Raw genomic sequence first — 72,089 nt, 5'->3', positions numbered from 1 at the left:
TGTCCTCCCATTATTTGTGGCTTTGTCCAGATTTCTTGTTTTATGAAGATGAAAGTTATGGGGTGGATGACTAAAATGTAGAAGGGCAGATTTTGCAGTGTGTATGTGTGTCTGCATTTGTGCATGTCTGTAGGGGCAAGAATGAAGATGGGTGAGTGTGTGTTAGTTTATTATGTATGTATGTATGTGGAAGTGTGTGTGCATGTCTGCAGGGGCAAGAATGAAGGTGGGTGATTTCTGTGTGTGTGTATATGTGTGTGTGTGTGTGTGTGTGTGTGTGTGTGTGTGTGTGTGTGTGTGTGTGTGTGTGTGTGTGTGTGTCATACCTCTCAACTAAACAGATTTTGGTAGAATGTCCAGATGTTTGCATTATATTGTTGGTTGGTTCCTCATAAAACATGTGGTTTCCTGGCTAGCCACTGTGGATAGAAATAAGTTTCAGGCTCCATATCCTTCAGAAAATACATGCTAACACAAATCCTGTTGTTCTAGCAATTTCTAAATTTATAAGATCAACATTTAAAATTTATCCCTACCATACCTCTCAACCTGGAAACATCAACAATCTAGACAAGGCCCAGGAAAAATAGGTACAAATCTGTATGCTGATTAACATATAATTTGCATAAATAGTTATATTACCCCACCCACTTCAATGGAATTGTGGGATACCAGCTTTCAAATGCAACTTGAAGAACAGACAACCAAAATATGGCCATAAAGTCCCCCTGCAACCACTCCAATGTCCCATTACTTGGCTATTTTGTCCCATTTACCATAAACACTGTAGTGTGCATACTGCTTTACTTCTACAAGGATTATTTAAATTTTAATTTGCATTTCATAGCACAAACACTAATAGGCATCTGCTAAACAAAGCAATACAGTCTCACAATGAAAATAGACTTAGCATTAAAACTTCTCTGCCCTTGAAACTCACATTCATTGAAACAGCATTGAAACCCACATCCAAAGAAAATGCATCTGGCCAGTGATGGATAAAAAATACCTTTGGGTTCTTTTCAAATTATAGGCCCCTTGCACATGAAACATACATGTATTCTTTGATGCATCTTCCTGACTGTATTAAATTATATTCCTTGTATAATACAGCACACTTGTTAGAGCGCGTTTTAAATGTATTGTTTTGAACATTCGTCCAGTAAGCAATGCAACAAAATGCATGAACCAATAATAACAAAACTGATCAATTCAGAACATTCCCATCATAAATTTCTACTCAAACTTCTATAATCCACCAGTATCAGCAAATATGCACAATCTCTGCAGAAGAAAAAGTCATCTAATTAAAATAATTCCACATTAAAGAGATCTGTAACTAATGAAGTTGCTGCTAGCAAACAACATTTTATTTCATTGTTTCATATACAAGTAAAGTGCCTGTTGCCCTTGAATAATAAATTGCCTATGTTACATTAAAAAAATGATAAGCTAGTAATATTTCAATAGGGAATTAATGGCAAACTGATAGGTTCATAGTTACTAGGCATCTCCGCCAAAGGAGGACATTCTCAGGACTGCAGCATCCACCCCCTTTAAAAGTACTACACAGTACAGTATCAGCAATCCATTTACATTCTATAAGAGTAGAACCCACATCCTTCTGTAGCAAAAGCAGCTATACTACCTGTTGTGCTACTAACAATGCAAGTAGAGTTTGCATAAGCAGCACTGAACTTCTCTTTCCCTGAAGAAGTGTGCAGCACAAGAAATCAGGAAAAAGCCAAAATGTATTGGGGGGTGGAGAGACAAAGGCCCAAAACCAGGGACACGTTTTAAACATTGCTTGTATAATTGCTTGTATAATCTTAGAAAGTTGCTAGAATAAAATGTTGTGTTACCATGTAGTTCCAGAAAGATAGGAAGACAAACTTAAATGGCTATCATTATTTAGTGAACTCAGTTCTCACTGATTTGCCAGAAAACCATGCATTTTATTTTACATTTTTTACTGGGAAAGTCCGACTTAGAACAAAGCCAGAGAAATGCTCCAGATGCATGTGTTTGTATCATAGGAGGAAACCCACACAAACACAGGGAGGACATAGACAGACTCTGCACAGAAGGCACTTCAGCCGAGAATCGAACCAGAGAACCTTTTGCTGTGAGGAAACAACACTACCACTGCACTGTCCAAATTATAATAGGAACACACACACACACACACACACACACACACACACACACACACACACACACACACACACACACACACACACACACACACACACACACACACACACACACACACACACACCATTTACAGCCCCTTATATGACTCACTACCATCAGAAGTTTAAATAATGACTGAGAAGTGTATTCCAGCTTTCTACTTTGAGAATGATTTAGTGCAACCTATTGTACCCTGCATGCCCTTCCAGTCTCTTAGCTCAAAAATCAATGACAAACAAGCAAAATCAGGAACTGATTTTAAATATTGTTTTATATAATTAGAAAGTTGTTAGCATAATAGATTTTGCATTACTAAGAATTTTCTGAAGGGTATGAAATCTGAAACTAGTTTGTCTTTATTTAGTGACTACAGTCCAAAACACTTTACCAGAAAGTCACGTTTTATGAGGAAAATACCATAAATTTGAAGGAAATATCAGGGACAGTTAAGAATTATACCCTCTGCGTGCACCCACAAACACACACACACACACACACACACACACACACACACACACACACACACACACACACACACACACACACACACACAGTCTGCACACAAAACTTAATGCAGCAATGGTATTTCTTGGCCAGCAGTGAAGAACGAGCCACACTACACTGAATGCTGTGCGGTTGAATTAGAGGGGCAGAATACACACCCCTAAAATGTAAATGCCAGTTACAGTACAGTTCTGCATCTGCATACAGTATTTGTTGGCCAGCAGTGAAGAAAGAAGTTACACACTAGTGACTAGACTGAATGTGTGCGGTTGAATAAAGCGGCTGAAGAATGAACTTACAGTATACACACTAAACTGAATGCAAAATGCAGCAAAGGACAGTTGAATACACATTACACAGTCACAGCTCTGAGTGTAAATGCCAGTTAAACAGCATCTCTTGGCCAGCAGACAGCAGTGGAGAACAAATTTACACTAGCTTGAATTAGAGCGGCCAGTTGAATTAGAGCAGTTGAACTTAATCAAGATAATAACGAACTTACACAGTACACACTAAACTGAAGGCAAAATGCAGTGACGGTTGAATGCACACCCCTAAATGTAAACAGCAGTTAAGTACTGCAATTCTGCGTACAGTAGCTCTTGGCCAGCAGTGGAGAACGAATTTACACACTAGGACTGGGTTGAGTTAGAGTGGCCAGCTGGTGTGGAGTTATAATGCAAACTGAAATGCCACCATAAATATACAGATAAACACAACAAACTTGCTGACCAGCAGATAAATAAAATAATGCAATACCTGGAGGAGTTGGGACTCTGCAAAATGTAAATTATTATGCCCACCCGCCATTACTGTTATATTCCCTATTCCCTTCAAGTCCTACAGGCAGTAGGTGATGTCATCGCTCATGCTCCTATAGGCTGGTGATGCGTGGTGACATCAGCCAAAATTTTAAAGTGGTAAGGTAACTGGTAATAAAAAAAAAAAAAAAAAAGAATGGGAAATTTGGAAATTAAGGGGGCCACTCAGGAATTCTTGGCACTCCAATATTTTGGCCCCCAAACTGGTAAAAAACGAGGAATTTGGTACAGTTGAGAGGTAGGATCCCTGCTTTTGCGTCTTTGTCCCCCATTATTTTAGGCTTTGTCCAGATTTCTTGCACTAAGAGGTTGAAAAGTGTGTGTATATATGGGTGTGTGTGTGTGTGTGTGTGTGTGTGTGTGTGTGTGTGTGTGTGTGTGTGTGTGTGTTTGTGTGTGTGTGCATGAGAGGCAAAGAGACAGAGAGAGAGAGAGAGAGAGATATTGGGCTAAAAAGTAGAGACAGATTTTTAAATTTTGGTATTATAAACATAAAGTTGTTGGAATAACTGGATCTATGTTAGCATGCATGTTGTGTGCCTGTGGGACAGAGAGATTACAGAGGCCCAAAAGTAGGGACAGATTTTAAATATTAATCGGAAACTTGGACAGTTGCTGAAATAATTAGATCTGTTGGCATGCATTTTGTGAAGGATATGAAATCTGGATTCTGGACTAAGCACAACATGATGGTGGGACAAAGGCTGAAAAACTAAGGGCAGATTTTAAATATTGCTTTTATAAACTTAGAAAGTTGCTGAAATAACCGGAGCTGTGTTAGCATGCATTCTTGTGTCAATGAAGACCCCCAAACTGGGGGCAGATTTTAAATACTGCAGTTTTAAAACTGAGAAAATAGTTGGAGTAACGGAATCTGTATTAATGTGCATTTTCTGTCTGTGAGAATAAAGCCACAATAGTAGGGACAGATTTTTAAATATTGCTCTTATAAACTTAAAAAGTTCCTGGAATAACCGGATCTGTGTTAGCACACATTTGTGTGTGAACAAAGACCCCCAAATAGGGTTTAATTTAAATACTGCTGTCATAATCTGAAAAAGTAGCTGGGATAGCTGGATCTGAGTTTACATGCATTTTCTGTGTAGTAGGTAGAATAACTGGATCTGTGTTAATCTCCATTTCTATGCGGTTGCTAGAATAACCAGATTTGTGTTAGCATCCATTTTTGTGTGTGAGCAGACCCAAACATAGGGCCTCTATTTAAATACTGCTGCTATAAACTGGAAAGGTTGCTAGAAGAAGTGGATCTGTGTTAGTATACATTTTCTGAGATATATGAAGTCTGCACAAAACCAAACATGATGGGTTGGGGGGGGGGGGGCAAAGGCCCCAAAATAGCAACAGGTAAAGTATCACTCTTAATAAACTTAGAAGGTTGACAGTTTGTTGATATTAGTTGCAGAGTTTCATTGTTTTGCACTGTTTCATGCGGTACTTAGTTCACTGTAGTTTTAATAGCCATGCCTATTCTAAATTTCTGGTATTATATGTTGAGATTCACTTCTGTTTGTGTTTATTGTTTAGGACATAAGTAGTATATTAATATTCATGCTTTGTAATAACATACCAAAGGGAAAGCCATTCAAAGACCGACCCATTTCTAGTTCATGTCTTGACTCTCATAGCCTTAGTTTAAGGTTGTCTGTTGTTTTCTCTGTGTTGTCAGACACTGTTGGCTGAATAATCTTGATAAAAATACATCAGTTGGGGAGAATTATCTGAACTTGTGTAACATAAAGCAGCTAGAGCGAAGGATGAAAATTCAGGTGTGTAGCATCATTAGGTTGGATAGAATTGCAGCTTAAGTGTTATAACTCACTATCCTGTTGTTATTGCCTTAACAGATGCATAATACTGAGGAACAAGAGAAAAACCTGCCTATATGTTTGTTTTTTTGCATTATACCGTGGCTGTCATAGTGTCTTGCATTATACTGTAGCCTTTGTGGCATCTTGCATTATACTTGCATGTAAACTTTAACCCTCTCTCCTTTATCTCATCCCTTCAAAAATGTGATTGGACACCACTAAAGTACCTCAATCTGGATGAAGCCATCCACTTCTTCAATAGCATCTTCCTAAACATCCTAAACACACATGCCACCATAAGAAATGCCAGAATCAAAACATAGTACTCCCCTTGGCTACAAAAAAGCACAGGGCACTAATGAAAATCAGAGATAAGGCCTGGGAGCACTGGTGCTTAACAAAAAAACCCTCCTCTAGACAGTCATCTAGAGTTGTGCAACAAGGTCAAAAAGCAAATAAAAGAAGATGAAACCCAGTATTATCAGTCTGCCCTAAACTCCTCCCATCACAACCCTAAGCAGTTTGGGTCCACAAGGATCTCCATTCTCCACCCAGGTAAAGTAGGCACCCCCCCACCTACCACACCCCCTTCCTCCAGCAGTATTGCAGACCCATTCAATAAACACTTTACTGAAACCATTTTGTCTTTGACTAAACAACACAACCCTCTACCCACCCACACTACATCAAAACCAAATACTCTGCCCACAGTCTTTACTTTTTCATCAGTACCTACCTCCTATATAAAAAAAACTTCTATTGAAACTTGAACCTACAAAACTTGCAGCTGACAATCTCCCCTCTGAATACCTAAAAACAGCAGCAGAAGCCCTAGCATATCCAGTCTCTATCTTAATTAATTGGTCCTTATCAGAAAGTTATGTCCCCAGACTGTGAAAAATATCCCACATCATTCCCCTCCATAAAGGTGGTTCCTCCACTAAACTTTCCAATTACCACTCCATAGCCATCCTTTCTCCACTTTCCAAGATACTTGAGAAATGCATCCATTCTCAAGTCTTAGACTACCTCTTAGCTAATAACTTCCTCTCCAGCACCCAGCATGGCTTCAGGCCATACCATAGCACTACTACTACTACCACCTTGCTCTCTTTCACTAATGCTATCCTTCATCATAAAAATAATGGCCTGTTCTTCTCTGCTAAATTTTTGGATCTATCCATGGTTTTTGACATGGTCTCACACAAACTACTAATCTCTGTTCTCACTAACATATCCTTTTCCCAATCAGCTACTGATTGGTTTTACAGCTATCTAACTGGCTGTCAACAATCAGTTGTCTGGCATAATGATCTATCTCCTCGACAACCTGTAACACTCGATGTTCCCCAAGGCTCCATCCTTGGTCCCCTACTATTCTCACTCTTCACCAATGATCTATTCCCAGCCACCAAGTATGCTTCTCTTATACAGTATGCAGATGACTCCACCCTCATCTGCTCAGCACCAACTATACCTGAACTTCACAAGATCACATAAGAAGCCTTTTCATCTGTAGAAAGCTGGCTGTCTAATGCCCAGTTATTACTCAACCCGAGCAAGACTAAAATCCTTATCTTCCAACCCACTAAATTATCCCCCACTTTAATATTCTAGCCAAAGACAATACAGTCATCTTCCCAACAGAACACACCATACTACTTGGTGTTGAGATTGATAACAATCTCAGATTTAACACTCACATTTATCTTTATTTATTTATATTTATTTATTTGCAGTTGGTTAACCAGGATAGTCCATTGGGCTTAGAAGAACCCGTTTTCAATGGAGTCCTGGGGAGAAAAGCTCAAAAAACAAAGCAATAATTACAAACAAAATTACAAACAAAGTTACAATAGAAGTTTTCTTTTAGTAACTACAAAAGTACTAGTAAAAATTGCATTTTTACCATAAAAAAGGTTCACAAAAAACTAGGTGCATTGCACAGAAACAAACAATTCCTCACCAAGACAGCCAGAATTTCTGCTGCCAATTCCTACCTAAACTCCACTTTACTCTGTGCCTCTCCTATACTTACCTACCTTAGACAAGCAGACCTAAAGAAGTTTGAGGCTTGCTACAATAAAATTGCTAAGTTTGCCACTGGTGAATCTTATCGCAGCCACCACTGTATCTCATTTAGAGAACTTGACTGGCTTGAACTCCCTCAACTTCTTCACCAGAATCTCTCACTCACAAGTTAGTAAACCATCCTCTTAAAGTTCCATCCCTTCAAAACCTTCTCCATCCCTACTGCTCCACTAGACCACTACGCTCCAGCAGCAAAAATCTACTTCTAGTGACCAAACCCAAGAACTCAGCAGGAGAAGCACTATTCTCCTGCATCATATCCAGATTATGGAAACATCTCCCCCCTTCTATAGCCACACTACCTTCTTCCAATCACTTCAAAACTGCACTAAAAACTCACTTAAAAAGTCTTTGGTTATGCCCATGCATCAATCCCGACTTATAACCCTTCTTTTTACCTCCTCTTCCTCTCCCCTAGACACCCTGTCTCACCACATCTGATCATTGCATTCCTTCCTCTGCAGGCTCTGGCTCACCCTTTACCCTCCCCTTCCCTCCTCACTCAATCTCTCAGGCCAGTTATAACATGCTTAACTACCTCACTTCATCTCAACTCCAAATGACTTACACCCAGCTTCCTCTCACTACCATGTACACTACTCACTCAGTTTCCTCTCTTACTCATCTATCTTCCCCTTCCATCCCATTAGCCCTTCTAGCTTGTTCCACCTTCATGTGGAGCATCTGCTTTATATCGGTTTGAGTTAAGTGCAATATTTGTATATAAGATTTAGGTATATGAGTTTAGAACAGTATCCGTTTGAGCTTAGTATTATCTGTATATACATCCTACCTTTATTCCTAGCCTCTAGCTAGATATTGGTATATCTGTTCATTACTATGTTTCATATTGTATGTATAGCTAATGTTTGCAGCAGTATATATTATTTGCTATTGTATGTATATTCAGTTGTTCTTCATGTACTCTGCTGCTCATTTATTGTTCTGTGGAGCTTTTCTCCCCGGACCGCCACTGAAAAAGGACCTGTGTCCAGTTGGAATTTCATGGTAAACAAATGTAAATAAATAAATGAATACTGTGGCCATCGTGGCATCTTGCATCACACTATATTTAGATTGAGTGGTGTGGTGAATTTCTGTGTAAACTGTAAGCTAACTGCAGATTCTCCATTGCTCATCAGACATAATGCTGGAAAAAGTTGCTGTCACTGTTTTAAAGCTTCTCTGGATAACCACTCCATGACTGAAATGTTGGCAGGTAGCCTGGTTTAGGCTTCAACATGCCTGGAACATTAGAGGTACTGGTAGCTACTAATCCTGTCCATTTTCCATGGCCCAATACAGAAAAATACAGTTGCTGAACTTGTACTTATTGGGCATTCCGGTGACGTTTTTATCCATTCCTGCTGCTTATTTTCATTGTAATGCCAGCGTCCAGTCTGAGACTGAATCTGAGCTGGGCTTCACTAGCCATCACCATGCTGCACGGCTTTGAAGTACCCGTGACAGTGGTACATATTTTTTCTGTACTGAGAAAGTTGTGGACAAAAATGAGCCCCTGGGCAGTCAGTTTTTCATTGAAATGTTGGCTGTAGAAATGTAAGTTTGCATTGCATTGCCCTGTCTTTAGTAGGCAGACGAAAAGTGCATTTCTGATTGTGAGTTTGTGTTGTAGGAATGGACTCTACACTGAAACGAAAACAAATAGGTGCACAGTAAAGGAAGACAAAGCTTGCTCATCAGGAAGAGGCAGCACAGCTGTCGGCAGGTTTAGCTACCTTCCCGACTCGGTAAATTAAAACCCATTGTGCATAACTGACCATAAAGTGTAAACCACTACAATGTACAGGGCTCCAAATTCAGCTTATAATTGTGACCTGCCTTTTGATAGCCAACACATGACACACTTGGTATGTAGTAGACCATTTTCTCACTTTTTATTAATCACTGAAACTATCACAATTACCATCCATGGCACTGTATAACTGAACATGACAATGAATAGATGTATGCAGGATCCATTAAATGGGAGTTCAGTGCATATGCAACAACATTTTTTAAAGTATGTTATTGACAGTCTTGCTGTGATTGTAATGCATAATTTGTCATTGCCTCTGTATTATGTAGCCAGCACTTTATGAGGCTAGAACTGTAGAGTTGTTTATATTCTGTGTAATGAGTAAGGCAGCATCAAGCTGGCAACATCTCTGCTTTTATTTTATTGAGTAAACCTGTGATTGCTTCAGTCATGTATTGCACAGCAGCATATGCTAAGTGGGTTCCTTTCAGCAGGCAAGCCAAAATGCCATTGAATCCTGTGGTGCAGTGGTTTCAGTTGGTCAGTACAATACTGGGTAAGTTTTTTTTTAGATTGTGGAAAGCTGCAGTAGTCCTTTCAGCATTCAGAATTAATAATATTACTTGCTTTAGGCATGTCATGAAACCTTCAGTGCCTCTGGCAATAGCAAAGCTGGGTGAAGGACAACTTGTTATAGGGTAAGGGATTCTACAGAGCAGTGCACATTATGTGTCAGCATACACTGCTTTATTAGAAGCTCTTTTAGGTTCATAGGTGTTTACTAGCCTAACAACTACAAGGGCCTTTTTAAGCCTAGCCATGCATCCCAAATCTCTGACAAATTCTGATACCCTTGATAAATGTAAGCACAGGCTTGGGAGATGAAACATTTACAAGCAGGGCCTGGGAGATGAACCATTTATAGGTTGCCTGTGTCCATTAGAGACATAGGTGCCAAACCAGGGATACATTTCCTGTTGTATAATCCAATTGTCCAAGTTGCAATTGAATTGGGTTAGGGAGGAGCTCTACTTCACGTGGATGGGAAGCCTGTTCTAAAGACAAGGTGGTCTCTTGGATACATACCTGTCTTTTCAGCAGGTCCTATTTATATTACAGACAAGGTTGAAGTCTTTAGAATAAGTAATTCTGGTGCTGTTTATTTTGTGGATATGCAGTATGTACATCTGAGTTGCATCTGACAATAGCCTGCATGCCAGGCATAGATTTTGCCTTAAAAGCCTGTAGGAGACAGAATACAGGGATAGGGCCTTGAGGCAGTCTGCAGAGGACATTTTACTTATGCCCTGCATTCTTTTAGTGAGGAACCTCTGTGGATGTTCCACTTGTTGGATATGCCTGGTTAGGTACATACCAAAGGGGGCATTGTACTCAATGATAGGTCTAATGAATGCCAAATACAGTGGAACAACGAGTTCCTTAGACTTAGATGCCATACCTTTGTTTATAAGTTGCGCAACATAGAATGATTTTCTCACCAATTTAGACACATGATTGTCAAAGGCTAGATTACTATCTATGTGTGTCCCTAAGTCCCTGACTACTGGGTCAAATCTAAGGCGTGTGTTGTCAATATGATAGTTGCCAGAGGTGGAATAATTGGTGGATGAATTACCAAAGGATATTATTATGCATTTATTAGCATTTAGTTTTAGTCCATGGCTCTGACACCAGTTGTTTGTCTGTGTCAGCCCCTTCTGGAGAACATCTGTGTCAGTGTGAGATTCAGTGACAGCTCATAATTTGCAATCATCTGCAAATTTAGTCATCCAGAGACCAGTGATATTGACCTTGACATCTGAGAAGTAAATGCCAAAAAGGAGCAGTCCAAGAACTGATCCCTGAGTGATTCCACTTGTTACTGGCATCTTCGTAGAGGTGGACTCCTCAATTCTAACTTCCTGGGTCCTGTCTGTGAGCCAGCTGGCTATCTACCAGGTGACATACAAGTTTTTACCTAACCTCTTGAGTTTGTCAACAATGCCTGAGTGAGGTATTGTGTCAAATGCCTTGGCCAGGTCAAGGTAGTCAGTGGGAACCATTTTTCCCTCATCCATTGCTTTGGTGACCCTCTCAAAGAAGTCCACCAGGTTAAATAGGCATGACTTGCCTTTGCTGAAACCTAACTGTGTTGGGTCCAGTGTCTGGAGATTTACTATATCAGTACTGATCTTTTCCATGATAATTCTTTCCATGGCTTTACATGTAAGACTTGTGAGACAAGAGAAAAACAGCAAAGGCAAGTACAGTAGTTCCAAATATCCAAATAGTAAAGTAAAACAGAACCACTGTAAACCATGCCCAAGTTTAATCCAAATCCAAATGTATTGTTGCAAGTTAAAACTTTAACCACAAAATGGCTTCCTCAGGCAAATCTAGAATCACAATTCAAACCTTCAGTTTAAATACTAGAACATTGGTCACATGAGCAAAATACTGATCAGGTGATGGATGTAAAACCACATGACATTTTCAAAGACCGTTAACATTTAAAGATGCCAGTTGACATTTAAAAAGCACTTAACATTCAAATATATGAAAAAAAAAAAATATATATATATATATATATATATATATATATATATATATGTATGTGTATGTGTGTGTGTGTGTGTGTGTGTGTGTGTGTGTGTGTAAAATGTATAAAACAGTATATAAAATATTTAAAAAGAGAGCTTTCTTAAATTATAATGAGAACTTACTAAACATTAGAAAGTATTAGAGAAACAATGTTTAAACTTTCAGATGAAGTTCTTTCAGTAACTGTTTCAAAGAGACAAAGCAATTTAATCCAGGTGGAATATGTGCTGTTATGCATAAAATCCAGTACAATTCATCTAGTTCAATTTTGTGTGTGATGTCCTCACAACGTATAGATTCATGTAAGACATTTAATATACAGAATTTAGACATATTACTGTGGCCTTTGTCCATCTGATGCTTGTGAGACTTATGGGTTTGTAGTTTCCGGGGTCTGTAGATGGCCCACCTTTGTGCAGAGGGATGACTTTTGCTGTTCTCCATTCATGAGGCACAGAGCCTGTTTGGAAGCTACAGTTAAATAACAATTCCAGAGGGCCTGATAGATCATGTTTCATGCTTTTTAGAAGGCATCCTGGGATATCATCTGAGCCCATTGATGCAGTGTTCTTGGCCTTAGAGACAGCATTAAGGACCTGTTCCCTAGTGATAGCAGGGGGACTTATATTTGATGGCATTTCCTGAGGGAAGGTTGAGGGGGAGAGAGGGGTAAAGTTGCAGCTGACTTTACTGGCCAGTAGGTTTGCTATATCTTCTGGCTCATTATAGGTGGCTCCATTTACAACGAGTTCTGCACACAATTGTGTATTGCCTTTGAGGTTGTGGAAATAGCTGAAGAATGCCTTGTGGCTGTCCTTGGCCTGGGAGGCAAATTTACTTAAAATTTGGCTTTGGTAGACTTTGTTTGCCCTCTGAGTTTTGTTTAGTTTGATGAGAATGCTTTTATCCTGCTGGGTACTACATTTCCTAATTCTTGCCATGATTTTCTTCTTCTGTTATACAGCCTATTGATTTTGTGATTCCACCAGGGTGGCTTGTTTTTTGGGTTATTTCTGTGCTTCTTCCTGGTAGGTACAGCTGCCTCTATCCAGCTGTTAACATGCTTGCACAGGTTTTCTGTGAACAGTTCTGCATAGGCAGCAGCATTCTCAGGGTGTATGGGGGCTTTAATTATTTCCAGGTTATTACTTAATAGCTGGAAGTTAGCCTTAGAGTAGTTCCTGAATATCCCAGGATTAGCTAGGGGTCCAGGTTTTATTTTTACTTCAAAGACCATTTTGTGGTCTGACCTTACCAGGGAAGACATTACAGTAGGGAGTGTGCAGCACTCTCCCATATTAGTGAGGACCAGATCCTGTATGGTTGCACTCCTGGTTGGTGTATTGACTATCTGGCCCATGGAGTTTGTGTTTACAAAATCCAGGAATCTATGTGCCTGTACATTTGGTGCCGTACAGGATTCCCAGTTAATAGTGGGATAATTAAAGTCCCTCAAGAATATGGTATTGGGTTGGATGGTGAGTGTTTGCAATTAAGCTTAAATACGTGGGTCATAGCGGGGGACCTATAGCTTGCATGGAAGTGGCATTGCATTTTGCCTATGGTGATTTGAACAAGGAGCAGCTCAAGTGCATTGTCCTGTTTGACCAGCCTTGAGGTATATTTATTTTGATGTGAATTGCGACACCTCCTCCTTTAGCCCCTGTCTGTATAGTAGCTGGTCTAAGTGTGTGGAGCATTATAACCTTGCATTGTTGGTGTGCTCTCCGTGGCTTTAAACCATGTCTCAGTGACTGCACAGACATCAGCATTCTCTAGGGTGTAGACAGCTTCTAGGGAGTGGAGTTTTTTGTTGAGACTCCTAGCATTGAGCAGAAATACCTTTAATTTTTTTTGTTTTGATTTGCTATGTCAGAAGTACTTTCAGTTTGGCATTACCTAAAAAAGGCATTATGGGGAAGAAAATTTATTAGCTAAAATTCAAAAGCCTAGAAGGGAGAGATACAGACCATCCATGGCAAAGCAGCGTGTTCTGTTGACCATCCTCTTCCATGCTGACAAATATTGCACCTCTTAGAATGACACCAGAAACTTAGCCAATTATTAAAGTTAGTCATATTTTGTTTGTAGTGTGGTATCATCCTTGAAGAAGGTAAAATGCTGCTCAGTGTTAGGCTCATACCAGCCTGAGACACATATGACGAGAGCACCATGATGTCTCTCTTCATAAAGTCTAGTGAGGTACATCTCAGATCATTTATTCCCACATAGACTATGAATGAGTCATACTGGTACTTGTGGTCCAATGACCTTAGTGCAGTGCGTGTGTAATGTGAAGGATCCTAGCCCCTGATAAGCAACTAACTGTGACTTTCTCCTTACGCAACCTGGTGAGAAGGACATCAATGTGTCTCATGATGAAGTTTCCAATTACCAGAATGTTGGATTGTGTGGTAGCTTGAAAGGTAACACTACGGTGTAGTAGAAAACTTTAATCAAAAACTGAAAATAAAAAACAAAATAAAAGCAGTTTACCAAGTAAGTGCTTTCACGTTCACATTTTTTAGCCACACTAATCAATTAGGATTTCTTATTGGCTAATTAATGTAGTAAAATGATTAGTAACCACTGAATTAGCAGAAGGTTTTTTATATTTAAATGAAAGCCACACCAGTCTTTGATATGTCTGATGAAGCGTTCAATGTGAACGTGAAAGCACTTACTTGGTATACTGCTTTTATTGTGTTTTTTATTTTCATTTTTTGATTAAAGTTTTCTTCTACATTGTGGTGTTGCCTCAAGAGTTTTTATCTGTGGATCCTGGGTTTTCATTGAGGCACTTTATTCTCTAACTGTTTTTAAACTCACTATGTGTGGTAGCTTACCTTATGGGCTTAGAAGTAGAGGCTCCATGAGATGTGGCTCTATGTGTTGATGTGGGTATTGTTTTGAAAGAGTGCATTTGGGGCTGCTGATGGTATTTTTTATGTGTACTTCATCTAGGAGGTCTTTGGGGTTTGGCAGCACTTCTCTTAATACATTGCAGCAATTGTTCTGACTAGCCTTCCCCTTTCATTTTAGTCATTCTGATACAGTGAAGTACTGATGAGAGGAGTTGAACAACTGGATATTCACGGAGAATCAGCTACAGGTCCTCAAAGTCCAAAGAGTTTTCTTCCAGCTAATTCTGTGAGTCAAGAATCAGTAGCTGTGACTCCATATGGAAGTCCTGAATGTGAGGAGGCCTGTGTCATATCTAGTAGCACCTGACTGCACTGACTTGATCAAGTTGGAGGTCAAGAAGGAATTTGATAAAAGGAAGTGAGATATCATTGAGCAAGATCTTCAATCAAGTGACATGACAGTGGACTACACAAGTACTACAGCAGAACATGTGCAACTGTCTAAACATTCTAACACCCACACTGCAGTTTGTAACAGCATGAATGATGTTGTTAAAAGATTATTACATTGGCTTGTACAAACGTATGCATCTTACAGATATCGACAAAAAAAATCTTGACCATGTGGTCGGTACCCCTTGAAGGTTTTGAGTTCCCTAAGTATTTCATGGGGTATACTGGAATTCAGCAAAACAGGAGATTCAGTCCACAACTTCTGCATTAATTCCAGTTTGCACAGTATTTAGAGTTTGGATGAGGTCTTCTGTGGTCCATGCTTTGTCTTCAATACAACTAGAGAGTGTATGTTGGTCTCCATGCTAATGACCAATTGGTCTAATGCAAGGAAGATACTTGAATGATATAGCAAGTCAAAGGACCATGGAAATGCACTTGCACAAAGTCAGAAGCATTTTTAGAAGTATGCTCTGGCCATCTGCAAACAGCTTATTAGTGCATTGCATAGAAAAATAAGAATTTAAAGGAGTGTGCAGTTCATGTCTTGAAACATATAGTGTAGATAATTCTTCTCTGTGGAAGACAGAATTTTGCCACCCTGTAGAAAACTGACTTGCACAGGAAACTTTAAAGCATTGCTTGAATGCATGTTGGCAGAAGTGGACTCTGTACTTGACGATCATTTAAGGGATATTCCGTGGAATGCACTGTACACTTTGGCACAAATTCAAAATGAAGTTATTAATCTTATTGGGCTACAGATCCAGAGAAAAAATTTTAGCAGAGTTAAAGAGGTGAAGTTCTTCAGTTTAATTGATGATGGAACAACTGACATTGCCCCTAAGCAGCAAGTGACTTTGGCTCTACTTTATGTTCATAGAAGTGATAGGAATGTAGAAATCTGTTACGACTTCATTGAATTTGTGGAAGCACATGACACTACCAGAAAAACCTTAGCTGGTATCTTTCTACAGAGACTCACACAGCATGGGATGTGGACAAGGAGCTATTGCGAGGACAAGGCTATAACAGATGAAGCAATATGTCTGGCCTTTTTAATTGTGTGCAGGCAAGAATTTGAGCCCAGTTTTCAGAACCTGTCTACACTGCCTGTAAAGAGCACAAGCTCAGCACTGCCATAGTTCATTCATGTCCAATGCATTACATGGCAAACAATCTTGACACCTGTAGGAAAATAATTGCAATGCTAAATTCATCTGCTAACTGTCACAATGAGAATTTTGCCCACCTTAAGGAATTCACGCAGTTCCTATGTGAGCACGAAGTTGAAAACAGAAGCACCTCACTTCAGGCCACTGGTAACATCCAGTGAATGAGTCAGGGTGATTGCCTGCACAACTTCAAGTATAAATATGTCATCCTTGCCACCACTTTAGAGAGTATTGCTGAGTGTGACAGAGATGCTGACAGGTATCTGTACTCTATCACAAGATTTGATTTAATTGTAACTCTGGTTACAATGGAGTCTGTGCTTGATATGATTAAGCCACTTCACCTGTACCTGCAGCAAGAACAGATTGACTTGATTCAGGCTGAAGAAGAAAAGGTTGCCACCAACAGTCTTCAAGCAATGAGATCGAATGCTGACAATTCTTTTTCAAAATTGTATGAAGAAGTCAACAGCTGACAGCCAGAATCATGGCAGAAGAAAGTGTTCTAAGGATCTGTGGAAGACAGACTCAAGAAGCAACACTGATGTTGCTGACGCAGTGGAGTACTGTTGAAGGAAGGTTTTCATTCCATTCCTGAATCATGTCATAGGTGAAATAAAAGACCAACTTATAGAATGCCGCCCACATTTCATTGCACATTATCTGGTGCCATCTATTCTGCATGCTTTGGAAAACAATTTGAAAGTGGTGGAATTGTACAATGCATACTAGACTGACATATCCAGTCTATTCAGTTTCAAAAATGCACTTAATCAGTAGGTGTCCAGATGGAGAGCAGTTGCACGAGACAAGCTGCCAACTACCATCATTTCAACCCTACAGCAGTTGACCCCAGCATTTTATCAAAATATAAACAATAACCTTACTAATGCCTTAACAATTTTGACCACCAAGCCAGTGAATATTTCTTCTGCAGAGTGTTCATTCACTGATCTGTGGCAGACTTGGCTACAAAACACTATGTCTAATGTACGTTTGCATGGGTTGACTTTCATGCACATACATGATGACATCGATGTTGATTGGTCTTGACGCACATACATGAGGACATCGATGTTGATTGACCTTGATGCACATACATGATGACATCGATGTTGATTGGCCTTGATGTACATACATGATGACATCGATGTTGATATCACACAGGTACTAAAAGACTTTGATCTATGTAATGATCACTGGTTTAAAGTCTTTCCAAGGTGATACAGCAGACCACCAGGATGATGGCAGATGGGTACTCATGGCTGGTTGTACATTATCATGTGCTGACGGTATGCTATGGATAGGTGGCCTGCCCTTTTAACTGGAATGTGACCTACTTGGAGTGAATGGATTAGGCTGCTGTTGCCGAAATGATATGAGAACCAGTGCATTCAACAACTCAGTGTAGCCAACTTCCTTTTGGACTGGATTGTGGGCTGCTTACTGTGAATAGTTTAGGCTGCTGTTTAATGCACCAAAACCAGAACAGCCAATAGCCCAGCAGAGATGGCTTCTCTTTGGTCTAGATTGTGGGCTGCTTTCTTATGAGTGGTTTTGATTGCTTTTTAAAGTATCAAAACAAGAGCAGCTAGCAGCCGTGGGGTGGTGAATAGACCTTTTTGTGGTTGGTGTATGGTGGTGTAAATGATCCTCCGTGTGACTGGCTACCTTTATGTGGTAGAGGGGCTTGTTACAGTGAATGGTTCAGGCTGTTTCCCCCTGTTGACTGGGTTGTAGACTGCTGCCTGTGAAGGGTTTAGGCTGCTATTAAATGCGGCTGAATGAGAACAGCCAACAACCCAGCCTGGGTGGCTTCCCTTTAGGCTGCTTACTGCGAATTGTTTAGGCTGCTTTTTTAAGGTATTAAAACCAGAGCAGTCATCAGCTCCCAGTGGCGGTTTCTGTGCACTGTGGTTGTGTGAGATGTGACTGGACCTCTGTGGGACTGGCTGCTGGCTTCCCCTTTTATGGTTGGTGTGTGGCAGTGTGAAAGGACCTCTGTGTGACTGGCTACCTTGATGTGATAGAGAGGTTTGTTGCAGTGAATGGCTCAGGCTGTCTCCCTCTGTTGACTACGTTGTGGGCTGCTGACTGTGAATGGTTTAGGCTGCTATTAAATAAACCTGAACCAGAGCAGGCAACAGCCTGTATTTTGACTGTAATCTGTTTTAGTTCTAATATGAACTATGTGTTAGATATTTGAAAGTATTTAAAGTCGCAGGATGTTAACTCAATGCATTTACTCCAGGAATACTATAATATGCATAATGCTGTAGCTGTAACATGTAATTTGTACACTGTTGTTCCTTTTCCCTGTATCTACTTTAAGTCTCAAAGTCTGCTTTAGGCCTACTAAAATAAACTGTTGTGCTTAATGTAACTCAGTATGATAGTTATCGAATGCTATCTTTATAACCTGCTTCTTCCTGTTTCTTTTTCTCACGTAGCTCTGCAACCCCCATCTCTACATTACAAGGTACCCCCTGGATGATTTTAAACACTTGAGACTCAAACAACAAAATTCACCTGCAAGCTTTCTGCAAACCTGCCAAAACACTTTATACGTAAGAAAGTGTGTACTGTATAAATGTTTTTTTTCCCTTTAATCAGCTTTTCGATATGCAGTGTTGTTTGGCTGGAATAGTTGTGTTTAATATAACGTGTTTGTTATACTTGCAGTCTGTGTAGTGTGCACACCCCTCATCCCCCTTCCAGCTTAATTTTCTTAGGAATTGTACTTGCAGGAGTTTCTGATTCCATTGTGCTTAGTTAAGGAGGAGTACCAAACGCCCTTACACTGATTTTCTTTATACACTGTAAATGTACCCTTATATACCTTACTGCTTTTCACCCAATACTTAACTGACCTTATAACCATCATCTTAAATAGATTTGTTGCAGCCTCACTGATATTTTTTTTTCTGAGTACTTACCTGCTGGTTCTAGTTTTCTGCAGTGTCATCCCACTTTGTTCACCTTCTAGGTTCACTTTGCTCCCCTACCCTGCCCTCTAATCCCTCCCACCCCCTCTACCTCTGCATTTAAAGTTATCCACACCACACCCATTCCTCTACCAGCTCCACCCCATCATGCCCTTCCTCTGTTAGCTGCACCCTCCTTATCCATACACTCCATCTCTCAACATATTCCTATTAATATCACACTAGCACCCTATCTACATACAACCCCCTTCCTTCATTTCTACAAACTTTATTACTGTCCTCAAATCATCCATTGAAGTAGTTTGTTTGATAAGGGATTATTAGAGAACTAATCTAAAATGATTCTCCTTCCTCTCCTATCACTAATGCTCTTCTGCTTCTCTTCACTATCATCATATCTGGTCCCCGTCCCACCTGTTCTAAGCTCTCCTACAGACACTACCTCTTACACCAATAACACAAATCACCGCTCCCTACCCATCACTGCTCATCTCTTTCACACAGACAATATATTGTTCTTTAAATCTAAACTGTTTCAGACACAACTATACCTGTTTAACATTACACTTACTGACAATTTAACCAAAATGAAATCTTGTCTTTATTACACAATCTCAAAATTCTTCTTGCTCTGTGGTGACATCCCTAACCCTGGTCCCAACATCTCATAATCCACATCTTCAACCCATATTCTGGGTACACAAAATATGCTTAAATTTATCTCAGCAAATGCACATAGCATGTGCAACAAAATTTCTGAGTTGCATGCTTGGATGACTGTTCATTCTCCTGATATACTAGTAATCACTGAAACCTGGCTTAAACCACGCATAAAATATACCGAAGTACTTCCTCCAGGATTTAGCATATTCAGAGCTGACAGACTTAAAAGAAAAGGAGTTGGTGTTGCAGTAATATATCATGATTCTATTCCCCTAACCCCTCACAACCAATCTGTACCCTCCTTTGACAAGGCTGAACTATTGATCACCTACCTTAAATTAAACAATAATAAAAGTATCTGCATTATAGCTTTATACATACCCCCCTAGCAATAACTTATCATTTCTGGAAAGTATCCTATCTTGGGTATCACAAAATATCTCTCTAGAAACAGTAATATTAGGTGATATCAACATTGACTGGAAGAAACATAACTACAATTTTCCACAGTTAGCATAAACCTATTTAGATTTTCTCAACTAATTACTCACCCAACCTTTACCAGTTCCACAAACCAAAATGGCTCAATAATTGATTGGATTTTGGTCTCCCATCCTAACAATTTCTGTCAGTCCAAAACACTTCCAGCCTCTGTTTGTAATTACCACCCCATTTATACAGCTAGACTTATTTCACATTCATATAGACAACACACCTACAAGACAGTACAAAACCTATCCAACTTTGACCAGCAGGCCTTTACAAATTTACTAAACTCCATCAGTTGGTCCTTGCTTAAATACTTAACATTAGATGATGCAGTTGAACAATTTAATTCTACATTCCTAAACACTTAAGACAGTTTAGCTCCCATCAGAAGGAAAAGAGTCAAAACCAGCTATACTGTCTATACTAGATCACTCATGCAAAAAAGAGATAAGACGTGGACCGCTTACCTAAAACATAAGACTCACAATAATTTACAGCATTTCAAAGCACTGTGTAACCTTGTAAAGAAACAGGTTAATTTAGACAAAAAACAGTACTATGCAAAGCCAAAGGATCAGCACAAATCCAGTCCAAAAACCTTCTAGTACAGTATCAAAAAAATGCTAAACACAGGAAGTCAGTCCACACCCCAACCATCCTGTATTAGTACCTCCCCTGATATAGCAACTCAATTTAACTCTTACTTCATTGATAGCATAGCTTCCATCACTAACAAATTCCCTCCATCTCCCTCTACCCTCTCTCAGCCTCCTATTACCTGTCACTCCACATTTTCCCTTCATCCAGTTTCTACTTCCTTTATCAAATTCCTCCTGTGCAAGCTCAGGCCATGCCCCCCCCCCCCTGCAAACAATCTTCCTAATGAATTTCTAAACATGTCTGCTGACTCAATTGTCTACCCTGTCTCAATAATCATTAATAGATCCATCAAGGAGTCTTATGTCCCCTCCGTGTGGAAAAAATCCTTCATCCTTACTCTCCACAAAGATGGCACCTCCACAGAAATCTCTAATTATAGACCAATTGCTATTCTTTCACCACTATCAAAAATTATAGAAAAAAGTATCCATAAACAAATTCTTCAATACCTACTTGACAATAATTTTCTCTCTCCCACTTAACATGGATTAAGACCAGTACACAGAACTATCACTTCTCTACTATCCTTTACTAACTCTGTCAACAAAGCTTGTGACTCAGGAAACTTTGTCTCTTCTCTGTTCTTAGATCTATCCAAAGCCTTTGATGCTGTCTCCAACCCCCAACTCTTATCCCAACTATCTCTTCTGGGCTTAACCAAAACATCCTTACAATGGTTCACTAGCTATCTCTCTAACAGATATCATTCTGTCAAATGGAACTCTGACTTCTCTCCTTACTTACCTGTTAGCACTGGGGTACCGCAAGGTTCAATACTAGGTCTATTTCTCTTCAACATTTTTATTAACCATCTTAATACTGCCAGCAAACAAGCCACCCTAATTCAATATGCTGATGACTCTACATTAGTCTGCTCTGCCAGGGCTCTCTCTCATGTACAGAGTTTAATGCAAGAAGCATTCAATTCCATTGAGTCTTGGCTCACCAACAGCCATTTACTACTTACTCCCCCCAAAAAATTACACTTCTATTATTTTTACCAAAACACTTTTCTCCAGATGCCTCTAATGTTGCTATTACTTCTCTGAACAATACTTTAATCAATGTGGTTTCACATACAAAACTGTTAGGTGTAACTATTAACAATAATCTTAAGTTTGATCTACAAATCAGCAACATCATAAAAAAACTAATCAAAAAGTGGGCATGATATATAGAGTTAAGAAATTCATCTGCAACTCTACAAGAGAAACCGTTGCCCCCACCTTTCTCTTACCCTCCCTTCTATACTCTTTACCTGTCCTAACCAATCTTCACTCTCCCCTCAAAGTCAAACAAATAAAGTAGGTAAATTTGCCACAGGGCAGGCCCACTACTCTGACCATTGTTCTGCTCTAAAGTCCCTTAATTGGCTCAAACTACCCCGCCTTCTCACCTTTAATCAACTATTATTGACTCACAAAATACTATACAACTCCTCATTTTTGCAAACTACATCATCACTACTTCAACACTATATTCAATCTTGTGACCTACGCGCCTGCCACAAGTATCTACAATCTATTCACAAACCACAAAGATATAAAGGAGTTAATCTGTACTCTCACTGTGTTGCCAAATCATGGAATAGCATTCCAGAAGCAGTCAGACTTATACCCCACTACTATTCCTTCAAGTCTAGGCTGAAAGAACATCTAACCAATGACTGGATCTGCCCATGCTCCATGCCATCTTAATACTATTTTCTATTCTCGTCTCTTGATAGACTTTCTCTTGATATATCCTACTTCCCTTCCTGCATTACCTAATTTCTAGCCTCACCGCTATTTAATTCCTTAACCTTCTAATGTCCTTTCTTTATATTCTTGCACTAACCTTTATCTATCTCAGAATTTATGACTGAAATTTATTATCTAGTTCTCCTGCCAGAAAGAGTATATGGCTTTTATGACCTATTACTTATTCTGTTATATATTTTTCATGTATCATTATGTAACATGCACGTTAGGAACTGTCTACTACCTTGTACATAATGTATGGTCAACTTTATTGCTCGACTTTATATTTTGCTTATTTTTCTTTTATTGTATTTCACATATTTACTACTTTGTTATTGTCTTAATAATTGTAAACATTGTTCATTTTGTTTAATTCTGTTTAATTTGTACTGTGGAGCTTTTCTCCATGGGTCTCCACTAAAAACGGGCTCATACCCAGTCGGACTTTCCTGGTAAACCAATGTCAAATAAAATAAATAAACAGCCCAGCCTAGATGGCTTCCCTTTGGACTGGATTATGGGCTGCTTATTGCGAATGGTTTAGGCTGTTTTTTTTAAGGTATCAAAACCAGAGCAGTTAGCAGCCATGGGGTAGTGAATAGACCTTTGTGGGGTTGGTGTGTGGTATTGTAAATGGAATTAAGTGTGACTGGCTACCTTGTTCTGGTACAGAGGCTTGTTACAGTGAATGGTTTAGGCTGTCTCCCCCTGTTGACTGGGTTGTAGATAGACTGCTGCCTGTGAATGGTTTAGGCTGCTATTAAATGCATCTAAACCACAGCAGCCAACAGCCCAGCCTGGATGGCTTCCCTTTGGAGTGGATTGTGGGCTGGTTATTGCATATTGTTTAGGCTCCTTTTTGAAGGTATCAAAATCAGAGGAGTTAGCAGCCTTCTGTGTGTGTGTGTGTGTGTGTGTGTGTGTGTGTGTGTGTGTGTGTGTGTGTGTGTGTGTGTGTGTGCGCGCATTTGTGTGTGGTGTGTGTGTGGCATAAAATGGACCTCTCTGAGACTGGCTACCTTGATGTGGTAAAGAGGCTTATTGCAGTGAATCACTGCTACTAAATGCTAGTTAAAAGTGACCATGGATATCTCAGACTAAATTTTGGCAAAACAGCATAGATGCATAGGGGTGGGAATAGCAGTACCAGACCTTAAAGTACAAATTGAAAAAGAAAACTGTCTACATCCCTGTTTTCCATACCCAGACTGCTGCAATGAGGCCAAACATGCAAACTGTGAACTGCAAACTTTGGAATAATAAACCAGACTATTCACAAAAAAATGGGCATTTAAAATTATATAATTATTTGTAATTTCCATCAGTTTCTTGCTGTTATCTATATGTGATTACTAGTTCCTGTAAGGATGACAAAAGATGGAAGTATATAAAGTGCATTAGAGACTCAGCTTGAAACAGTAAGCTTCTTTACTGTAGAAACAACATTATTGTTACACATTTTAACACAGGACAGCCGGTCTTCTTTCATTGTTAAGAAAAAATAAATAAAACTGTATGATTTCAAAATCAGTTGAAAGTCTTCCATCCCCCATCAGGACACTTTTCAGGAGCTATATATTAAGTAACCCCATAAATTACTTAACAGGTCATCAGGTCATAACTATTCAGACTCCTTCTGATGTTTGGTTTGTCAAACCAAAAAAAAAAAAAAAAAGAACAGTCATAGACTTAAAATGACCTCAAGCAGGCAACAGAACACTTGTATGCATGCCTTTCACAAAGACTGCACAGTACCCTCATGGTATTGTAGAACTTTACATTTACATTGCATAATTTACAATAGAATGAGTTTGGCTCTCTACTGAAATGTTGACATGCTGGAAAAAAAGACCAAAAAATGCCAGAGAACAGCAAATCATGAAAATTGTTCTTTTCCTTTAAACTTCTTTTTTGCAGGGGGCAAGTTCTCTTGCACTGTAGGTATGGGGGCAAGCCCAAGACACCCTCCAACCTTATATATACCAAATCTGAGAGTACCATACCTGAGATAAAAGGGAATAGTCTTGGAAATGGCCATCTCGGCTTGGTATATGTATGTCATTTTTTGGCAAATCAGTTTCTGTGTTTCGGAACTTACTGTAGTGGGTCCTGACATTTCAATTGGGTATAGATCAGTTTTGTATACAATGCTTTCATGTACATTACATATTCATCCATGGATTACTAGTACAAATGCTATACACCTAATATATGTTTGTCATTGTCATTTGGCTCAAGTCATTGACTGAAAGTAGACTTTGGACTAGTTCACATATTCATTTATCAAATGCAAATAAACAAATTAATAAATAGCAGCCTTTCTAAAGTATTTGCATACAGGAGTTCAGAATGTTTTTTTTTAGTTCACCCAAGAGATTATCACAGTTCCATACTCCTCGAATCCCTCTTTGCAGATTTAGCTTATGCCAGATGAGGCCAGTGTCAGATGAGGCCAGTATACTTCAATACATACTTATGCTCAGAGGTTGCCCTCTATGTTTATCCATTTGAAAATGAAACTGCCATTTTTTTACCATGTAATCATGGTAGGTAAGGTTTTACCAGAGAACTAAAAGTTAAACTTGGAAATTACCAGCAGCCCTTAAGCAGATGAGTGGAGTATCACTAAATCTATACCTTTTAAAATAATAAGAGTAGGCAACAGTTCCTTTCTTTTGTTTCATGTGAGTTCATAATCAGGCAGTTAAAGGCTGTATTTACTGCAGTCTCGGGTGTAGATAAGGGAATGTCAGATACTTTGTTCCTGATATCTTAATTCAGCTTATTTCTGGTATATGGATATTGGACATTTTGTACTCTGAAAGTCCACATTGATGATTCTGTAGTTTATCACATACATCTTTGTGGCAGATAGTCTCAGAAAAGAATGTGTGTTGCTTTTGGGGAAACCTTATATAGGCTTTATATTGTTCACCATCAGTTATGGGCTAGTTATCATCCTCACAAATAATGACTGAAGGGTTACATGCATAAGATGATAAACTTTCTAAGAACTCTTACAGTTTAGTGCAGAAGATTAAGGTTAAAAAATAGTTATGTGCTCTATCCTGTAGCCCTCAGCTGGACACCTCCCACCTTCAATTACCTGTTATGTGAGCCTGGCAAGCCACTTTAGTCAGTACCCTGTGTCACTTCTTGAAGAAAGGCACTTGCAGCTGGTGAGTTTACCTGGATGACAAATCAATGAAATAAGTTTTTTATAATCCTGCTTCTTCTTTGTTCTGCTTATACTGCTCTCAGCAAATTATGTCCCAGGTAGACAGATACTGGATCCCCTTAGAATGACACCAGAAGCTTAGCCAATTGTTGAAGTCAATCATTTTGTCCTTGTAATGCAGTATCATTCTGGGCGATGGCAGGATGCTACTCAAGGTTAGGGTCATACCTGACTGGGCTACAAGATCAGAGAGCTCTTCCATGTCTCTTTTCATGTAATCCAAGGAGGTATGTCTCAGGTCATTCACACCAACATGGACAATGACAGAGTCATATTTGTACTTGTTGTGGAGTGACCTGAGTGCGTGGGCTATGTGGTGGATCCTGGCACCTGACAGGCAGCTGACAGTAACTTTCTCCTTGTTTAGGCTGTTGAGTGGGACATCAGTGTGCCTGACTATAGAGTCACCTATGACTAGTGAAAAACACTATTGCAAACATTAGGTTAAATAATGGGTATGAATGTGTTAGTTACTTAGTTAGTTAGTTAGTTAGTTAGTTAGTTAGTTAGTTAGATAGTAAATGACTGAGGCCAAAGTCAATAAACACTAAAATGATAGAGTTTCGACAATCACAGAACATTGTAACAAACAGGCATATACAGTTTAGAGGTATTTACAATAAAGGTGGTAAGGTTGTAGTTTATGTACATGATTATTAAACAACATTGTTACAAGTGAAAGCATGTACATTATGTAGCATTTTCAAAAAACAGCAAAACTTGCATTTTTACAACAATCTGCTAGCATATATATTGCACTTACTGCATTGTAACAGTAGTTTAACATAACCTATTTCCTGGAGTAACAGACTAGCAATGTAAAGCAGTTGTCATTCAGAGTAACAGCTCTTTACCAGGTAAGCTGTACACTTGGTATATTTTAAATGTCTGCAGATTGTTATATATATTATCAATCAGGAGGTAAAGAAGATGTAATTTATGAAGGTAAGAGTATTTATGGAGAGATGAAATTACAGCTGTCCTACTGGAGATTCTGTCTATCCCGGTCCCCTTCAGTAAAATACTGCACAGCAAAGTAGCATTCGATGACCTTTATTAAACTTCCATAAACAACATAACTTTATTGCATCATTTCAATTTATTATTCACAATATGAACATCCTTATAATCAATCCGATCAGCATATCCCTGCTTACCCTGCATGAATAAGCAGCGTCCTGAAGACTGCTCACTTATTCTTAATAGCAGTGTCCTACCGCTCACTTTCACCCCACAAAATCTTTGCATCAACACCCAACACCAGAGGAGGAACAGAAGACTGACAATCCTGCTCCTCTTCTTCACCTAAACACCCACCCACAATGGCAAACCAATGAAAAATGTCCCAAAAAAGAAGTGAGGAAGGGTGGGCAGCAAGATCACACCTAAATCTGATCCCTATCCCTGCTACATACACATAAAAATCCCTAAACCCCACCCTACCCCTACCTCACTTCTTCCTGACTTTCCTTTATTAAATTAACCCTTCATTTCCTAAGCTCACCCTGCCATTCCCTTTCAACCCAGCCTTAATATCCTTACCCCACCCCCTTTCTCTCTCTGCATGACCCCTAAATCCTAAAGATGTCTCTGGACAAATTGGTTTTGTTCCCAAACCTCATTTGTATAGAGTGTTGTAAGTTAATCGCATGTATGCAGAGTTGAAAGAATAATATTAAAGTTAACAGTACAGCAGCTCTAGTAGAAGCAGAGAAGTTCTAGCACTAAGTGTTAGCTATAAGGTTAAAGTAAAAGTGAAAGGTACTCTTAATATCAGTGTTTGTTGAACTTTTAAGAGTGGAGAAGACAGTCTGGCTGCCAAGACTATATGAGGAACCTACTGGATTCCCTAGCATCTCTGAAGCACTTGCAAGAATAGGTGTCATGAAATATATATGTAATGTAGTTCTAAACATGTGAGAATTTTAACTCTTTCCATAAACTTACTGGAAGGGGGCTACAGTTGGCTGGAGCTATTTTTGGAAGCTTCTCTCAGATAGTGTTATTGTACATGGCGGTCTATCTAGTTTGAGTGTGGAAGATTTAGTAATGCTTTCATAGATAATTTATATGGTTTAATTTAGTGACTTTTGTGTGGTAGTTTGAAAGTAAAGGAACTAAATAGGAGGTTAGCACATGCAGGAATGGGTAACCAATGGGGTTTGTCTAAATTTTACAGTGGTACAGTCTTTGTGGGGTAGCCAAAATAAATCTGTATATTTTGTTGATGGTAGCGTGATTGAATTATGTATCTTGTGCTGAGTTTAGGGCAATGACTGATAAGCCAGATTCCAGCCCGTTTCAAGACATTGAAGACAGTTTCACTAATAGACCATTTCTTTGAAAGCGAAGAAAGAAAAAAAAAAAGACAGGTTTGGGTGTTATGGAGGCAAGCCATCATACACCCATCCAGGTAGCTTTATCTCTGTAACTGCATACTTATAATTACTTCTGAGGTCGCACCAGGCTAGGAAGATTATAAGTAAAATTTTCTACTAATCTCATAACTACAGTATATAGCAAAAATAATATTCCTAGGTATACTCTGTGTTCAGTTTGTTAGAAGGTACAAAGCTATTATATTGTTAGTGTTAGTGCTGTAACAGGTAGAACACTTGTCTTTGGAGCAAAATGCTGCAGTTTCAATTCTCACACCAGGTAGATTAACTACTGATACTGTAGTGCATCTTAAGGGGGGGTGCTGCACTCCAAAATGTTTCATCCTTTGGATGAGATGTTAAACCAAGGCCCCATCTGCCTGAGCTTGTGGTAGCTCACATGGATGTAAAAGATTGTCCGGCACCTATTGAAAAGACCAAGGGAAGCTCCACAATATCTTGGCCAAATTTCCTCTTAGTAATATAAATACCAGCTTGGGTCTCCCCTGAAAAGAGGCTACTACCCTAGTTTCATGGACATAGAATAAAGTCCATGAAAAAAATCCAAAAACTGAAACTGCAAAAAGTAATGGAGCTTGATGAAAATTCATCTTAAATCCTTTCTGTATTATGGCAAATCACTGATTATTATTAACATTGGCATATTAGTATTAGAATAATTATTATTATGTTTTGGTTGTCTGTAAGACAAGTGAGAACTGAGGTGATATTTATATGGACAAGTTGCAATCTGGCCAGGACTCTTTTTCCAGGAATACTTTTCTTTTTAATTTATGGAGCACTAGACCCAACATAAATCTATAAGAGGAAGCTGATGCAATATTTGTTTAACAGGCCACATATACCACTGGAATGTTCTGTAAAGATGGCATTCAGATTTATAAAACAGCAAACACAGAAATATAGATCTATAGAAATCTATAGTTTTTCTTCACTTTTCCCCCGACTCCATTCTTCATCTTCCACTTTTAATGATAATAGCATCAGCTTATCTTGATAGTCTCTTTGGCAGCTGCTATTATCTTATGTGAAATACAGCATCTTCTAATACACCTGACTTGTGCATACTTTACAAAATTTCATAATCACAAACATTAAAACAGTGACATAATTAAGCAATCAGAGGTGCAGGGAATCCACCATTAAAGGATACTATATTATTATGTATGCAAATCATTGGTATCTGCAAAAAGAAAAAAAAATAGCAGTTCTTCATATTGCAACATACTCTTTATCATAGTTGATGAGTCCTGGAGAAAATAATTACACATTAGTTAATTACATAAGCCAGAGATTAGGTTACCAAATTTTGGAATGGCCCGGCCATTGTCAAATTGCTGTGATCTTTTTTAATGTTTCCTTGAGAAAATTCCACTGTGACCTGGAATATTAGCCTGAATCCTAAGCCCTCTGAATTCTCTCTGTTGTTCAAAATAATGCTTTGTTGTAGGGATTTTCACCATTGTTCTTGATATCCACAAGAAACTCACAAACACTGTGCTGTATTTTGCTGTCAACTTTTGTATTGTAATGTCTAGGTGACAATATAAGAGGAGAAACGGTAAATAACCATAACAGTCTTACAATCAACACACTGAATATTTGACTTTGCTTATAGATATTCTGCATCTGATCTCAAACATTTATGTATTAAACATTCTCTGCATTAACAGATGCCCTTTTTCCAAATGTCTCCTAGTTATAATCAACATTTAGTCCACCTGTAAGCTACTAGTATATCAGTAGCACATTTAATAATATTGCACTTTAAAAATAATGCCAAAATCAAACAAGTACTTAAAATAAATGTGATTGGAAGGTTCAAAATATGTTTATTGTGGTAGGGTAGTTTGCAAAAGACGAGAATAAAAGAAAGTTCTGATCACATGGAAAATAAGTTAGACAAAGCGTTTTAATACACAGACAGACAGACAATCACACATACATACAGACACACACAAACATACACGCAGAGACACACACACACACACATACATATAACTGCAATATACTATGTTAAATGCATGTTTAGTTAACAGAGTATAGTTCTGTCTCTTTAAATTGAAATATTGCCTGTTGGTTGATGTCAACAGATGTCAAATGACAGGTCATCGACTGTTGCTGTGGAGTTCTACAGGCTAGGATTAGATTTAGTGGTCCAAGTGTGTGTGTGTGTGTGTGTGTGTGTGTGTGTGTGTGTGTGTGTGTGTGTGTGTGAATGTTTTAATGTGTGTGCATGTGAGTGTTTCTGGTACAGCATTAGAGTGAGGACTAGGGATGGTGATAGTTTAACTGTTTTGTAAGTGTGATAGTGTGTGTGTGTGTGTGTGTGTGTGTGTGTGTGTGTGTGTGTGTGTGTGTGTGTGTGTGTGCGCGCATGCGTGTATGCATTTGTCTTGTGTAGAGGTACTGTAAAGGAAAGGGTTTTTCTAATGTAATGTGTAGTGCTGGGGTTAGGGGCAACAGCATGGTTGGGTTTAGGATTATCACACATAAATATCAAATTTTTTTGTGTTAATTTCTGATTCATGTCCTGAAGAAGAGTTTGTATCATTGAACTGTTATTTTGCCTTCTGTTTTTAAGAAAAGTCCATTATTTTGTAAGACACACACACATACATATAGCTGCAATATACTCTGTTGAATGCATGTTTAGTTGACAGAGTATAGTTCTGTCTCTTTAAATTGAAAATTGCTTGTTGGTTGATGTCAACAGATGTCAAATGACAGGTCATCGACTGTTGCTGTGGGGTTCTACAGACTAGGATTAGATTTAGTGGTCCGTGTGTGTGTGTGTGTGTGTGTGTGTGTGTGTGTGTGTGTGTGTGTGTGTGTGTGTGGGTGTGTGTGTATGTGTGTGTGTATGAGAATGTTTTAATGCGTGTGCATGTGTGCATGTGAGTGTTTCTGGTACAGAATTAGAGTGAGGACTAGGGATGGTGATAGTTTAACTGTTTTGTATGTGTGATAGTGTGTGTGTGTGTGTGTGTGTGTGTGTGTGTGTGTGTGTGTGTGTGTGTGTGCGCACGTGCATGCATGTATGCATTTGTCTTGTGTAGAGGTACTGTTAGGGGAAAGGGTTTTTGCTAATGTAATGTGTAGTGCATGGGGTTAGGTGTAACAGCATGGTTGGGTTTAGGATTATCATACATAAATATTAAATGTTTTTTGTGTTAATTTCGGATTCATGTCCTGAAGAAGAGTTTGTATCATTGAACTCTTATTTTGCCTTCTGTTTTTAGGAAAAGTCCATTATTTTGTAGATAAAGGGACTCTGCAACCTTATTTTAATACTATATTGGTGGGTGCAGAAGTCAAAATTGGCACATAAATTTCTTTACTAATAAGGATCCTGAGTTTACCTTTTGCTGCCTTTAATTTGAGCATTTTCTCCAACAGAAGAGACAACAGTATTGTGGAAAGGGATCCATCCACAACCCCTTTTTCCCATTTTTGCACATGGGGTCGGGATGTCACTTCTACAGTGACAATCATCTACAACCAAGGTTTACACTACCAAGTGGCTAACCCTGCCATGGGTGTTCTACCTCATCACACACTCACACGCATACTCACACCTATGGCCAGTTTAGAGTGTTCAATCCACTTTTTGCCTGGAGTTTTATTTTGATTTGTGTCTGGAGTATGTCCATGCTATGTCAAGATTACAGCAATAGACCAACTTTGGCCAAAATATTGCTTCTTGCATCTGAGGACCATAATAAGGTCTAAAAAAGCACTGTTAGCTTGAGTTGGTGTTATCTTGAGATACAAGCTCAAGAGCTTCCTAACTGGATATTTTCCCTTAAAAAATGGTAAGCTCTCAGTTATACCATTCTAAAGTAAGTGGCTAAACTATGCTTAGGTCCTGAGGCTCTACACAGTAAAAGTAAAATGATAGGAATGTTATACATTCCTAAATTTGAAAGGGTTTTACCTGTTAATTAATACATTGATGTTAACCTGACTGTAAGGACATTTAAAATTCTGCTGTGCTTTAGATAGACTGTTATACAATGCAATTATGATTAAAACTAAACAGAGTAAAGCTATGTTAAAAGCTGTATCACATTCTGTTAACAACAGAAAGTATCAAACATAGACATACTCTGTTTTAAATGTGGAGAAGGGGGCACATAACTACATTTTGTAATTATAATAATAACACCATTCTACATGCGAAACCTCTAACTAGCAAAATGCTACGAATGATGTTAAACTCATGGAATGTGATAAACCACTTCCCATAATAGCTAAGTCAGGCTTCTGTTAATGTATTACTACAAAAGTAAATGAGTGTAATGCCCTAATGAATGGCAGAAAGCTGCAGGAGGTATTACATTTTGGTAGTATGGTTACCAAAAGAAGCAGTATGTTTGTAATAAGAAGGCCATTGCTAAAAAAGAACAGTTAAAGTAATCTGCTTTCATGGGGATAAGAAACAGTATACTTTTACTTATCCAAAGGATAAAAACAAGGGTTGAAAAGTTAGTTCATCCTGTTCTTATGGTCTCCAAATTTGCACATGACATGATAATAGAGAAAGACTTTCTCTACTTTGAAGATTTGTGGAGGCTATGGGTAATAGGTAATCCTTCTGACAAGCAACCTTAACATTGTGGAGAGGAGATCCAGCAAATGAATATGACATGCAGCTGATGGGAAAGGGAGAGACAATGACCATATACACACCATACACAATCATAAGAGAGTGTGAATCCAACAAAGATCCAGGAATAGTGTTAAAGAGCACAAAATATACAAAAAAATTAAGCCAGGGATAAAGAGATGGAGAGCTACATAATTTAAATAAATATAGCACCATAAACTTATGATGAAGTCTAATCTGCAAGAGCAGAATCAAATGTAGGAAGGGATTTACACAATAAAATATTAAAATCTGAACATGTTACAAAGCAAACAGAAGTGTCATTGCAGCCTGAAAGTGTTGTATAGAAGGAGTAGAAATAACTGGCAGAACTAAAGAGAAGAATTACTCACTGGAATTGTGTATATCAAAGGAATGGAGTTAGAATGTATAGCATATGCACAATCTGAGTAAATTCTAAACTCTCTGTCAAGCTAAAACAGACAGCCTCAGATATAGATAATTTTAAGCAGCAGATGAGTGCTGGGAAGGAGAAATACAACAATAAAAAGGAGAAGTAAAGGAGAAAGAAACATTACTAGGCCAGAGTTCTTAACCCATGTCTGTCAGTATAAGACAGAAATCTCAGATAATGGAAGGTAGGGGGCGATAGGTATCTGTAGATAAGAGCGTTTATATCAAGTTATCGAAAGATGAAAATAGTGAACGCTATTTCATCAGCCCCAAAATATCTAAACATGAAAATATCGAACATTCAGAACAGTGAATTTTTTCCCATGGAAAAAAATTGCTGCTCTGAAACACATACAACACAAGCACATCAAACAAACAGCAACCACACACATACACTTAAATTCCTACATCTAACGCTACACTGAACTAAACATACACTACTATTTACCCACTTATCTTAACCCAAACCCTAACCCTAAGGTCTGTCACTATCACCTAACCTGTGCCCTAACCCTAACTCACTTAAACCACCCCTAACTCTAAAGTCTGTCACTATCGCACACACACCTAACCTGCGCCCTAACCCTAACTCACTTAACCTGCCCCTAACCCTAACGTACAAACAATCACACACTTACCTGAACCCAACCCGTAACTTTCCACCACAGCGCTAAGAATAGCGAAGCCACAGAAACGGCCATACAAATTCTTTCCCGAGGAAAGAATTCACTGTTCAGCAGCTTCGCTATTCTTAACATTCACTTAATAGTGTTCGATATCAGAACATTCAAAGTTTTAATACTTCGATGTTCTAATATAGACCCAGATAAGAAGTAACGTGAATATGAAGATAAATTCTTCATAGTGGGAGAATGACCTAGAAAAGAAAAAATTGACCTACAGAAGAAAAAAGAAATTGAGAAATTGGTGTCATTCTGAGTCATGGGAGAGCAACATAAGAATGAATGAAAATGAGAGAACAGCATATACTGAGAGACAAGATATTCTTGACCAATGCCCTAATGATATTCATGATGAACTAAAATACAGCATTCTTAAACAGAAGATGGAGGGTTCTATATATCAGGTCCATAAGGAAAAGGAACTAGAAATATGAGCAAGTTAGCGATACCAAGGGCACTAAACAGTACTAGTATGAGTTACTCCTGTTATGAAAAGGGAGAAGTTTTAGACACCAAGACCTCATTGCCTGTATTGATAGGAGAGAAGTTATAAAACTATGCCCCCTTCCATTCTCGACAAGAGACTTCATATCTACCTTCTTTCTAACTCTTCTGATGAAACTATTTGAAATAATAATCTGTATTCAGCTGTCAACTTATATACAGAATTACTGGTTATTGTTGAGACAACAAAATTGTGGTTGAGCAGTAGTATGATGATGAATGATTAAATCTTTCACTAAATTATGTCATTAGGTATACTATTAACCATAAAACTTTTGGCTGGGTTAAGGACTTAATTTTCAACAGAACATTTGGGTAAAAATAGGGCCAAGTCTGCCTCCTCTATGCCCCACTATTCAAAGGTGTGCCACAAATACGTGTACTCTCCCCTCTTCTCAGCCTTCTCTGTTTTTATAAAATGACAGAATGACAACTAATACTTTATATTGATAATATTGTTATATATGGATCCAACCCACCAACCACAACTAATTTATTTATTTATTATTATTTATCTTACATTTGTTGACCGGGTTTGTCCGACTGAGCTGAAGAGCCCTTTTTCAGTGGAGGCCCGGGAAGAAAAGCTCCAACATATTATACAATTTTCATTATAAGTTAGCATTAAACAGCAATGTTACAGGATTATTACAAGGCATTGAGTAGCAATACAGTGTTATACAGTGACAGTAATCAAGAGTATAACAAAGCTCTTTCAAGATGTATAAAAAGCAATAATATGTCATTAAGATGAATATAGTTTTTGGGGTAAATGGTTACAAAACCCCAGTTTTTATCATAATGTAGTTGCATGAAGGCAATACAATTACAATAGAATGTTTCTCTGAGGCAATTTGCTTAATAGGTTTTAGAAGGCAGTAGAAAGAGTAGTCAAGGAAGATTAGAGAGAGCTAGTGGGAAGAGTGAGTTAAGGCCAGAAAGTAGATTAAGGTATGAGAAGTAGGGATGTTTAAGGAGGGAGTATGCAGTGGCAAGACTAGTGACTTTTAAAGTGCTCTTTGGTGGCTGTCTTAAATTGTTTATAAGGGTCCTGATTTCTAGAGGGACCCTATTCCAGGCAATAGTGGGGTGACAGCTGTACATTAAACGTCCAGATTTAGACTTGGGTTTGTAGATTTGTAGTAGGTCTTGGTTAGAGGTCTCGAGGGAGAATAATGGGAGATGAAAGGGGATAGTGCCGGGCAGTAGGAAGACTGGTATAGGATAGAATGGATTATCTGAAACTGAGATAGAAGAATCTGGTGGTGTAATTCAAGCCAGTTTAGGTGTTAGAAGAGACAGTGATGGGATTTGTAGGTTTGTTGGGCGGCAAATCTAGCTACCTTGTTGTAGGTAAATTCGAGTTTGGTCAGAAGTGCTGAGTTAAGATTTGTGAGAATTTGAGAATTGTATATTAGACTGTGTAGAAAGTATGTAAGCTAGAGAGTAATCTTGGCTTCCAAGGTAAGGAATTTCTTGTTATGGTAAAGGGACCCTAGTTTTGAATGAGTCTTTTTGATACAGTTAGCCTCTCCTCCTACTACCCAACACTACAACCTGTGAGAGATGCACTTACATAGCCAAAATGGAAGCAAAGCTCTCTCCACCCAAGATTGTGCTAGACAGTCAAAAGGAGAAGGTTAACACCCACACTACACCTCAAGCAACACATAGCCCTTCTAAACCCACACCACCAACACCCACATATAGCAACACAAAATCCACATATGCAGAGGCCCTTAACTGTAACCTGCCCAAGCAACAAGGACCTCTGAAGCTGAAACGCAAACAAATACCAATCACAACCAAAGTGTCACATAGTTCACAACACCAGTGTGCCACCCAGCAACAGCCCATAAGGCAAGACAACGTACCTAACACTTTAGTCATAGGTGACTCTATAGTCCGGCACACTGATGTCCCACTCACCAGGTTGAACAAGGAGAAAATTACAGTCAGCTGCCTGTCGGGTGCCAGGATCCGCCACATAACACATGCACTCAAGTCACTCCACAACAAGTACAAATATCACTCTGTCATTGTCCATGTTGGAATGAATGACTTGAGACGTACCTCCCTGGACTACATGAAAAGAGACATGGAAGAGCTCTCAGATCATGTGGCCCAGGCAGTTATGACCCTAGCCCTGAGTAGCATCCTGCCTTCACCCAGAATGATACCACAATATAAGGACAAAATGATTGACTTCAACAATCGGCTAAGCTTCTGGTGTCATTCAAAGGGGATCCAGTATCTGTCTGCCTGGGATGACATGATCAACAGACCACGATGCTTTGCCAGAGATGGTCTGCACCTGTCGCCCCTGGGATTCAGGTTACTGGCTAAGGCTCTTGCCATCCCTATAGTGCCTTTTTTAGGCAAAATTCAAAGGACAAAACCACCACCGTAACAGGTACAAGCATGCAAAATCTGAAGGTAATGCTACTCAATGCTAGAAGTCTAAACCTCAAAATGCACTCTCTTGAGGCACTCCTAAAAATGGAGAATATCGATATCTGTGCAGTAACTGAGACCTGGTTCAAGGCTCCAATGAGCACCCCTGCAATACCAGGCTACAACTCTTACCACACTTTTCAGCCACCAAACCAGGACTGAAACACTAAAGGTGGAGGAGTGTCAATATTCCCCCAAGGATATTCACACTACCAGGCTAGTTGCCCAACACAATGTGTCTGAAATTTTCCAGGTGCAACCAACACTAGGTAAGACTGCAATCCAAATTGCAGCTTGCTACAGATCCCCCACCATACCCCAAGATTCTCACTACACCTTTCTAAACATACTGGAAAATATTAAGATAGAACCAAATACCCTAATACTGGGTGATTTTAACTACCCTGCCATTAACTGGGAAAACTACTCATGTACCAACACCTTTGCCCAACAGTTCTTGGAATTCATAAATTCCAACGCCCTGGGTCAGCTAATCCATAGTCCCACCAGGGGCTCCAATATCCTAGACCTGGTCATTACCAACATGGGAAATTGATGCTCCACACCTATGGTCACCCCCTCATTAGTCAGGTCTGACCATAAGCTAATCACACTTAACATCCACATTCCACCCCCACCCCCCAGTAAGGAAACCTCCATAAAAAACATCTCCAAAGCCAACTTCATGCCACTCAAGTCAGAAGTGACAAACTTCATGACACCCATGCAGACAGGAACTGAAAGTTCAACTGCTGAATCCTACTCTAAGGCACTGTACGAGCACATTCACTCATGCATGAATCGTGCCATCCCAAATAGAACCAAAATGCTCTCCTCCAAAAAAGGAAGCCAATCTGGTGGTCCCCTGCCATAAACAAACTTTACAACAAAAGGTAGAAACTGTTGCAGAAAAGAGGAATATCCCAGGATGCAAAAAACTCCACTTACCAGCCTCAATAAGAAAATGAGGTCCCTCATAAAATCCTCCAAAGCTAGTTATGAAAATAACATTGCCAAAGATTCCAAAGATAACCACAAGGCATTCTATAACTATGTCAAGAATCTAAATGGCAATGTTCAGATCTGCTCTGAGCTAAAACAGAATGGCATTAAATATACTGATCCCAAGGATATTGCCAATATCCTGGCAGATCGATTCAGTGCCAACTTCACCCCCCTCTCACCCCCTAAATGGCCCATCTCAATACCGGAAGATTGCCAAATTCCGGTAATAACAGCCACACAGGTACAAAACGCACTCTCCAAAGCTAAGAATCCAGCATCCATGGGACCAGATGACATCCCAGGCTGTGTACTACATGAACTACAATATGAACTGATACCTCACCTAAGTGTCATGTTTAATCATAGCTTCACCTTAGGTTTCGTGCCCACTGAGTGGCGCACAGCTACAGTTATCCCACTTCACAAGGGGGGATCCACCTTGGATCCCGGAAACTACCATCCCATCAGTCTGATGAGCCTTATCTGCAAGGCCATGGAGCGTATTATCATGGAACTTATAAACAAAGACATTGGCAACCTTCAAACACTGGACCCCGCCCAGTTTGGGTTTGTGAAGGGCCGATCTTGTCTCCTGAACCTGACTGACTTCTTCGAATCAGTCGCCAGAGCCATGTACAAGGGTAAGGTGGTCCACACAGCCTATCTAGACCTTGCCAAGGCCTTTGACACCATCCCCCACTCTGGAATCATATATAAACTTACCTAGCTGGGCATTAATCCCTACGTCACCCAATGGGTTGCTCACTGGCTTACTGATAGAACCCACACTATAAAAGAAGCCGACTCCAAATCCAGCTCCATACAAGTGACAAGTGGAGTACCTCAGGGTTCAATCCTGGGACCGCTCTTGTTTGGCATCTACTTCTCTGAAGTACAGGCCAACACTAAGGGACTCTGGCTAACAATGTTCGCAGATGACTGCAAACTGGGAGCCATTATTGAATCCCCAAATGTGGATAACAACTGGAGAAATACCAATACCTTACTAAATAAACTACAGGCCTAAAGCAGATGCCCCACGCTGACCTAAAAAAAAAAAAAGCTATACTCTGTCACATATCGATCTACTCAGAAGCGATCTCTGCTTACATAGAGCTGTTGGACATGGAAATCCCAATCCCAATCCAATCCGCTCAGGGATGTAAACCTTAAACCTACAATAAGCACAACAATAAACATGCTGGAGGATGCTTCCTCACCCAGAGACTCCCCAGACTCTGATTGCAGCCCATTACATGTCAAGCAGAGTGCCTCTTTGGCCCTCTTCAATCACGTCAGTCACCCTAGACAGGGGTCCAAGAAAGTAAAATAGTGTGGAAGAAAGCCAGGAAGAATTTGTTATGGCTAGGTTTGTATAGGCCCTAGGTTAATTTTTTTCAATTTTTGAATTTCATTTTTTTTTTTTTAGGGTTTTTTTTTTTAGGGTTTGAGGATTGGTGAGCCATGTTTCATTGTGTTAAGAAAAGATGCGAGTAAGAGAAGAGAAGAGCATAGAAGAGAGAGAGGGGGAGAGATGACTGTAAAAAGTCATCCTAAAGTGTCACTCAAGATGACTGAGGACAACATAGAAGAGATGGTTAGTAAAGATATTAAAAAAGTAAAAAGTAAAGGTAGACCCTTGAGAGAGGTACATCCATTTTACAGGGAGGAGGGAGATGCCGAGTGCCATCTCACTGATTGAGATCTATCAGTAAGGTAGCTGAAGAACCTATGGTCATCCATGGCTATAGAGACAATGTTGAGGAAGATAATAGAGCTATAGTGGTGCTATGTTTGGGTCTGAAGCAGTGTTGAGTGGATGTAAGCAGATTTTCTTGTATTAGATACTGCATAATTTGTTTATGAATAGATTTTTCTAGTACTTTAAATTAAAAAAATAATATTAAAAAATGTAAATTAAGAAAGACCTAGCCCAACTTTCCAAATGGTTTAAGAAACATAACTTTAAAATATGTGTGAATTTTGGGATCCATTAAAAGAACTGATCAATAATGCCAGATTTGTAAATTCTCTATAATAAACATGAACAGCTATAAAGTAATATACACTTGCACTATTTAGGAAATTTGGCTTGATCAGCATACAAGCTTTTGGTATCCCCTTAATGTGACAAAGGCCAAAATTTGCAAATTACATTTCTAGTCTACCAACATTTCATATTTTCTAATGGAATTTAACTAGAATATACTTTACCACTTATTATCAGTGATTATATAAAAAAAAAACTTTCTACCCTACAAAGAGTTAGCATTCATATTTCTCCCATAAAAGAATGTCACTGCCTTACAACAGCCAAGTGTAAAACAAATGTATAAATTGCCTCTAGGATCCCTCTTATTAAGCTCTTAACATTGAAAATTCCCCTCTATAATGCCAGTTGCCTTACATCGAGAACCTCTGTCTATAAGTCTAAGTAGGTAATTTCCCCTCATACATTCTGTACTACAGGCACTGTATAGCAAGTTACATACCACTGCCTTAAATATATTAAATCACTTCCCTTCTCCATAAAGGGAATCCAGTCATGTACTCACTCAAGCAACTGGGAATTGTAAAGTGAAGAAAGAAACTTATAGCATCAAAAATTAATGTAGGTCATGGTCGGGACTCTGCTTATTTAACTGGCATATTATTGGGGTATTTGGAGAGCACACTGTGATGTCCCATCTCTGGGCCAGTAATTAAGGAGTCTGAATCCTCAACACTGACACTGGAGAGCATCATTCACTTGCAACAAAAATAGATACACACAATACTTCTAGATGCAGTTGTCTGCATCAAGCACAATTTTCATTAAGAGCACAGAGAGAACACACTCAGTCCAGGAGTTGGATTTCTCTCTCTCACTCTAGAGCCCCAGTGAGACTATCCACTGGTACAGCTGTAGAGTTGAGTCCTCATCCGAGTGTCCAATCCAAGTCGACCAGCACCTTCTCTGTGAAACCAGTGCTTTATGTCCCTGCTTCAAGCAGCTGATACACACACACACACACACACACACACACACACACACACACACACACACACACACACACACACACACACACACACACACACACACACACACACACACACACACACACACACACACACACACACAAACACACACACACACACACACACACACACACACACACACACACACACACACACACACACGCACGCACACACACACACACACACACACACACACACACACACACACACACACACACACACACACATATGCACATACACCTGAGAAAATCTGACACAGATTTACTAGCTATGTCCCCTTCTGCCCAGACTATAAGGTAGTTAAACTGCCACCAGACACTCCAAAGCCAACTACTCTAAGGCTCTTAAAAGGGAACCCAGTTGTACTGAGTGAAATTAATATTAATAAAAATGGTAGCATTTGGCCAATGCAGTAAGGCATCCAGGAGTGGCTACAGAGTCACCAAATAGATATGGCCAATGCAGTAAGGCTTTCAGGAGTGACCACAGAATCACCAAATAGATATAAGTACGCTAAAAGGTTAAAATATTCTCTAAAGGACCAGTCACAATGAAAATGTAAATATATGTAATAATAAATAATAAAAGAACATGAAAACATGGAATATCTATTTAAATAAATGCCAGAGTATTAATTACAGGAAATATTAAAATAAAACAGATGAATAGATTCACATAGATACAGAAAACAGTATTTAACTAATCTCACTATATTTTCCTGACATATATAAAGAATTAATATTTCCCTGGTTACTTGGTAGAGCAAGGAAAGATGAAGTGGACGAGGGATCCTGTATTTGTCAGGTTTCAAAAACAGAGTGCTCAGAGACTTCAGTCTTATCTAGTATTAAAACATAATTTTTGTGATGGATTACAAAATGACATCACATGCATCCAGTCATCTGACTTCTGGTTCCCATACTACCCCCTTGGTTAGAAATTGCCAGGATTTATCACATATGTGTCAATAGTACACACACACAGAGCTTTGCTAAGATCTGTTGTAGCTTCTGGAAGTCACAAAAGAAAAAAAACACTTTCACTCTTCCTACATGAGCTAATAAACCATTTTCTGGCACAGACATTTCATCTCTGGCTGCAATCAGAACTGCAAGATACAATCTTTCTGGCTTAAATTAAGTAATTCAATGTCTTACTATTTTTCAAAGTTAGCTGGACTTAACCTCTTCTCTTCCAGTAGCCTATTTACACCAGTACAATCTGATATAAATGGATATTTATTTTCTGTCCAGCAGGACACACTGCTGATACATGTTTAACACTGTCATGAAAGGGGGATACTGCAAGCACAGCTATCTGGAATTTTGTAAGTGATTATATGTCATTTGTGAATATCAACATGATCTATATAAGATGCTTGTGTTTCAAATGTATTAGAACTGTATGTCATGTGTATATCAAACTGCTTGTACAGATGTGTGTGTTGAAAAGAGTATTTGCAAAGGCTTATGTTTAAAATGGAGCCACAGTGTGCCATACTGGAATAGAGCAGAAATGTACATGCACTATTGTAACTGTTTAAATGTATATATTTTAATAGTGGAAACTGGAATATAGGAAATTAACTTCAAAAAATAGCTGAAAAGAAATTACTTTATGGCAGCTAGAAACAGAATGTCTATACTACGGAGTTTTCTTTATTATCTTTAAGGTGACATAATTACTAGTCTTGAAATATAAAATAATGTAATTGTTTTATGACTTCCAGAATTTGCCAAAGATCTGAGGTCTATGTATTTTCACAGGTAGATACTAAATACTGCCAGCTCCCTGCAGTGGGGGTTTCACCTGGGATAGTCAGATGACAATAAATTATGTCATTCTGCAAGCTATCCCACAGTAATATTTGAGATATTAATTTGAGAGGTCTCTTAGAGAGACACAACATTCTGTACAAGAACCATTCACTACACATCTGTCTTGCTCTGTAAGTAAGTTTCTAGAGTATAGTAATTCTCTTAGATATAGTCAGGAATATAGCAAAGCTTAGTTTAGATATTTTTCTTTATTTATTTGAGACCATCCTGCAATATTGTTTTAAATATTTCCTGCGATTTTGAACTCTGAGTATTTTTTTGTACTTTTATTATTTATTATTAAATATACTTAAACCTTTCATTGTGGCTGATCTGTCTAGAGGTATTTAAGTTTTGAGAGTACTAGATATTTATTTGGTGACACTGTCTGGGCCACTCCTAATAGCCTTGCTCTTGGTCAAACTACCATTTGTATTACTATTAGTATTACATAGTAAGATTGGACATTCTTTGTTAAGGGCCTTAAAGTAACAAATAAGGGGTTTTAGTGGCAGTGATAACTACCTTAGAGTCTGGGCAGAAGGGGAAGACATAGATAGTAAACCTGTGTCAGACTTTCCTAGGGGTGTGTGTGTGTGTGTGTGTGTGTGTGTGTGTGTGTGTGTGTGTGTGTGTGTGTGTGTAAACAAATCTCCAAGAGTATGTGTGTCAGCTACTTGGGCAGGGATACGAAGTACTAGTTGGGCAGAAAGACTGTTAGGGGACCTGGAACCCAGGCTAAGGACTAAATTCTATAACTTTGCCAGTGGGGAGTCTTATTTCCAGTTTGTCCTCTTTTTTGAACTTGATGCAGGGAGCTGTATCTGGAAATACTGTGTGTATACATTATCCACCCAGTGTATATCCCCGACTGTTGCCAGTGGTGAGGATTGGGACTCCTTGATGACTGGTCCAGTGTTGGGTCATCACAAACACAAGCAACTTTACTAATACATTTTCAACACAAGCATCTTTACAAATTAGTTTAATATACAAATGACATATTATTCTTTACAAAATTCCAGCTAGCTGTGCTGGCATATGTTACACATCCATTGCTCTACTTCCCTGGCATAGCTGGCAATACTTCAAATCATCACACACACCACCAGAGATGATATTCAAGTAGCATCTGTTTTATCTACCCCCCCCCCCCATATCTGATAAATAAACTCTAGGTATATGTTTCTCACCATAGTTGTTGTTGAGTAAAACAGTAAGCAAAATTACCTATAGATGTATTTTTTCTCCCTTAGTTGTTGTTTAGCAAAATAGTAAGCTTAGTTACCTAGAGCTGTACTTTTTCTCCTCATAGCTGCTGCTAGTGTATAATATTAGGAACACTTATCCTATAGTTGTTTTGTGATTACAGCAGTATGTTACAATTTCCTCAGAGTGTTGTTTGCAAATAAATAAAACTACATGCTTTAAAACTAAAAATTGCCAGTGGACTACAGTTCCTTTAACTTCCTACTTACCTTCAATCCAGACCATTTTGTTGACTGTTTTTTTCTGGTCCCAAGCACAATGACTGGCTCTACCCACTCCATTTGCCCTGACCTCTCTTGGGGTCTCTGCACTCCCCTACCCCATTTTCCACCCACCCCTACTATGCCCAAACTTATTTCCAAATAGCCACACCCACTAAATAAAGCAATCTAGTCACAACAAAGAAAAATTTGTATTTATATCATTCGAATTATCCAATTACATTGTTTTGTACTAACTCCTATATATCACACTCCCCTCACTTAACTTCTGCTACTTACGTCTTTTAATGTAATAAGTCATAACCAGACAAAATAATAGTTTTAAATATTCCACATATCAAAACTCAGTTACGATTGACAGTTTTTCCTACCCACCCATAGCATTATTACTTCAACATAGACAGACCAGAAACATAAGTAGTATACTCATCAGTCCTGCTATTTCTGCCAATTATGGCTCACATAGCCTCTTATCATACAGAACGTACACAATCTACATACAGTATCCTCTTCCAAGAACTGTTAGAGTGTATTTAACCATGAATAAAAGGTTGAAAGCAATTCTGTTACAAATATGCAACATAAATAAGGTATAAAATAAAGCTTGCTTAAATGTAGAAATAGAGTTTAGTAATACGTGATTGGCATCCATACTAAAATGACTGTGGCCTGGAAAATAAGGAATTTGCTTAATGGATATGTTTTCCTAAAGAAAGCTGACCACTTACAGACTTGGCAAGAATGTGAAAAACAGGATTAAAGTTAACCTGCTTCTGTAAAGAGTGGACAACAGGAAAACAATCTGTGCATGTTTCTATCATATGACACTGTTAAGCAAGGATGTTTGAATGATCAAGTCAGCATTTGTATATGTTTTACTACAAGGTGTTTCCCTAAAAAACAATACCAGTACAGGATGAAAACATATTTTACTGCAAATATCAGCAAACAGATGTTCTCATACAAAGTCCAAAATAGAATACAAAGAGAAAAACAGGATTTGAACTGTGTGACAAGAACATTATAAAGAGACTATAGCAGATAACATTGTTAGAGATATTTTTTGTATTGTATCTCTCATATCATCCATGCTGTTTGAGAAGTAAAGTAGAACAGTGTAACTAAAGCTGCAACAGTAGTACATGTGATTTGTTATAAAAAGTAATTTATTTGTTAATTCTCAAAGTTTTGGTGATGCATCTGTGTACACTCTGCAAGTTTCTGTGAGCAACAGACTGTGATAACAAGACTTTGATTTCAGCAGAATCAAGCCAGCAAGACCTAGTGTCTTAAGAAGACTTCGGATCCATCACAGTAAGCATCAAAGTAACAGCACCCTGATTAGCACCTGAAAATTATTTTTCAATGGCGAGCCTACCTGCATTCAAACACAGAGGGAGTGGTAAGCCCTGCAGAGGGTCACCTCAGTCAAATTGCAGTAATTAACATTTGTACATATGTGTAAATCCTAAACAGAGGTACTCCAGTTTATGCAGCTTGTAGTAGTAAAGTTTTTCAGACATCTGAATCCAGATTGAGCCTGAAGTCCAGGAAAGCACAGTGCCATTAATTCTTCAAAAAAGGTGGACATCTGCTTTCACAGCATCTCACTGCTTGTTGTGTTTCACCAGCTTCTCGAGTGACTCTGAAAAATTCCCAGCCATCAGCAACAACAGCCTGATCACCTGTTTTCTTGCTAACTGGTAAGACTTTTTTCTATGTCACATTTTTAGTATGTATGCTATTAGACAGAATGCAAGCAGGTGTAAGCCAAGCTTTACTCTTAAAATATGGGGTAAATTGCAATGTTGGTATACACAGCACATTAGTAAATGTAAAACCTTATCAGGGCTAGTTGATAGTAAGGCATTATGAAAATGTATTACAATATTTGACTGGTATCTCAAAGAAAATTATATGTGGTATGACAAATGTTTATTGTGTGATTCAACAGAAACTGCATTTTGTGTACAATGCCATAAAAAAGTATTGCATGATATTTTAAAAAAAATAGACTGTGAAGACAGACCTTTTAATAATAAAAAAAAATAACTAAGGGTAAAGTGTTTCCATTATATTCAGATGTTGAACAGTTATGTCCTGTCACCACATGTAAAAGGTTTATTTCAGAATTGCAGCAACAGTCAAATCACTTACTGACAGGACCTCTAATACATTTTGTTACAAAAGAATGTAATAAACTTCTAAAAGACAGACACAATGAGTTCAGGAAGCTTAGACAAGTTATACACGCATCTTTTCAAAAGTGCATAGGAGTTTTAGACCATGCAACATTACAGGAAACTCTTCAACAGCAGTTACAGGATAAAGAAAATAAATTAGCTGAACTGACAGAGACTGACTTCCTGCATATAACAGCTGAGCTTAAGAAAACATTGCAGAAGAGCAGGAAACTATAGCTAATATGTGCAAAAAATATATATTTTATAATATGTTTGTGTTTTGAAAATTATTAAGTATATATGGTAGGATCTGATGTATGACCTTCACTCAATTAAAGATCTTTATCAGTACAACAGTAAAGTAGAGCATATGACTGCCATTCTCATAGCATAGTCAAAAGGTAAACAAAACTGTTGCAGTGTATAAAGTCACAAGACTGACATGCATGCATTTTCTTTTCATATAAAGTACAGTGGTGGCTGGTGACTTCAAATCAAAGGGAAGCTGCAGGAGACAGCTGAATGGGTGGGGTCGATGGGAAAGGGTGTGGCCAACTAGAAAGGGGAGGAGCTATGTTCAAAACCACAAAAAAGTGTAACTTTAATTAAATACACTGCCCTGGGTGTCAAATCATTATTATGAGAGTCCAATCAAGACAAAATGAAATGTAGAAGAAAAAAATATTTCAATGGATTGGCTGCATGACAGCTTACTTAATATCTAAATGGAAACAAAAAGGTTGTGAGGCATGAAAAAATGAATTACGTTTTAAATACATTACTGGAATGCCAGTCAAAATCAAGTATAATAAAAACAAGCAGCACTCAACTCAAACCACTTCTCCTTGCACTGCATTTCTAATTATAATTCATATTCAGCTTTATTAAAGTACCGAGTAACATGCTCAAAGTAGCAATCTCTGTGATACCCCCACTTGTAAAAATGTTTCTTATCCAAAAAAAGGCCTGCTGCCTGACAACAACTATCTGCTTGTTACATGGGGGAAACATGATCAAAGTAAAAAATGAAAAGAAACAAGAAATAAGCTCAAGATACATTGTTTAAAGGACTACTGCACAGATTATTGACCACACATAATAGACTGGCATTCTGTTTAGTTTACAGGTAAAGACTGCAAAGATGACTGCAAGTCTCCAACAAATGTAATGAGCTTCTTAAAGTAATGTAATCCTGCCCTTTATTACAAATACTGTCATATGCATTTCAATACCCAAGGCTTATACGTTGTCTAGTTATGTAAGTACTCTCTGCATGGCAGCAACAGAAAGGCTTTCAATGTTGGCAATTCTTTTAACAGTATGCTTATTAAAGCTTACTTGCATCTAACAATCTCAGACAAGCTTACCTGATGCCAACAAATATGAGATTAAATTTGATGGAATTCAAACAGGTTTAGAAGTAAATTTTTTAGATATAACATTGAAAGGTAAGATGAGAACAAAAATTTATACTAGAATACATAGGAAATTTGATCAAATTAACTGGATGTTGCATGCTAGTAGATGTCACCCTAGTCATACATTAGCTTCTATTCCTTATGGAAAGATGTTAAGAATAAAAAGATTGTGTAGTGATGGGAAGGAAGCACGCAATGAAGCTAGAAAAGTTGCAGCTTTATTTATAAATAGGGGTTATAGTCCAGATGAAGTGTTAAATAGTTACTCAAAAATGTATGACAACAGAGGAGCTAGGATCTGAAAATTGGATAGGAAGCAAATTATATATAATAATAATAGCAAAACAATAACTAATAATTTTTTGTTTTTTGTCTCAAAATACACCCTTTTTTGGATAAATTTAATGAATTGGTTAAAGGGTATTGGCAACAAGTGAAAAAAGAGGTTCCTTCAATGTCTCAAATAGAACTGAGAATTTCATATCAGAGGGGACGGAATCTGAAAGATTTTCTGGTCCATAGCAAATATTCCAAACCGAAGGAAAAAAATTTAAAAAGTCTGACAAAAACAGTAACTTTCCCATGTGGAAAGTGTTCCATCTGTCAGCACATTATAACAAGAGCAGATAAAATAGAAGGAAAAAAATGTGAAACTTTAGGAATTTATACCTGTACAAGTAAAGGGATAATTTATGCCATAAGTTGTTCGTGTAATAAATATTACATAGGGGAAACCAAGAGAAGCCTTGGTGAAAGGATTAAGGAACATATTAGAGATGTTAGGAAAAATAAGGTTATTAATCCTATAGCAAAACATTTTAACAGGGTACATACATATGGGTGAAGTAAAAAGCTTAAAAGTAACAGTTTTGGAACAAGTGTCACATCAGTATGGAAATGTGGAAATGTTGAAGCACACATTAAGGAGAAAAGAATCTATTTTTATTATTAAATATAACACTTTGCAACCGAATGGTTTGAATAAGGAATGCAACTGGCAACGTTTTATTTAATGGTGTTTTAACTTTAAGAAATAATATGAACTGAATTTTAGTAGTTTGAATGTAATTAGTTAATTGAAGGCAATGCAATTAAGTTAATGTATAAAATGTGAGGTTTTTAGAAGCCATAGTTTTTACTCTGTAAAGGCTGTTTGTGGCAGAGGCACTAAGAGAATTTTATTGTGACATTAAATTACGTTTGGTAAACGGAAGAACAAGAATTCACTGGCTTTTTTCTTCTTTTTTTGTTGTGTGGACTTTGGGACTGTTCTCAGTGGTTGTACAATAAGCTTACCTGATGGTCATTAAAGCATTGTTACTTAAACACAGAGCAACAGGCACTTTCTGAATAATAAGCATAAATCAACAGTATAAAAATATGATAGAAACCAGAGCATTCTGCAACATCAAGGACAGATGAAAAGCCACTGTAGTACTTGTGTCTACCTTGGATGGGGGGATACTCTGCACATTTACACTGCATAACTGTTCCTTGCCTTGCTTGGACACATCTAGAGTCACTACATGGGAGAGTGGGGTGCTTGGCCCAGACACATTTGTTATACCTCTCAACCTCAGAGCAAGAAACCTGGACAAAGCCATACACAGAAGTTGGACAAATGCCCAAAAATAAGGACAATTTTTAAATATTGCTCTTATAAATATAGAAAGATAACAGAATAGTAGGTTTTTGCATTAGTATGAATTTTCTGAAGGGTATGAAATCTGAAACTCAAATATCTGACATTATTTTCTAACTTCAGTCTTTAATGATTTGCCACTAATTTGCCAGAAAAACACAATTTTATGAAACATGGACCAAAAATGTGATGCAAAAATATAAAATAGCCACACAATACAGCTGGGAACCTGTCAAAGAAGGAACACTTTTTAAATATTAGTACTGCTAACTTGAGCAGCTGACAAAATAAAAGAATCTACATGCATTTCTGAAATAAAAGTAATCTATAATTATCACAGTTATTTATTAATTGTAAACCCTCCACGTTTTCTTCCAAAATTGTCATTTTGCAGAGGGATTATTAGGGGAAGAGCAACATTTTTAGCCAAAATTGGGGACAGTTAAGAGGTATGGATATGCCTAATTCTATAAAGTAATTTATTTGCGCATACCTCTCAACCTGTTAATGCAGGAAATCTGGACAAGGCCAAATATATTGGGAGAACATATAAACAGTACTAAAAATTGCTCTTGTATAAACTGAGACAGTTGATAGAATAACAGGTCTTGCTTTAGCATGCATTTTTCTGAAGGTTATGAAGTCTGAAGCTCAGTGTCGGTCATTAATTAGTGACAGAATTTCTAAGTGATTTGCTAGAAAACCACAAATTTTGAGGAACAAACCAAAAATAAGAAGCAAAAATCTATTCATTCTGTAAAAATCTGGACAGTTGAGAGGTATAGTTTAGCCGGGGCTGTCTATGAGTTTGCCGCCCTTCCTCTTCACAAAATCATGGTCGAATGGAGCCTCCTCCCTGCAGCCATTTCAATGAACCATTACTTGGCTATTTCACCCCATTTACCATAAACACTAATGTGCATACTGCTTTACTTCTACGATGATTTGGACTTCATTTGAAAGTTTTTTTTTTGCATTTTACAGCACAAACACCAAGACATCTGCTAAACAAAGCAATGCAGTCTCACAATGAAAACAGACTTAGCATTAAAACTTCTCTGCCCTTGAAACTCACATTCACTGAAACAGCATTGAAACCCACTTCCAAAGAAAATGCATTTGGCTAGTTGCAGATAAAGATTAACTTTGGGCTATTTTCAAATGATAGGCCCCTTGCACATAAAACATACATGTGTTCTGTGATGCACCTTCATGATTTCATTAAATTATATTCCTTGTATAATAAAGTACAGTTGTTAGAGGGTGTTTTAAATGTATTGTTATGAACATTTTTCCGGTAAACAATGAAACAAAATGCATGCACCAATAATGACAAAACTGCCCAGATGAGAACATTTCCATCATAAAAGTCTACTCAAACTTCTACAATCCACCAGTATCAGTAAATATGCACAATCTCTACAGAAGTAAAAGTCATCTAAATAATTCCACATTAAAAAGATCTGTAGCTAATGAAGAGGTTGCTGCTAGCAAACAACTTTATATTTCATTGTTTCATCTACAAATAACGTGCATGTTGCCCTTGAGGAATAAATTGCCTATATTACATTAAAAAAATGCTAAGCTAGTAATATTGCAAAAGGGAATGGATGGCATATAATGGACGGGTTCATAGTTACTAGGTATCTTCGCCAAAGAGGACATTCTCAAGACGGCAGCATCCACCCCGTTTACAACACAGTACAATATCAGCAATGCATCTACATACTGTGAGAGTAGAACCCACAGCCTTCTGCATCAAAAGCAAGCATACTACCTGTTGTGCTATTAACAATGCAAGCAGTCTCAGCATAAGCAGCACTAAACTTCTCTTCCCCTGCAGCTCTCAGCTCCTTGTAAAATCTACTCGACACTCGGCTGTATCTCTCAGCTTTGCTGCACAAGAAATCTGAAAAATGCCAAAATGTATTGGGGAGGGACAAAAGCCCAAAAACCAGGGACACATTTTAAACATTGCTTGTATAATCTTGGAAAGTTGCTAGAATAAAATGCTGTGTTACCACCATACATTTCACTGCCAAGTCTTGAACCCAGGAACCTGTGCAAAACAGTCAGAGCAACATACCACTATGCCAAATCAGCTGTTTTGGGAAAGAGAAGAAGACTGAAACTTAAATGGCTACCATTTAGTGAATTCAGTTCTTACCATAGCTCTCAACCTCTTAGCACAAAACACCTGGACAAAGCCAGTAATGAGGGAATACAGCCCTCAAACATATTCAGTGAATTCAGTTCTCACCATAGCTCTCAGCCTTAGCACAAACAACCTGGACAAAGCCAATAATGAGGGAATACAGTCCCAAAATTAGGGACAAATTTTAAATATTCATCTTATAAACTTAGAAAATTGCTAGAATAAAACATTTTGTGTTACTGTGTACTTTCTGAAGAATATGAAGTCTGAAATTGAAATGCCTGTCAATTTTATTTATTTAACATTTGTTAACCAGAAAAGTCTGACTTGGAACAAAAGCCAATTTCCAGCATAGACCCAAGGAGAAATACTGCAGACACATATCTTTGTAACATGGGAGAACACCAGAGCAAACCCACACAAACACAGGGAGAACATGCAGACTCCACCCAGAAGGCACCCCAGCCAAGAATCAAACCAAGAACATCTAGCTGTGAGGCAACAATGCTACCACTGCACCATCAGCTATTTAAGGGATTAAACACTCAGAAACCACAGATTTTACAAGGAACAGAACAGAACAAAATATGAAGCAAAAATCTCCAATAGTTTCACAAATGGTGGTGGGTAGGGAATTCAGACTGTTGTTACCTGTAGCCAGGGTACAGGGTTCAAGCACCACCAGCAGGTATCCTAGGTTCTCTCTAGTCACCAGTACCCACTGAGTGGGACATTTGACACACACACACACACACACACACACACACACACACACACACACACACACACACACACATATCTTGTAATCGCCAATGCACTTTCCATCCTGTGTTTGTGAACACATGCACAAGTTTGCTTCGGATACAACCTGCAAAGTAATGCACAGCAAGACTCCAGTAGCTTTCTAAACTAGTAATCCACTGCACAGCTTTCCATCCTATGTTTGTAAATGAACCTTTTAAGCTCGCATTTGTGCAAGAATGCATATGTCTGGTTTCATGGCTCTTTTCTGGAACGGTCCAAGACTGCTGACTCTGCAGTCTGATCCTCTTCCAGTCTATGTGGTTAGCACTGCATAGACTTCTGGGGAATCAGCAGTCTGCTTCCTGAATCCGGATTGGTAAGGCAGCAGTCTGGATTCACTTTGTATGAAGGATTTGGAGGATTGTAGGACTTTACCATTGTGGTTCACAGCTGGGGGGGGCTTCAGTCCTGCAGTCTGATATCATGAGCCACCACTGATAAAGTACATCTGTTAAAATGCACAAGAATGAAAGGCAGACAACAGAAAATATAAATAATGTAACTATAAACATGTGTCAGTTAAGCTATTTGTTTTTTACATTTTTTTTATCATTGTATAGTAACACCACACCAAACAGTTAAAGTTTTGAATTTTAAAAAGAAATAAAATCACAGATGGTATTAGTCAAGCAGTCTTTGTAAAATGAATGGAAGAGCAAATAAATAAATAAAAAAACACTGAAATCAAAGTTAAAAGATATGTAAGCTAATTGTGAAATAATGTTTATTTATGTAGTATAAATCCATAGTTATACAAATCACAAATATAATACTAAATGTTTTATAACTGCATTTTACTGTTAAATTGCAAGTGTATTAACAGATGATTAAAGGAAAATCCTAAAAGTATTAACTATGATTTACAAAGTCTGAAATGTGAGCCCAGACCTTCCTAAACCCGATGAATAGTTACAGGAAATATTGAGCAGATAAGGTAAAAAAAAATAAGACTGATTGCCAGACAAGTGGCTTGAGTTTTTCTAAAGCATTATTGTTATTAAAACATAATTGTTAAAATGTTCACATGCAACACTATTTGGTAATTATAATAAAATGTCACAATTGTGCATATATGTCACTGATAATCTGTTTGCAAGTAAATGTTAAAAGTAAAAAAAAAACTCAGTTACATCAGTATAGCCAACAGATGGGCTGTAGTATACATACAGTTCAAATAAAGTATACAGGAAGGTACAAATAACTACTAGTAGTAGTAGACAGTAAAGGCAATGGAAAAATATATATTCTGTCATTGAAAACAGCCAAAAAATTATCAAATCAGACAGAGGTCTATAGTTTGTTAGTGACATAATAAAGCAAATATATTACCAAAGTGATGGGCTGACATACATTTTATTCTCACAGTGTAAAACAAATAGACAATACACTGACTGTGTGAGCAGTATTGCAAAAGGGTCTAAAATAGCGCTACAGGAAGAAAAATAATATCTTATTCCTTCTTGACAATACTCTTTTAGGGGGGAGGGGTAAAACAGGTATTAGTGCATTAGAAATATTGGTAAACAGCTTAAACCTGACAGGATAAGATATTTTACAAGTTCCTAATAGCTACCATGCTAGTTATTATTGTATTGTTTAGTATTAAATTGTATTTACAACCTGTTAAACTGTAAAGGTATACAAGAGATGGCTTAAAATTGCTTTATTAAAGCTATACAAGAGAGAGCAAAGATATATAAAAATTAGCAAGACTGGTCACTATTTTTAATATGTTTTTGGTAAGACAATGTTTGTATGCAAAAAGCATAAATGTTTCTAATTGCTGGGTATGTAATTGTCTTTGGTGGCAATTCCACTAAATACTTCTAAAGACACATAAACATTTTCCAAGATTTTGCTTGATGTTAATGTTACTACATTTGTAAGATTAGACTAAATGTACTTTACAGTCTTTGTATGGACAAATACATAAGAATTCAATACAAATGAAATTAATGGCTAGCAACGAATATGTGTGATAAACCGTGTTTAAAAAAAAATGGGTCCAAGATACCTACTAGATTGAAATACATGAGTAGCAAGCAGTCTGTGTAGAGATATATACTGTATAGGACACATTGTAAAGCAACAAGTTCAAAAGTAATTTGTCAAGTTGTAATTTTATTTCTAATTGTAATTTTATCACTGGTTTTTGGACCACCATTTTATCAGTACTAGTATTGGTTACCCCAGTTGGAGGAAATTTATATTAAAATATTGTATTCATACAGCTAATAGACTAATATGTACATAGCATTCTTTAGTGTATAAAGCATGTTTTTTTTAAATCCTCAAGTATTAAATATACTGAAATATATTCAAATATTTATTATCTAAGCCCAGTTCAGTACTTTACCAAGGTGTTTAATATGTTCACTTCACTGTCAACCAAGGTGCTAATAGGCAGTTCAGAAATATGACCATAATGTTATGGCTAAATGACATTGAAACTATATAGTTTTAGCAGTGTATAAATGCTTGCAGTAGCACATAGTTAATTCAACAGTTGCAAAGAGTTAATAAAAGAGTTGTAAGTCATAAATGAAATTCTCTGATTGCAAAAGAATAAATTAATCAAGTTAAAAAATAAAACTAAAACAGGCACAACTCATAACTGATAAAATATTTTCACAGAATGGTCTGCAAAAGAAAAAGTTGTTAAATGCATTCAGTTTTAGTAGTAATACTTGATATCATTGTATTAACTATGTAAATTTGCATTTTGACTTGTATCAAAAGAAGACTAAAGGTTTTGTTTCTTAATATGTTTTCTATATAATCTGATCAAAAATACATATTAGTATAAAGTGTTTTGTGTACGTTAAAAAATAAAAAGAGGGAATAGTTAGAGTGTATTTAACAGTGAATAAAAGGTTAAAAGTAATTCTGTTAGAAATATGCAACATAAGTAAGGTATAAAATAAAGCTTGCTTAAATGTAGAAACAGACTTTAGTAATATGTGATTGGCATCCATAATAAAATGACTGTGGCCTGGAAAATAAGGAATTTCCTTAATGGGCATGTTTTCCTACAGAATCAGTATACATTTCACATGGTCAGTAAAATCAAATATATGAAAGCATTTCACATTGTCAGTAAAAGCAAAGATATGAAAAACAGGATGTATGCAGCTTCCTTAGAGAATGAACAACAGGACATGTTTCTGTCATGACACTGTTAAGCAAGGAAGTTTGAATGATCAAGTCAGCATTTGAATGTGTTTTACTACAAGGTGTTTCCTTAAAAAACATTACCAGTACAGGATGAAAACATATTTTTCTGCAAACACCAGCAAACAGATGTTCTCATACAAAGTCCAAAACAGAATACCAAGAGAAAAACAGGATTTGAACTGCGTGACTAGAACAGTATAAAGAGACTATAGCAGATAACATTGTTAGAGATATTTTTTGTATTGTATCTTTCATATCATCCATGCTGTTTGAGAAGTAAAGTAGAACAGTGTAACTAAAGCTGCATCAGTAGTATGTGTGATTTGTTATAAAAAGTCATTTATTGGTTACTGCTCAGAGTTTTGGTGCTGCATCAGTGTACACTCTACAAGTTTCTGTGGGCAACAAACTGTGATAACTAGACTTTGATTTCAACAGAATCCAGCCAGCAAGACCTGGTGTCTTAAGAAGACTTCGGATCCATCACAGTAAGCATCACAGTAACAGCATCCTGATTAGCACCTGAAAATTAATTTTTCAAGAACCACTACAATTAAAACATACAAATTTAATAATAGCACCAACTATCTATAATCCCACAAACATAAACTATGTACCATTTACCTTACTCACACAACAATCTTATCCTGATGTTGTTGCTGTTGTCTTTCAGCTTTTCCCGGTTAGGGGTCGCCACAGCAGAACTCTGGTTCGCTAATGATTGGTAGTAGATTTTCACGAATGCCGAGGTACCAGCTCAACATTCAACCTTCAACGAAGGCACGCCCATTTATGCATGTCTTTTGAACGCCCACCCAACCACTGGGAGGACATGCAGACTCCACACAGAAGGCACTCCCTGCACTCCAGCCAAGAACAGAACAGGAGAACCTCTTGCTGTGAGGCAACAATGCTACCTCTGCACCACCCCAGATATGTTACATAGAAATATGATGTTTATATCAAAATACTTAAAATTTATAGTTCACATTGCATCACAATTCATACTTAGTAGGGATATTCACCCTAACCCAGGCCTCCAAACCAATCCAACCTACCTAGATCTTCAAAACCCAACCCAGCCCCAACAACTATTAACTCTCCCCAGAGAAGGTACTGATTTACTACTACTTAATATAAATCTCAGATGCATCATGAACATAATTCAAGAACTGCTTGCCACCCTTGCTCTATATACTCCAGATATAGCCCTTATAACTGAAACTTGGCTAAAACCAGACATCTCTAGAAACAAAATACTTCCCCAGGATACAAGATACATAGGCTAGATAGACAACAGAAAAGAGGTGGTGGTATTGCCTTTCTATACAAAAACAATCTCAATTTAGAAACTTCAGACCTAACCATCCCAAACTTTAACAATAGCAAAATACTGTTTACTAAACTAACAATTAATCCAAAGAAACATCTGAACATAGTGGGAGCCTAAATCCCACCTGGGAACAATCTGACTACTCTAGAATGCATCCTAATTCCTAAACTGGACAGCAACATCCTTCCCTCAAGAAAAATTATAATGGGTGACTTTAATTTGGACTGGCTCTCCTGTTGCTCTCAAAATCCCACTGACTACATTAACCTACATGTTTTTTCACAAACAATCCTAACTTGTACTAGAGTAGACAAAACATTAAACAAACATTCAGTCCTGGACTGAATCCTTACAAACAGGCCAAATTTATCCCTACACTCTGGCTGTCTCCCAGACCAGTTACCATATTCCAACTTACATTCTCCGACACCGAATAAATACACAAAAACTGACCACCTACTACCAAATCCGAGATAAGAAAAAATGTATCCCCCAAGACTTCATAACTAGTTTAAAAAAATGCAACTCCATACCACTCAAAAATCTCCCTTTAGAGAATGCTTTAACTTAAATGAGCCTACGAAGGAATATCTGAAAGTGGTATTGCTCAATGCTAGAAGTCATAACAAGAAACTCCACTCCTTGCAAGCCTTCCTCTCCCTTAAGAGTGTAGGCATTTCTGTAGTAATGGAGACATGTTCTAAAGTCATGGACAGTACCCTGGCAGTGCAAGGTTATAATGCCTTTCACACCTATAAACCAGTTACCACACAGGAGGGAACTAAAAGTGGAAGAGTCTATATTAAAAAAAAGTCATATCCAGACTAATTAAAATGTATGACACACTGGAACTCATACATGTACACTTCACTATAAACAGGGTCTCATACCACATCCTTGCAACCTATATGTCCCCCTCCATGTCCCAGGAACCCCACATGACCTATCTCAGTCTACTAGAGTCCCTCACCATTCAACCCAATATGATGTCCATGGAAAATCTCAACTATCCATCTATAAACTAGGTATCCCACACTATTGCACAAGCCCAGCAATTCCAAATTTCATTAATACTAACATCCCAGAACAGCTGGTCCATTCTCCCATCAGGGCTACAAACATTTTTAATCTTGTACTCACAAACATGGGGAAGCAGAGTTCCCCACCTAATATATTCTCCTTACTCATCAGATCTGACCATAAGGCAGTATTGCTTGAAATGAAAATTAAATTCAGGGACCCAGCAAAACCAAATCCTTTAGGAATTATACCAAAGCTAACCTTGCTCTACTAAGTAACACCTTGGTAAATTCCAAGCACCCCCAAACACATTAAACACCACAGTATATGCTGAACTATTTTCAAAATCCATGTACAGCCATATTGATAGCTGTATAGAATGAGCTATACCCACTCATATTAAGAATAAGACAAATTTAAAAAAACAAGAAACCCTGGTGGAATCATAATATACAAAAAAAAAAAAAATTTGTGGCCAAGTGTAGGAAGAATAAAGCCCAGCATACTAAACCCCCCAACCAATCTAAACATGCAGCAAAGGGCATTAATTAATGCTTCAAAGGCTACATTTTAAGAAAAAAATGTTTCTCAGGTAGAGGACAAGCACAAAGCTTTCTACAGCTATGTCCATAACCTCATAACAATGCGCAGAACTTATTGTAAATAGCATCCGGCACACAATTGGAGGCCATTGCCAACCTTTTGGCCTACAGGTTCAACTTAAATTTCTCCCCTCTCCCCCTTGATAGTCCAAAGGAAGTACCACATACCACAATCTCCCCAAACATTACTAGGAAACAGGTCTTCAATGCACTTTCCCAGGCCAAAAACACTGCATCAATGGTCCTTGGTAATGTCCAGTGATGTTTACTAAATAGCATGAAGCATGCCCTCTTTAGTCCGTTAAAATCACTTTTCAACTGGAGCCTACAGTCAGGTTTGTGCCCAAGGGATGGAATAGGGCTACAGTCATTTCCCTGCAAAAATGAGGTCCAACCACTGATCTGGGTATCTACAAGCCCCTAAGTCTCACCAGCCTCACATGTAGAGGCATGGAAAGAATTTTATTGATTTATTGATTGATGTATTTATTTATTGAGATATGATTACAAAACATTTAAAGAACAATCTTCAAAAATAAAACACATCTGCAGTTTAAATTTTTATAACAAATCAGAAGTAATATAAAAACATTGGTTAAGAATCCATACAAGTTATATGACAATTATTTAATACTTAGAGAAATTTTAGACAATTTGTACAGAAATTAAAGGTAAATTAGTCTAATACAAAAAAAAAAAGAATTGCAATATGAAGTAAGGCAAAAACAGGCTTATGGTATATTTAGAGAGAACATCGGGGAAAAGAATATGATAGATGCAAAGAAGTAAGTAAAGAAGAGAGAGTAAATAGATATAGGAAATGAAAAGGTATTTTTTGACATTTAGTGATATAGCTTATCCTAGTTTTGAGCAAGAAGAGAGACATATTTTAGCTAGGAAGTCTTTCAGACTGGTTTTGAAAGATGGGAGCAAGGGTATTGACCTGATGGATACAGGTAAGGAGTTCCAGACCTTAGAAACTTTATATGAGTACAGACAATGCCCAGCAGATCTGATAGGTTTGTAGACAGGAATTTTTGGTCACTGGATTGCAATAACTGGCTGAGAACATAGTTGTGTAGAATGTTTTTAAAGGTGGACAGGCAGATGGATGCTGGATAATTTTATAGGTGATAAGAAGCTGTGTATATGTCAGCTGATGAGGCAGTTCTAACCAATTTAGGCTTTTCAGTGCTGTACAGTGGTGGGTTCTGAAAGGAGTATTTGCTGGTATTTAAGCAACTTTGTTATAGCATGTTCAAGCTTTATTTTTTGTGAAGCCTGGAGGTCAGTAAGGATGGGAGCACCATAAAGAAGAGTAGAGAGGAGATAAGTAGTGGCAAGTGTAGTTTTAGTTGTATGGGTGAGAAAGTTTTTGGTTCTGTAATGCACCCCTAGTTTTTGATGAGTTTTTCTTTTGCAATTTTGTATATGCAGGTTGAATATAAGGTTATCATCCACTATCACCCCTAATAATTTGTTATGAGGCATGACGTTAATGGCTGTGTTATCAAGAGCGATGACTTGAACTTTTGTTTTTTTCTTGAGAAAGGACTTTGGGGAAAAAAGTAGTAGTTTGGTCTTTTTTGTGTTGAGCATACGCTGTGAGTTAACAAAGCCATGTTTCAGTGGTTATTAAAGCTTTCTGAGTAATTATTTGGAGGTGTACCACATTGTCAGATGTGCAAATGAGACTGGAATAATCTGTGTATTGTATTACGGTGACCTGTTGAGTGGATGTCTAGAGGCTGCTGGTGAAAATGTTAAAGAGGAGGGGACCAAGGATAAAGCCTTGTGGTACACTGGTGGTGACTGGGATGTAAGGAGATAGCATGGAGTGCTATTTTACTGACTAATACCTATTGGGCAGGTATCTTTTGAACCAAAGAAGAGTAGGCTGAGAGAGACCTAGTGAGGAGATTTGAAGTAGAAGTTTGCTGTGACAAGCTGTGTTGAAGGTTTTAGACAAGTCTACAAATAAAGAAAAGACTAGTTTGTTGCTATCTCTAGCTTTATTGACAGTATATATATAGGTTAGAAGGACAGTACTCATACTATAGAAAATATGGAAGCCATGTTGTGTAAGGAGAAAAGTTCTTCCTACAGAAGATAGCCTAGCAATTGTTTTTAAATACATTTTTTCAAGTATTCTGGTGAGGGGAGAATCATCATGGACATGATAAATGAGGACAAAGGTAACCTGAAAATGTTTGACCAATCAAAGTTTGGCTTTTTTACTTTAAGGTTGTGCCTATTAAATCCGGTGGACTTCTCTGAGAGGGTCACCAAGGCAATGGATGAGGGCTAGACTGTGCCCACAGCTTACATTGACCTGGCCATGGCTTTTGATACAATATTCCACTCATATATTATAGGTGAGCTCACTAAATTAGGTATAAACCCTTTTATCACCCATTGGATACCAATCTGAATCACTGATAGGACCCAGGAGGTCAAAATAGGTGAGACCACCTCCACTAAGAGGCCAGTCATTAGTGAAGTCTCCCAGGGCTCAGTACTGGGCCCACTGTTTTTGACATCTATTTCTCTGAAGTGGAAGCAAACACTGAATGTTTATGGCTGACTAACTTTGCAGATGATAGCAAGCTGGGGGATTATCATTGACGCCACTGCAAACACTAGCATTCTTCAAAAAGAACTAACAACTGGTGGCAAAGCCACAGTCTTAATCTCAGTGATAAGAAATGTATAATTTTACCCTGTGAGAAGTAAATCATCCTAGCTGATTACAATGTCAATAATATGCCCCTAAGAGTTGACCCAATGGTCAGGGATCTGGGTATGCATGTAGACAGAAGCCTTATCTTCAAATTCAAGTGGCCACAGTGGTGAAGAAATCCTTTTATGTTGCATAAATTATAAGTAAGAGCATGGCATCTGGGTCTAAAGAGGTCATTATCCCACTGTACTCTACCCTTATCAGACCAATCATACAGTACAGTGCTCCCTTCGGTATGTACTTGACCACTTATATGCAACAATTATAGCAACCTCAGAGGTTCCTTACAAAAAGAATATAATGTTTAACAAATCTGCCTTATGCAGGGTGCCTTAAAGCCCTTTCCCTCTACTCAGTCTCCTATAAATTGCTGAGGGGTGATCTATGCCAGGCTTACAAGGCATCCACAGACCCCACACTTATGAATCTGTTGTATATTTGTAACTCAAACAATACCAGAAATACAAGGTGTAAAGACCTGAATTTTGTCTGTGACTTAAGCAGAACATGCTGAAGAATCAGATATGTATCCAGAGACTGCCCCCCCCCCCCCACCATGGAACAGGCTTCCCATCCATGTGAAACTGAGTTTGTCTATTGACCAATTTAAGCACAATGTAAAGCAGTGGATAAGAGAATAGATCATTTACACTGGGCCTGACATCAGTGTCCCTTATGGACTGAGGTAGCTTATAAATGCCTGGCCCTCAATGTCCTCTTTGCATGCAGATGTCATTATTCTTTCAGGAAAACTTGGCTAGCATAGAAGGGCCCCCAAGAAAGGTTAGCCTACTAACAATGTATAAATCTATGAATCTATGAATAACTGAATTTTTAGATGCTGATTTATAAATGTGATGTTATGTACAAACCATATGGCAAAATAATATGCAGACGTTTTTATTTTTGACTATATTTGTTAATCTATATGCTAAAACAAGTAGTTAAAAAGCACTATGTTTTTAAACATTTTGCTCTTTACAGATCAAGCCAAAAACTGGTGAATGCAGTATAATTAGCACAAAATAAAGAAATAGCTAATTCATTTTAAAGCAACTCTTCCGTCTCATATTCTACAGATCATATTAGACAAGCTATGCTACAAAATGCAGACACTGGCAAATCATGATTTTGGCATACTGCTTTTACTTGGTCATTTAAATGCAGGTAACAGGCTGTTGTATATATATGCATGTATTTCTGTTCAGGTACACCTTGATTTGAAATGGCCTGGCACTGACTTTGTTGATTTTGTCTTGTAAATATGGCCTATCTAAAAGAACCTGCATTGACCTTATTGTGTACACCAGAGTAACCTACCTAAAGCTTTGCTTATTGTTCTCTGTTTAGGTTTCAACACTGCCTAATTACATTCTTTTCTGCATACTGAGTTTGTACTTCTAGGCTGAATCTGAAAATAGCCCACTGAGAACCATGCTGTACTCTGGTTATCAAACGCAAATAAGTAAACAAATAAGCTAGCTTCGGACAATGAAGTTTGTTTGCCATGTATGGTCCAAAAGTAGGATGGTAATGTAAAATATAGGGGCAAATATTGTGATCCTGCCTGCTGTCTGGTTTTACTGTGCTTTTTTGCTGGGTTACAGCCTATCACAATTCAAAATCTAAGGAGTGTAACAGTGTAATTATATTCTGCCAAGCCAGTTCATTTACTCCTTCAATGGTCAACTACTAGTTACACTCATATCTGTTGATATGATTGTCTAACATATATGCCACTGATATCAGCAATTAACTTATAACAGTATAAACATTTGGTGCTATGCACAACATTTTTGATTTGTTTGAAAGTAAACATTTTCATGCCTAGGCTCATGAGGACTTTTTTTCATCAGAAACACTCAGATATTCATCACGACTAATGAATTAAGACTGGCAAAGACTGGCTATCTTGCTTGTTAGTGCATTTCTACAATGAGTATTTACACAGTTTGGAAATGTATATCAATTTATATATCACCTTGGGCTGCAATCTTTGACATTTATGTGAGCATGCAAAAAATGAAGTGCTGATTTACAAAATAAAGCATGACAGTGCAAGTTTCCTGAGGATTTTTCTAACATTTGCATGACAATGGCAAGGTGTAGGACCTCATTTATTTATTTATTGCTTTTGCTGACCGGGGTAGTTTGACTGGGCTGTAGTAGCCCCTTGCAGTAGAGACCCAGGGAGAAAAGATTCAGTAACAAAATAGGCAATTTTATACAAAAGAGCAAAATTGAAAGTGTAAAATTATAATACAGACATACAGTAACTAAAAGGTAAGTATACTAGAAAAAAATGTTGCAATTAGTACAATATAGAGACATTACATATATTAATACAAGGCAGTTTGCCATATAAGAGTGGTTTAAAAAATATGGGTAGGAGAAATAAGAGGTGGTATGGGACATATGAGTAGAAAGCAGAGAGGAGGTGAGGAAAGGTGAATAATGTGGGCATTTGTTAGGTGAGACAGAGAAAAAGAAAGTTGTGGTGAAGCTGAAGTAGATATAAAAGGTAGTGAGTATGGAGGTGGAAATTTACTGGTCAAGGTAGCAAGCAGAGAATAGAAGTAACAGTACTGTAGGTTCAAATGTAAGTACTAGGTATTCCACAGATTAACACAAGCTTGATTAATAAAGAACTTCCCTCCAGCCTCACGATCCTCAAGGAGGGAAACAAAAAACCATTGGAGGAAAATTTGGGGTTGCTGATACAGTTTTCTAACATTTTGAAGGTGCCAAAGGATACTACTCTTCTTGATATTTGGCAGACATTTGTGCAGAGGTGGGAGATAAGCTGGGATATGAATCCACCATGTTGTCATATTTTGTTTATCTATCAATCAACATTTAGATCCTTTAGCCAGGTATTAGGGGAACCATTTTTTTTTCTGTGAAGGAATTAGAGGTCAAGGAATGTTCTATCTTTAATTGCTCAAAAGGGTGGACATAAATCTTTATGGTTATAAAAGACCAAGTACAGAGAGAGGGCTGCCTTTGTGTCCAGATAACTGAGGGTCTTGAGGCCATTGATATTTTAAGTTAATAATCTCTGAAATTTCTCAAGAAGAATAATATATTTAGATAATTGCATGTCAAAGGGGGCATTTCATTCAATAATCAGTCTGACAAGCTATGAGTAAAGGGGGATTAATACATCTTTGGATCTAGAGGAGATGCAATTTGAAATTATATCAGCCAGATAAAAGGATTTCTAAACTACAATGGATGGAAACATGATATTGAAATGATAAGGAATTATCAGATGGAATAACTAGGTCCATTATGATGATATCTGATGCAGATATATTGCCTTTTTTGTACTTTGAAGATTTTTTTAGACTTGTGTTTTCTAAGACAATCTATTATTACTTAATTACATATAGAGCAACACTGACCCTTCAGTTATTAAAATGAAGTAATATAGTGTGTGTGTGTGTGTGTGTGTGTGTGTGTGTGTGTGTGTGTGTGTGTGTGTGTATGTGTATATATGTGTATATATATATATATATATATATATATATATATATATATATATATATGTGTGTGTGTGTGTGTGTGTGTGTGTGTGTGTGTGTGTGCACGTGCATATGGGTTGTTGTATAGTCAACTGTTCTGTCTTTTCTTGAATATCTGTATTTATACCTTATTATCAGTGCATGTACCACTTCTGTATGAGATTATATACTGTATAATTTATTTTTAACAATCTTTATTTTGTTTAACAAATGGCTAAAAACAAGTGCAGAAGGCAATAAATTAGAAGGCTATTAACAAGCAGTAATAAGTGCAGAGTAAGAGCAACTGAACAGATAACAGCACACAGATCAGCAAACTAAGACAGTTACAGTAAGTACAGCTGAATAAAGTAATAAAGTATATATATATATATATATATATATATATATATGGGTCTATATTAGATCACCGAATGCTTAAAAAAGTGAATGGTGATTAATCGACCCTATGTAAGCGAAAGCTTACAATTTCGAACTGTCAGAACAGCTATTTTTTTCCTAGGGAAAATAAATCGCTGTTCCAACCAAAAAAAATAAAACACTTTAAACATTACATTAAGTGGGGGGTGCCCCCCCTACTTAAATATACCAACTTTGAGACCACACTACAGTGCCGAAAATGGCAAAATAATGAAGCGGCCAAGCAAATTCTTTCCCAGGGGAAGAATTCGCTTAAATGCCGCTATGATATTTTGCCGTTTCAGGTTTTTGAGTTCGACCAAGACATATTTGAAAGAATGCATCTTCGGTCTTCTAATAGGGAACCTATATTTATATATATCTATATATATATATATATATATATATATATATTTTTTTTTTTTTTTTCTCCTGTTTGGTATCTACTTTTCTGAAGTCCAGGCCAACACGAAGGAACTCTGGCTGACAAAGCTCACAGATTATTGCAAGTTGGGAGCTGTTATTAACTCCTCAAGTGATGTTGACATCCTACAGAAAGGCCTCAATGAGACTAACAACTGGAGTCAGAACCATGGCCTTAAGCTCAATGCCAAAAAATATGTCTTCATCCCCTTTGGGAAAAACCCAGTTTCCTTAAATTACCACATTGATGGTAGTCCACTGAACACAGAAGGCGTTATAAGAGATCTGGGAACATAGGTTGACAGCAACCTCTCTTTTGACCATCACGTTGCCACTGTGGTCAGAAGGTCCTTCTATGTGGTACATCTCATTACTAAGGGTTTTGCATCCAGGAAGAAAGAGGTCATTGTCTCCCTCTACTCTTCCCTCATTAAGCCAATCATCGATTACAATGCCCCATTTGGCATGTGCCTCACTAGACACCTGTAACAACTGGAGAGGCCACAAAAGTACCTCACAAAGAGGATCCTAAGCCTTAAACACTTGTCCTATATGGACAGACTCAAAAAACTCCAACTATTCTCTGTCTCATATCGCCTACTTAGAGACGATCTCTGTTTGACTTACAAAGCCATGTCTGACCCAGCTCTGTTAGAAATGCTACATCTAAAGAAATCCCAATCCCTCTCCACCACATGCTCCAGAGACCTCAACCTCATTACCACAATCAACAGAACATGCTGGAGGGACAGGTTCATAACCCAGAGACTGCCATGCTATGGAACAGACTTCACATACATGTCAAGCAGAGCACCTCACTGGCCCTCTTCAAGAGAAATCTTGATGAGTGGATGGGAAATAGAAAATTCACCCCGGGGATCACTCCAGTGGCTCTACTCAACAGAGGCACTAGGAACTAAGGTTGGGTGGCATGATGCCATGGTAATCCTATGGACTAGGCTTGTAAAGGCTCCAAGGCCATTAGCGTAGTACACACCTATGAACCTATGAACCTATGTATAAATAAAATATATATATATATATATATATATATATATATATGTATATATATACATTGCAGTTGATTTGGTCATTCAGCTCTTTTTGTTTGTGTGGCCTTGTGGCTCAGAGGAATAAAGACCTGACTGCACCCTAGATGACCCATGTTTGACCAGCAGCACATGCATTGGAGAGAGCAGGCAGGGGAGGTTGGGAGTGGGTAGCCAAAACCAGCTCACACATCCTGGCTGATGGAGTCAGTTTGGCTTGCTGCACTGGTGACACCTGCAAGAATGCCTGAGTATTACCATAGCAATAAGATCCTAAGCTTTACCGTGTTGCAAGTGATGTGCCACGTGGAGTGGAGGTTAAGCATTCATAGAAGGCTGCTGCAGGGGTGGAGCTAGGACAGGCAGCAGGATCTGCAGACTGGCCTACTTTGTGCTGCAGAGGTGGAGCTAGTACAGTCAGCAGGATCAGCAGACTGGCCTGCTTCGTGCTGTTGGGGTGAAGCTAGGACAGTCAGCAGGATCTGCAGACTGGCCTTTTTTGTGCTGTAGGGGTGGAGCTAGGACAGTCAGCAGGCGCTGCAGACTGGCCTGCTTTATAAAATCTACCTCTCACGTGCAGGGAATGAATGAACTAGAAGGTTTTCATCCTGTTGGAGGAATGCATTAGTCAACTGGGTATAGGAAATGGAGTCATTGGGCTTATCTGTGAACTAAAAAAGTCCAGTTTTAGAGAATGGTACATAGAAATCAGAAAGATAAAAAATCAAGATAATTGCATATTTGTAAAAGAAAATAGATACTAGTAAAAACTGATATTGGTGTTCAGGCTTTCTCACTTAAAAAATTATCTTTTTTAACACCTTAATTAAATTATCTCTTCAGACATATGCACACATAAGTAATAAAAAGAAAACAAACCATATTAACATTTTCATTTTGATGAATTATTTTTTAAATATGTTTTCTTTCTCTCCATCAATACATAAATTGCTCAATCCATAAACATCATCCTGACCTTGGGGCTATTTCCATACCAAGACAGCAAGATTGCAACAATATATTAATGTCCCTTAGAAAAGTCGTGAACAGCAAATCATCCTTCAGTTATACCAAAGCATCTCATTAAAGTCAACTAAAAGATTCCACGGTTTCTGCATCTGTCTCAAGTTTACACAAACTTATTTTGTTGAGTTTCAGTTTGACTTTTTTTATAATTCAGCTTTCTCTTTTGTGCTGCAATTAATGGCTTTTCTTCAGAATAGTGTATTACGTGGAAAACGTGAGTTTCTTGAATGCCCCATATATTTCATTTTTAACCAGTTAAATCCATATTAGGCATGTGTCCCTCTTCAGATATAACCTAGAAGCATTGTCTGGTTAAATGACTTGCTGAGAGTCATACACTGGACAAAGGAAGATGGAAAGTATTAAAATGTACACCCTGGACTACAGAAAACAACTTATTACCAGCTCAGAGCCTTAACCGTCAGCGCAAACTGCCAGAGAAAACGATTGTAATAAGGCAGGCAACACCATTGTTAATCATTATTTATTGGATATCTACACCGCAAGCCAGCTTGTCTTATTCTGTTCCCAGAACTCACTGACCAGTCAGAGGTAAACATCCATTGTTAGAAAAAAACTTAGGATCAGTAAGGATGTGCAGTTTTCATGTCAGTGATTTCTAGTCTGATATACAAATACACAACTGTTCACAGGAAAACTTTTTTAATAAGTTATGTTTATTCATTTTTTAGATAAAATAGGAAACCATCATTTAAATTTGAATAATGAATGCAAAACTTGCAAATGTAAACAATTTACACTTTCTATACTCTCATGGTTTACACTAGTATCAACAAATGTGCAGTGTATCCTAACTTTGGCAGTCAACTATGTCTCGAAAAGGGCTAATGTGAAAAAAATCATAGGTTCATAGGCAGGTACTAGGCTATTGGCCCTAGGTCCTATATAAGCCTAGCCAAAAAAGGTACCCTGGCTTTCGCCACCCAAGAAAATTATTTTTCTGTGCCCCTGTCGAGCAGAGCCACAGAGGTCATCCCCAGGGTGAATTTCCTATTTCCCATCCAATAATCAACATTTTTCTTGAAGAGTACTAATGAAGAGCTTTGTTTGATATAGATAGGTAATTTGTTCCAGAGTATGGGAAGTATCTTTGACAGGAATCTTTCCATCCAGCATGTTCTGTTTATTGTGGTGACAAGGTTTAGGTCCCTAGAGCATGTAGCTTGGAGGGATTGGGATTTTTTTATGTGGAGCATGTCCAACAGCTCTGGGTTTGACATAGCTTTGTATGTTAGGCAGAGATCGCCTCTGAGTAGGCGATATGCGATGGAGTAAAGCTGGAGTTTTTTGAGACGGTCTGCATAGGGCATCTGTTTGAGGCCAGTAATCCTCTTTGTGAGGTATTTCTTTGGCCTTTCCAGTTGTTGTATATGTCTTGTGAGGTACATAGCAAAAGGGGCGTTGTACTCTATAATGGGTCTAATGAGTGAGAAGTAGAGGGGAACAATGACCTTTATTTTCCTGGATGAGAAACCTTTTGTGATGAGGTGTGCCACGTATAAGGATTTCCTGACTACTGTGGTGATGTGATTATCAAAGGAGAGACTACTGTCCACCTGTGTCCCAAGGTCTCTTATCACACTTTCGGTTTTAAGTAGACTACCAGCTATGTGGTAGCTCATGGGTACAGAGTTTTTACCAAAGGGGATGACAATGCACTTTTTGGCATTGAGCTTGTGGCAATGGCTTTGACACCAGGCATCTGCCTCAGTAAGGCCCTTTTGTAGGATGTCCACATCGTTAGGAGTTTTGATTATGGCTCCTAGTTTGCAGTCATCTGCAAACTTCATTAGCCAAAGACCTTCTGTGTTAGCTTGTACTTCAGAAAAGTAGATATCAAACAGGAGAGGACCCAGAACTGAACCCTGTGGTACTCCACTTGTCACTGGTCTGAAGTTGGATTTGGAGCCTGCTACTTTCACAGTGTGGGTTCTGTCATTGAGCCAGTTGGCAACCCATCTTGTGACATAGGAATTTATACCTAGTTTAGTGAGTTTATATATAATTCCAGAGTGGGGGATGGTGTCAGCCTTGGCGAGATCTAGATAGGCTGTGTGAACCACCTTACCCTTGTCTACGGCTTTGGTGACTGCTTCAAAAAGTCTATCAGGTTTAGGAGACATGATCTGCCTTTTACAAACATGAACTGGGTGGGGTCCAGAGTTTGGAGATTACCAATGTCTTTGTTTATAAGTTCCATGATGATACATTCCATGGCTTTGCAGACCAGGCTCGTTAGGCTAATGGGGCGGTAGTTCCCAGGGTCCGTGGTGGTTCTCCCTTTATGGAGTGGGATAACCATCGCTGTGCACCATTCAATGGGCACAAAGCATGAGGTGAGGCTATGATTGAACATGGTGCTTAGGTGGGGTGCCAGTTCATTCTGTTGTTCATGTAGAATGTAGCCTGGAATGTTGTCAGGTCCCATGGATGATGTGTTCTTGGCTTTGGAGAGTGTGGTTTTAAACTGTGCAGCCATGATTACAGGAACTTTGCATTCTTCTGGTATACAGATGGGCCCTTTAGGGGGTGAGAGGGGGGTAAATTTTGCACTGAAACTATCTGCCAGGATGTTGGCAATATCAGTTGGTCCTGTATATTTAGTGCCATTGTCCTGTAACTCAGTGCAGATCTGAGTGTTGCCATTGAGATTCTTGACATAGTTATAGAATGCTTTGTGGTTGTCTTTAGAATCAGTGGCAATTTTGTTGTCATAACTAGCTTTGGAGGATTTTATGAGGGATTTCAGCTTCTTACTGAGGCTGATCAGAGAGTTTCTCCAATCATGGGATTTTTGCAACAGTTTCTTTCTTCTGTTGTACAGTTTGTTTATGGCAGGGGACCACCAGATTGGCTTCCTTTTTTTGGAGGATAGCATCTTGGTTCTGTTAGGGATAGCATTTGTGTAGGATTCAGCAGTCGTACCTCTACTGTCCATCTGCATGGATGTTGTGAAGTTTGCCACTTCTATCTTAAGAAGCGTGAAGTTGGCTTTGGAGAAATTTTTTACGGTGGTTTCCCTAAAGGGGGGTGGGGGTGGGATGTGGATGTCCAGGGTGATTAGCTTGTGGTCGGATCTGAGCAACGAGGAATTGACCTCTGAACACCGGTTGTCCATGTTGGTAATGATCAGGTCTAGGATATTGCTGCCCCTGGTGGGGGTGTGGATAAGTTGATCCAAGGCATTGGACTTTATAAATTCCAGAAAACGTTGAGCAAAAGAGTTGGTACATGAGTAGTTTTCCCAGTTAATGGTGGGGTAGTTGAAATTGCCCCTTATGAGGGTGCTGGGTTGTACCCTAATATTTTCCACTGTATCAAGAAATGAGGAGTGGGAATCCTGGGGCATGGTTTAGGATCTGTAGCAAGTTTCAATTTGGATTGCGGTCTTGCCCAGAGTTATTTGCACTTGGATAATCTCCCATACATTATGCTGAGCAACTAGCCTAGAGGTGTGGATATCCTTAATGAATATGGACATGCCTCCGCCTTTACTGTTTTGGTCCAGGTTAGGTGGCCAAAAGGTGTGGTATGAATTATAGCCTGGTAATGCAGGGTTGCTTTCTGGAGCCTTGCACCAGGTCTCTGTCACTGCACAGATGCCGAAGTTCTCCATTTTACAGAGTGCCACGAGTGAATGCATTTTGAGGTTTAGACTTCTAGCATTGAGTAGTATTGCCCTCAGATTTTGCTTGCTTGTATCTGTTATGGTGGTGAATTTGTCATTTGAGCCTTGCCTAAAAAAGGCACTATAGGGGTGGCAAGAGCCTTAGCCAGTATCCGGTATCAAGGGCAACAGGTGCAGGCCATCTCTGGCAAAGCATCATGGTCTGTCAATCATGTCATCCCAGGCAGACAGATACTGGATCCCCTTAGAATGACACAAGAAGCTTAGCCAATTGTTGAAGTCAATCATTTTGTCCTTGTGCTGTGGTATCATTCTGGGTGATGGCAGGATGCTACTCAGGGCTAGGGCCATACCTGCGTGGGCTACAAGATCGGAGCGCTCCTCCATGTCTCTTTTCATGTAGTCCAGGGAGGCACGTCTCAAGTCATTCACAGCAACATGGACAATGACAGAGTGCGTGCATTATGTGGTTGATCCTGGCACCCAACAGGC

This window comes from Protopterus annectens, chromosome 3.part1 (assembly GCF_019279795.1).
Source record: "Protopterus annectens isolate FY-2018-M chromosome 3.part1, PAN1.0, whole genome shotgun sequence".
NCBI lineage: Eukaryota > Metazoa > Chordata > Ceratodontiformes > Protopteridae > Protopterus > Protopterus annectens.
The sequence above is the reverse complement of the archived record's forward strand: the minus strand, read 5'-3'. Positions refer to the sequence as shown.